Source organism: Lepidochelys kempii, chromosome 9, assembly GCF_965140265.1.
Source record: "Lepidochelys kempii isolate rLepKem1 chromosome 9, rLepKem1.hap2, whole genome shotgun sequence".
Taxonomy (NCBI): domain Eukaryota; kingdom Metazoa; phylum Chordata; order Testudines; family Cheloniidae; genus Lepidochelys; species Lepidochelys kempii.
Genome location: NC_133264.1, coordinates 94,361,342 through 94,433,430, shown reverse-complemented (window position 1 = coordinate 94,433,430; position 72,089 = coordinate 94,361,342). Strand labels below are relative to the sequence as shown.

The following is a 72,089-nucleotide window of genomic DNA, read 5'->3' as shown; positions in this document are numbered from 1 at the left end:
TGAGAAGCGGCGGGGGGGGGGGTGGATAGTAGGCAGGGGCTGGGCCACGCCTGGCTGTTTGGGGAGAGACAGACTCCCCTAACCAGCCCTCCTTATAATTTTGGAAACCCGATGTGGCCCTCAGGCCAAACAGTTTGCCCCGCCCCGGACTAGATGATCACAATGGTCCCTTCTGGCCTTGGAATCTGTGAATCTTTTCTAAGTGTCTGACCTGAGCAGATAACCTCATAATAACCAAGATTTCAGTCTTTTTTTATAAAATACATTTGGATAAGCATCCACACTTTGAATGTTCATCCAACTTTTAGATGCTCACCTGAACCAGCTATGGATTGCTGACTATCTGAGATATGCCCTAGTCAGCTGACCTCAAAGAGGTTTTAAACACTCCATAACTGGAGCCAAGCAAGGAATGGCTCAACCAGGGTTAATAGTGAGTATGAAGTTACACTCCAGGAAGCTATTCTAAAAATGGCCCATTTGAACTCAGCAGTTTTGCTCTGGATGTGTTTCATCTACTGTCTGTGGTGTCAAAATTAAATGTTTACTTCATTTTACTCCTATTAGTCCAGTAGAGACAATGCAGCTAAGTTATGATTAAATGAAATCTGTAAATCATCCTCAAGAAAACCCCTACTAAGTTCAAATCAATTAGTCCTGTGCAGACCTCACTACAACAAATGTCGTTTGCACAGAATAGCAAGGAGAGCCTACTTAAAGTCAATAGAGAAAGAGATGGAACTATAGGCCTTCCTCCTTTCACTCAGTGGACAAGAGCTTTCCTCTATGGACTGCTAAGCAGGCCACAAGAGGCCCTGCACACAGGCCCTCCCTAGGGGAATATCTGTACAGCCTCCAAAGCTCTTTATTCAAAGTGACTTAGCCAAAAGGACTATCACGCCTATTCACTATCACCAATGGAGCAACTCATTGCTGCCAGATGCTTAAGCTTTGCCTGACCATCCCACCTGTATTTCACCTCCTGATCCCCAGCCGTTCTCCTAAACAAACCCTGCCACTCCTCACCATCTCACCTGCTTTCTGCAGGCTTGCATACCCTCCCTCTCCCCACCCCTAAGATTACAACAGTCAAAAACAACAACTTTTAACTTATCAGCGGGACTGTAGCTGATCAAGCCACATACTTTGAGAAGAAAAAAAAAGTAACTTCATGCTCACAGCTGTTCTGCTTATTATCCCAGATCCCCTGTCATTATCCTGATAGGAGGTCAACGTGTAGATCATGAGTTTTATGGCTGCCATCTTGATCAAAAGTAGGGACTGAACCAGGGACCTCTACCAGCTTGAGATAAATGTTTGAGCTCTGTAACTAGAGGCTGTAGCAGACTGTCATCTTTTATGAAGCTAGCAGAACAGAGGGACACAATATATACTGAATAGTCGGTTACATAAGTTCTGCAAGGGAGGGTCAGCATCTTCCCTTTATTTTTAAAGGGCCATACAAATTTATGGCATTGAATGAGCTGTAGCAAAGTGAAGCCTCACCGGTGCTGCGCCTCCTGCTGGTCGTCTTAGGAATTAGCTCTTTCCAGCCTTTGGAGTGCCCTCTGCAGGCTGGTGTCTCTCCTGCCACTGGCCCTGTGTGCCTCCCAGACCCCAGTGCCCTTTTCCCTGGGGTTCTGCCCCAGCAGTACCCCCACACTCTGGGTCTCCCCTCCCAGGGGAACCCCCAACCCTCTAACACCACCTTGCCTCAGCGGCTAGACCAGTCATCATCTAGCCCCCTGTCACTGGGGCAAACTGCAGTCCATAATAGCCACTCATCATTGGCAAGGGGTTAGATCCTGCTGCCTTTACCTATCCTTGGGCTGCCCCTTTGCAGCCCCAGTAGCTTTCTGAGCCTTTCTCAAGGCCTGCAGCCTGGGAGTTTACCAGACTGGAGCTCCCTTACCCTATTCCACAGCACAGCGTACCTTGCTCCCAGGCAGCCAGGCCCTTCCCACTCTAGGGCTAGAATGAGACTCCTCCAGCTCCTGGTCCCCAGCCCGCTTATCAGGGCCAGCTGGGCCCTAACTGAGCTGGTCACACCTGTGGCTGCTTCCCCAATCAGCCTAGCTTGGCTGCTTTTAACCCCTGTTCTCCAGGAGTGAGGCAGCTGCCCCACTATAGTAGCAATATAATATATTACAGTAACAAGTAATGACACCTCTTATTGCAATCCAAGGAAGAGATTTACAATCAACATTCAATGTCAATGAGACAGGGAGAGCTAGGGTATCGTGAGAGTAAAGGGAGAACCTAAAGGAACAGGTGGGAGAGGAGACGAGATCAGCTATGTTGGCTTAATTCTAATATTGGTGAAAGAAATTTTAGCTACTCTCTTCTTGATAAATGTATGTCCCATCTCTATTATTGCTTATATATTTTATCTTTTTCTCAAGCCGTCCCTTATTTATTTTCTCTCATTTGCCTGAATTATATTGCTATTAACAGCCATAAATCATTTTATTGTAGAGGGTTTTTTTTTAATAACTGTAAAGTGACTTAGCCAAAAGCATTTTGTTAAATGAAGTATTGTGCAGCAGGAGTGAAGCATACACACAGCAGGCCCAATACTGCTCCCATCTGAGTCAGTGTACAAACCCCATTGACTTCAGTGAGAGCAGCATTGAACCCAAAGGCTTTTTCCTCAATCCAGGGTGAAAGGTTAAGTCTACTAATTGCAGAAGAAAGGCCTCATGATGGAAAACATCAGAGAGCACCATAATATTTACTAATTCAGGGTCAATAGACTGCTCGTATGCAAGAACCTAGCAGAGTTGGTTCTGAGGAAACAGAGAGAGACACAGAGTGCACAATAGGAGCTGCAGGAGAATCATGCAAAGCAAGGTACTATATTTCACATGCACAAGGAAGGATTCTGTGGTCAGAATATTTGAGGAGAGAGAGGCAATTCTCTCAGATCTCAACACAGATTTAGAAAAGAAGAAGAAGCAGACCGAGATGAAACAGAACGGATAACAGCAATCTCCTGGCAACCAGCCAAACCTCAGACACTACACAGAGAAGAAAATAGGCCCACTGAGAAAGCCCTGGCGGCTGGGATGGAGAAGGAGGTTCTGAAGTTGGCAAAGATGTCTGATTATAATAGAAAAACAGTTAAGGCACTTGGCATTACCAGGCACTGTAGTACCTGAGGGACTTAACACTGATTCGTATCTGCAAAAAGTGAAATCACTCCAGCCAGGGATGCCAGTCACTGTAAAGAGCTAAGTAACATCTTCCCTTAACCATGATTTCTACTTTTCTTTTTGTAAAAGGAATTTCATCTGGTCTCTCAGTGAAAGACCACTGACCAGGACAGCAGCAGGAAGAAACATACTGTAGATTTTATTGCCTGTCTACTTTCAGTTGCGGGATAAATTTACCAAACTGAATGTAATGAATATACCATTTAGTGCCCCAGAAAAAGAATATACAACTTTGGGTTACAAAGGGGCTGATTTTTAGAGCTGCTGAGAACTTGCACTTCCCATTGGAGTCCACATGTTACTGTGATCAAAGGTGATTGCAAAGAATTGGGACAGCTGCAACGATGCTGACCCTGGACTGAGGGTGATCATGAGCGGCATTGCACCAGCTGATTATAATAAAATCCTGCTCCTAGCAAGATTTAGTTGTGATTAGCTGATGTGATGATGCTGAGTGTGATCTGTATGGTCCATGCTGATGATGGGTCAAGCATCAAGTCAACTCTCTGGACTCTTCACAATCCTATTTGAACACAACATTTTTTTGGCAAACAGAGAAGCCCATTGAGCTGTTTGCAAAGTGTGGGTGGTCAACAGCTCTGAAAACCAGGCTCATCATGTACACATTATTTGCATTTCAAAAGATTTTTCCATAGCTCTAGCCACTGTGAAAAGTTCACAACCGGAGAACCAAAACAACACCAGAACTACTGGCTTGGTAACACACGTGGACATCAAACCAAGGTGTTTCTAATGTACCTATCACTGAAGCATCTGGATACTATCATAATGACATAGCAGAGACAGCTCCTAAGCAGCTTCTTATATGCAAACTATATGGAGATGGATCACAATTTAATGTCTGTATTAAACATAGCATATTGATTTTTTTGTATTCAATAGAGAATATGGGAGAAAAGGTACAGCTGAAGTAGAGGTTCTTCAGGTTCTTGTTTGTTTCCTTAATTTATCACCCTGTATTTTATTTCTTCCTTTATAGCTTATGTAGTTGTTTTTGTCTTGATGCTTGTTTTGCAGGTTGCAATCTATGGAACTAACCAAATTATTGTTAATTCTCAGTATACAAGGTCATTAACACAAATGAGCTAAAACGGATGCAAAAATGTAATGGTCTTGTTTAGCTATGGTAAGTTTTTGGCCAATGGTTAATGTGAGGATTTCTCCACTCATTTGTATTTGCATTGGATATGTTGCATTTTTCTAAGTGTTTTATTGTGTTCATTTTATATTTTTTCTGATTAGAAATAGCATATAATTTTCAATTAAAAGGACTGCTAAAACATTGGAGAAGGCGGTGAGGAGAATATATATATATATTTAAAATTTATTAAACTATTTGTATTCTCATAGAACATTTACCTTCCTATAAGAGACAGTGTTTCCGTCCCTGGGGCAAGTTAAGTTTTAGTGTCAATTGGATGTATATCAAGACCAGGGGTTCTCACAAGTTCATAGTGTGGTGTGACATTTTGAAGATCACCCATATCTGTAAGGGGTTCATAGAATCATAGAATATCAGGGTTGGAAGGGACCCCAGAAGGTCATCTAGTCCAACCCCCTGCTCAAAGCAGGACCAATTCCCAGTTAAATCATCCCAGCCAGGGCTTTGTCAAGCCTGACCTTAAAAACCTCTAAGGAAGGAGATTCTACCACCTCCCTAGGTAACGCATTCCAGTGTTTCACCACCCTCTTAGTGAAAAAGTTTTTCCTAATATCCAATCTAAACCTCCCCCACTGCAACTTGAGACCATTACTCCTCGTTCTGTCATCTGCTACCATTGAGAACAGTCTAGAGCCATCCTCTTTGGAACCCCCTTTCAGGTAGTTGAAAGCAGCTATCAAATCCCCCCTCATTCTTCTCTTCTGCAGGCTAAACAATCCCAGCTCCCTCAGCCTCTCCTCATAAGTCATGTGTTCCAGTCCCCTAATCATTTTTGTTGCCCTTCGCTGGACTCTCTCCAATTTATCCACATCCTTCTTGAAGTGTGGGGCCCAAAACTGGACACAGTACTCCAGATGAGGCCTCACCAATGTCGAATAGAGGGGAACGATCACGTCCCTTGATCTGCTCACTATGCCCCTACTTATACATCCCAAAATGCCATTGGCCTTCTTGGCAACAAGGGCACACTGCTGACTCATATCCAGCTTCTCGTCCACTGTCACCCCTAGGTCCTTTTCCGCAGAACTGCTGCCTAGCCATTTGGTCCCTAGTCTGTAGCTGTGCATTGGGTTCTTCCATCCTAAGTGCAGGACCCTGCACTTATCCTTATTGAACCTCATCAGATTCCTTTTGGCCCAATCTTCCAATTGGTCTAGGTCCTTCTGTATCCTATCCCTCCCCTCCAGCGTATCTACCACTCCTCCCAGTTTAGTATCATCCGCAAATTTGCTGAGAGTGCAATCCACACCATCCTCCAGATCATTTATGAAGATATTGAATAAAACCGGCCCCAGGACCGACCCTTGGGGCACTCCACTTGATACCGGCTGCCAACTAGACATGGAGCCATTGATCACTACCCGTTGAGCCCGACAATTTAGCCAGCTTTCTACCCACCTTATAGTGCATTCATTCAGCCCATACTTCCTTAACTTGCTGACAAGAATACTATGGGAGACCGTGTCAAAAGCTTTGCTAAAGTCAAGAAACAATACATCCACTGCTTTCCCTTCATCCACAGAACCAGTAATCTCATCATAAAAGGTGATTAGATTAGTCAGGCATGACCTTCCCTTGGTGAATCCATGCTGGCTGTTCCTGATCACTTTCCTCTCATGTTCTGTCACTGCCTTAATGCTATGCAGGTATAGCTCAGAGCCATAGCAGCAGTAGCCAGCCCACAAGCATTACAATCTCACCCTGGCTTCCACCAGTCAAGTAACTTCTTGCAGGGTGACCCCAAAACAGCCCTTCCAGTCCCAAGTCTCTCCAAATCTGTCTACCCCAAGTTCTTACCTACCAAACACTCAGACTTTTCCCGTCATTCATCATCCCCACAGGAATGAAACCTGCCTCCAGCTATCAGTTCACTTTGGCACACACAGTTTGCGCACCAGAGACCTGCTTGGGGTAAAAACAAACAAAAAAAGTTTATTTAATAGAAAAAATCACAGGTTCAAAGATGAAATAGTAAAGAAAAGCAAACATAAGTTAGACAGAAACTAAACTTTACACTTCTACAGTAAATAAATTCCCTTTTCTAATATGTTACTTATGTCCTCTGAACAGTTTTCTTGTGTACCCCCTATATAGAGGGGATCTAAGGTTTCACAGACAGCTTCCCGCTTAGATGCTGCCCTTCAGTTTCTAGATAAAACCTTTTTTTTTCAAGCCTCGTTTTAAGAGGTTTTTTCCCCCTACTCTCCTGGCATGGTGACTCATAGTTATTTAGGGTGGGGGGATTCTAATCGGGATGTCTCAGTGTTTTCCCACTAACCATAATGGCCATCATTGGTCTTTTCCTGAGCTGTACAATGCTAGGTCCATGGAGTTAGTCTCGTCTGGTAGGGGTGGCAGCCTCTCCCTGCCTGGCTGACCACTGCCCTGGTGTATCACAAATCATGAGCACAGCTCTACAAATACATAACCTCATAACCACCATTTGTATAAATATCTCATAATGACCATCAAATTCAGAATATTATAACCATTCATAAAAGACCTTACTTGGCATATTTTTATTCACAATACCATTATATACAACCAGTTGATTCAATTGCTTATTCTTTGCAGTTCAGACACCCCTGTTTCCCCCTTGGGGTGTCTGTATCCTGATAGTTTCTCTATTAAATTGTTGTCCACATATGACAATCTTGCCCTTTCTGTTCACATCCACATGGACCGTATCCTTTCCAATTGGTTTCCATTCCAATGGAAACTGGAGCAATTTTCTTACATAGAAAAATGATTTAAGGGAGATATTTATATGTTTTCAACAATCTTTAATGCAATAAGAGTTTGTTCATTCCACCATCAATTAATCACGTTGTCTACTTTGGCTCTTCCTTTCACCTTACTCTCCAGTCTATTCTGTTCCTCCCTGTTCTGCCTGCATGTCAATAGGTTTGCACAAGGGTAACTATGGATATGCTGTTATTTAGTCTGCCAATTTTTCTAATTACTAATGATGATGAAGGAGATTAACAAAAATATTTTACTCGTAAAAGGAGGAGATTTACTATTGGATCATTGAGACAGATCATGGAATTTCATGCTACCATTTTGGCCAAGTAATTTTTCAAAGCAGAGTTGCATTCAACATTTGCTCACACAAGGTACTCACTGAATAGTTACAAATAATCAACAAATACATACTTAAAGACCATAATGAGCCTTGACATAAAAGGTCTAAATTTGGCCAATGAATTATGCATAATGAATAAATCAACCAGTTCCATTCGTATGCACAGTGCTGTATGAAATTTAATTATAAGAATTTAAGTATTTGCTTCTCCTCTATGATTTTTATTCCGCTAATTTAATGCAATTTCCCCTCTTCAGATAAATGATTACAGCTCATTTTGACATCTGTTTTTCAAAGAAATACAGAGAAGGTTCTCAAAATATACTTTACAGTGTTTTATATAAACCTACCCACTTCTATCAGGCTCTATAATAATTATTTAAAGTTATGAGCGATTGCTTTTCATTTCATTCATATTCATTAGACATTGGCGCATATAAGGAGTATGAGAGTGAGTGAAGGTTTCTTAGAAAGTGTGGATTCATGTCTACAAAAAAGTACTACAGGGAGCAGAAATGAAAGAAGCAAGAGCACACACTTTAGCCAATAAGGTTTGGGAAGGATAGCATTAGCTCTCAGCTTCAGACTGCCTGTCCACTCTAGAAGACATCCTAATGCAGCCTCATAATACTAAACACAGAAGTTAGTGCCCTACCATTAATGGAGGAGATATTGTCAGAGGAGGCTGAAGATGAATTAGAGCAGCCCATTGCCCACAGGAACAAAATATGCAATGTTCCCACCACTGCTAGCTTTCTGAAAGTTTTGAAACCAAAGCCAAAGCTCTAAAAATATAAATTGTGGAATATTCTACAAACAAGTAAATTAACTTACATTACTTGCTGTGTATTTTCCCGACTACATTGCCATATAACTGAAGATTTTGACAGAACCTCCTCCTCTCTCGATTTTCAGCCTGTTTAAATGGAGTCTTTTTTCTCATTCATGTATCCCCATTGTCCCGACCCCAAACACTGTAGCACTCTCCCCTCTGCATTATCAATAGCAGTGGTGGGCAGCCAATGCAAAATATTTGTTCACAGATTTGAGAGAATTAGCTTTGTCCATCTTTGCTCTCTGTTTTCTGTTACTTTCTATGACTAGCCATGGGGCTGATGTTCCCTCTCACTGATGCTTGTGTAAAATGAGTTTTCAACATAAATGTTTGAATACTGAGAGAGAATGAATTTGCTTTCAATAAGCGCTTGCACCAGAAACCAGATTATGGCCCAGATTCAAGAAGGTACTTAAATACTTGCCTAACCATAGACACGTTAAGTAGCTCCACTGCCAAGGAAGGAGTACTGCAGAAAGTGATGCGGGGATTATATTGGTGAAATGAGTCAACAGTGTAACACTGTTGCAAAAAAAAAAAAAAAAGTGAGCAGCATTGTGGGATGTATTAGCAGGAGTGTTGTGAGCAAAACATGTGAAGTAATTCTTCCCCTCTATTCCATGCTCATAAGGCCACTGCTTGAGTATTGTGTCCAGTTTTGGGTGCTGCATTTCAGGAAAGATGTGGACAAACTGGAGAACATCCAGAGAAGAGCAACAAAAAAATATTAAAGGTCTAGAAAACTTGACCTATGTGTAAATACTGGAAAAATTCTTTAGTCTGGAGAAGAGAAGACTGAGGAGGGATAACAGTTTTCAAGTACATAAAGGGTTGTTACAAGGAGGATGTAGAAAAATCATTATTAACATCTGAGAATAGGACAAGAAGCAATGGGCTTAGATTTCAGCAAGGCAGATTTAATTTGGACATTAGGAAAAACTTCCTAACTGTCATGGTAGTTAAACACTGAAATAAATTGCCTAGAGAAGTTATGGAATCTCTGGGTTTGGAGTTTTTTAAAAGCAGGTTAGATAAATCACCTGTCAGGGATGGTCTAGATAATACTTAGTCCTGCCTTCAGTTCAGGGGACTGAACTAGAAGACCTCTTAATGTCCCTTCCAGTCCTACACTTCTATGTTTTTTATGAAATTGAGCTGTTCAACTATAAGGGGGAAAATCCCCCCAAATACTACTATTTTTTTAAAAAAAATCAAGATTTTAAACCAGTTAGGAATTATCAGCTCAAATCAATACATTTTGAGTAGAATTTGTTCTGCAAAAAATAGGTGTGCAAATATAAGCCTTAACTCTAACTATTGGATATTTATGTGGTCATAGAATACTCTCTGGAACTACTCAGCATGTATACACTGTACTTATGAAATATAGTAATCACAATTTGTATTTACATGAATAATAGCTTTGTCAATTACTTTGATAATGAGCTCTGAGAAGAACATCACCTGAAGTTGAAACATCAGTAGGTTTATTAGCTATCCCTCTCTGTGTGTCTGTTTCATATCACAATAGGTGTAATTAATTATTTATTAATTATTATTCTTAATCATGTCTATGACGGTAGTGCCTAAGCTCCAACCAAAAATGAGTCTGCATTGTGTGAGGCACAGTGCAAAGGTTTCATGTGTGGAAGGAAAAAAATATACTCCTGTTTTTTCTAAATATTAATTGAAATACAGAAAGTATTTTAGAAATAATTTCAACCTGCAACATCTGGAGAAAACAAATATCCTTTTTCAAGATTACAAAATTTCTTCAACATGTTGTTAAAGTTCATGTGCAAAAAAGAACATATCCCAGGTCCCTATGAGAATACTTGCTGTAGTAAATACTAAACTTAGTGTTTGCAGAAATTGGTGCTATACCACAGAACAGATGTTCTCAACCTGTGGTCATAGAATCATAGAATATCAGGGTTGGAAGGGACCTCAGGAGGTCATCTAGTCCAACCCCCTGCTCAAAAGCAGGACCAATCCCCAAATAAATCATCCCAGCCAGGGCTTTGTCAAGCCTGACCTTAAAAACTTCTAAGGAAGGAGATTCCACCACCTCCTTAGGCAACGCATTCCAGTGTTTCACCACCCTCCTAGTGAAAAAGTTTTTCCTAATATCCAACCTAAACCTGGTCATGATCCGACAAGTGTCGGGGGATCACAAAACTAGTGTATTTTATGTTGGTTTTTATGCAACGCTCATCACCCGTGTATCTCAGTGTCTTGCTCTTCCCAAATTGTTAAATGGGGTGGAGGTGAGAGGAAGAGATTGCTGCTTCCCCTGCTCTTGGTTTGGAGAAGGGTGAAAACGACTACTATAGAGTAAATCACATTGTGCTTTTCGAACAATTCATCCTGTTTACAAACAAAATAAGAGTACCTACAGAAGAACATAAAACGGACTGTTTAAAGCATAGAAATAATAATTAATGGTACTGTAACATTTGTTTACTCTGAATCTCATGAAAGCATTACAAATTTAAAGTAACTGGATTACATATTAAACTTTCTATGAACAAGGATATTTTTTGCTGAAGGAAAAATGGGTAATGATCCAAAAACTACATAGGTTGAAATAATTGACTTTTTAACATTCAGGACACCATTGGGGCACAATGATCTTCTCTTCTACAAACCCAGATGCCTCTATTGTTTTACAGTGATTCTATTTATACATGACATTTTTGGAGGAAGTACTCAGGATAAGCATCAGCAGACATATAGACAGTGCATGTGCCCAGTAGTAAGCCAGTACAGTATATGATGACAATATTGCAGAAAGAATAGCAAATATGGCAAGCGACCAGCTTGGTTTAACAGAGAAATCTTTGGTGAGCTTAAACACAAAAAGGAAGCTTACAAGAAGTGGAAACTTGGACAGATGACTAGGGAGGAGTATACAAATATTGCTTGAGCATGCAGGGGTGTAATCAGGAAGGCCAAGGCACAACTGGAGTTGCAGCTAGCAAGGGACATGAAGGGTAACAAGAAGGGTTTCTACAGGTATGTTGGCAACAAGAAGAAGGTCAGTGAAAATGTGGGACCCTTATTGAATGCGGGAGGCAACCTAGTGATAGATGATGTGGAAAAAGCTGAAGTACTCAATGCTTTTTTTGCCTCAGTCTTCACAGACAAGGTCAGATCCCAGATTGCTGCACTGGGCAACACAGTATGGGGAGGAGGTGAGCAGCCCTCAGTGGTGAAAGAACAGGTTAAGGACTATTTAGAAAAGCTGGACATGAACAAGTCCATAGGGCCAGATCAAATGCATCTGAGGGAGTTGGCTGATGTGATTGCAGACCCATTGGCCATTATATTTAAAAACTCATGGAATTTGGGGAGGTCTCAGATGATTGGAAAAAGGCAAATATAGTGCCCATCTTTAAAAAAGGGAAGAAGGAGAATCCAGGAACTAGGCAGTTCTCTATAATGTCAGATGACTGAACAGGAGCAATGGTCTGAAGTTGTAGTGGGGGAGGTCTATGTTGGATATTAGGAAAAACTATTTCAATAGGAAGCTGATGAAGTACTGGAATGGGTTACCTAGGGAAGTAGTGGAATCTCCATCCTTAGAGGTTTTTAAGGCCCTGCTTGGCAAAGCCCTGGCTGGGATGATTTAGTTGGAGTTGGTCCTGCTTTGAGCAGGGGGTTGGACTAGATGACCTCCTGAGGTCTCTTCCGACCCTGATCTTCTATGATTCTATGATTGTAATTCTGAAGCTCTATCGTGTAGTGGGATAAGATGTAAGCAAACAGGCTTACAGGGACAAATTCTACCCTCAAGGCCTGATTCTGTGAGATGCTGGGAACCTCAAGAGGTTCTCTCCCAAGACCACCTCACAGGGAACTCATGTGAAAGAAAATACCGATTGTGTCTATGCTATCTTCTTTGTGTACATCCTCTATACTATGCAATGCCCTGTCGTGTTCTAGTAGAAGGTACTGGTCAGAGAGCACTGGAAGCATATCTCCACCACAGGAGTAGTGTTATAGGGTTGAGTCAGGGATTGCCTGCCTCTGTGGCCATGCTGTGGTACAGGGCCTTTTGCATGAACAACCCTGGCTTCCAGCAGGTCTTGGTATGTCCTTGGGGTTTGGGGATCAATTCCATGGGGAGGGGAAGAGAGTGCAGACCTTAATATCTTCTCTTTGCCTCCTTCCCCCGGATTAAAGTAGGAAACACTCTGCAGACGGAACCTCAGAGTTTCACTTCCCTAGGTGGATTCTTCCCCCACACTAGGGATGACCAGGTCATGGTTGCTTCATCTACCAATGCCTTTAGAAGATCTTGGTTATCTATTGCTATAAGAACATCCTGTAGCCTGAAGCAATTTAAAACTAACCTTTTCTGTACTACACTCATAAGTTAATATTTTGTAGAACAGATTTTGCCGAGACAAAGGAAAAAAGATCAGTATATCTTGCTGTAACATACAGAGGTACCATTTTCAGTAGACAAGCATTAGATTTATGGAGCCAAATTTTCAAAAGGGTATGGGTGCACTTTCAGTTACACACTGCTTAGACACAGGAAGCCCCAATATGCCAATGCATAGCTGTATACCTACCTATATATACAGACCCGACTCTGACTTTTTCATGCCCCAGGGTTGGATTCATGCATTCAATAGGCAGAAATGAGTGTACCCCTTTCAGTCATGCATGTTGCACTCAGTTGAGGATGTATGTGGAAAAGGAGATTCAGGGCTCCTGTTTAGCATTTAAATGCTACTGTCCTTTCGGAAGGAAAAAAATGAAATAGTTTAATTTTTGGGATTTGTAAAGTACAGTAAATTCCATCCAATACTTTTTGTGGTTAGGAAAAGAATTGTAAAGAGCATGGGAGATGTATTTTTAAAATGGATGAATGTGTTTTCCTGTATTGCAAATAGTCTTCAAATAAAAAAGGAGGCTCCCTGTCTCTGTCTCTTTCAGCTCAATTAAATATTGATAAGATGTCATATCTAATATTTTTCCTACCCTTCATAGAAGCCCCTACCCAGGAAGCAAGGAAAAGTGTTTTTCAATAATTGGTTTGTTGAGAGTGATTTTCCCTTTGTTATTTTCTGCTTTATTTACTTTCTTTACGTGCATTTTTAAGTCATTTCCCTCCCTCTGATCTGTTCCTTTCTGTGTTGCAGTTTTCCTTGTGAGTGTATATCTTCATGCTGCACAGGATTGCTCTGGAGATGTGGCATCAAGGAACTGACTGACACAGAAGATTAATGTAGAAGACTGTTTGAACAGTTATTGAATGTCAAACAGCATTCTTTGTCTTCCTTTAGGAACTAATTCCAAGGCACAAAACTTTTATTCATGGGCAATTGTAATCTTAATTGTCATATAAATGTTGCCTTTTGCTTTCCTTCTAGAAAACTGCCTCAGTAGGTTTTACTGGGGTTCTTGTGGCAGCTTTGTGCGTTTTTTATCTTTCCATCACTCACTCTACAATTTTCTCCAGCCACTTGTTTTAATTTCATGACCTCATTTACATATGACAAAGGGTTTCCAGTTAGACAAAGAAGCAAATAAAAATAAATAAATACATAAATAATGGATTGGAAAGTGTTTTGTTTTAGAACATTGCCTATTTTGCCATGACGTGTATTTCAGAAGGGTGATCCTAAAGATGTTGGTCTTCATCATTAATTAATTATTTTCATGTCAGTCCCACAAGAACAATCTAGTGAACGGAACACTTACATTATTGGTAGCTGAAGGAGCCCTCTCACTTTTAAGCACTTGGTCAGAAAACTCCCCTTTCAATTATGATTTCCACTCTTAGCTTTTTTGAGTCAATCATCAATTCATGTCTCATTGTAATATATTCTTTCAATTCCCAAACCGCTTACTCCAGTTTAGACATCTCTTCTTCTCATGGTTTCACTGACCTTGATTCGTACCTGCCTTCAGAGATCTCAAGACCAAACTAAAATATTTTTAGAGCATTTAGAGGAATGGCAAACGTTTCAATTCCCAAACAGTTTTCTCAAGTTTAGACACATCTTCTATCCCCAAAGAGTAGTTTTGTTCACCTTGGTTTCCTGATATTGTCAGAGAACTTCAGATCAAATTAAAATAACTTTAATGCACTAAAAAGCATAGGAAACCAGTGATTTAAAAGAATTATATTAAAAAGTCTTACATTGAAACAAAGTTTCCAACTGATTTTGAGAAGGCCTTATTCTAAAGATTCTGCAACAATTAGTTTGAAATGAATAAAGATATTATTCTTGGTCCACATCAAGTAGAGCTTCTGTAGTGCTCTAAAGGTCCCTGGATAATCTTTTATTATTCTTAACTAGTAAAACCAAACTAGTTTGGAAACTTAAATGTCCCATGTGAAAGATTAGCCCCTATTCTATTAGAATACCTATTCTCTCTTTGCAGCAGCTCTGAACTCCAAAACTGGCCCATAGTTTAAATGCTCCCATGTGCATAATTGGCCTGGTTCCAAACTTTACACTTCATTAGTCTGTTCGTATGATCACCCCTTCATCTCTTATCTAATTAATTTATTTTTGTACTGAGCTCTCTAGTCTCTAATCTTTTTCAAAACTCATTTCAAATTGACCAGAATGCAAACATTGGGCATTCAAAGAGAAGTATTGTAAAGGAATAATTTGTATGATTTTACCCATTTTTACAATCACTTTCTATTTTGCAATATATCTCCCAGGTTCTTGCATGCTAATGCACTTTTTGCCAGGACCGTGGTGACTAACATACAGTGAGATACTGGCTGTTGTCATATGTCTTCCTTTAAATTAACCACAACATCATTGTCTCTGTGATTGTCCTTATCCCTGATGTTTTTTCCAACGTTTGGTCCTCCTCCCCTGTTCGAGCTGAAGGAAAATCTCTATTAAATCTCAGCTATGGGAAGACACTTTCAGCCAACCGAGGGTAATATGCTCACAAATATAAGTAGTGCCCAAACCTGTTCCCATTGATATCAGCGGAGAAAGGACTCCTTACTACGCACTGAAATCAATGGAAGGCAGCTGGTGCACAAAACTACACGCACCATCTAGATTCTTCAAAGGTACTCAGTGCATGAGTTTTGAAGGAAGTTTACTGACATGGAAAATCTGAAGAGGTAGTCAAAAATTGTTTTTTAATCGAAAGGGAAACAAGTCAACATTAGAGAAAAGTGAGGATTTTAAATCAGGGGAGATTTAAAAATGATCCGCCTCTCAAAACCTGATGCTTTCTCTTTATACTCTGCAGAAGAATACTATCTTTTCTTTTACACTACATGTGACAAATTTCAGGCCAATCAGAATTCCCAAACTAAAGTTATAAAAGTTGAAAACTTAATGAAGAGGTCACTCTCTACTACAGAACACAACGGGGGATGGGGGGGGAGGGGAGTTAACCACATTTTTTCTAACTTGAATGAGGATTCAGTTACAGTTCTGAATTAAGGTTTAGGTTGGGTTATATTTTTATCTGAAACATTCTGCCCGTAATCTAGTCTTTTCAGGAAGGAATATTTATCTTTGTCAGTTAAAGGAGCTGAAGATGTGCTGAGCATCTTGGGCATTTTGTGCTGATTACTGGCTTGCATAATGCAAATATTCTCCCAAGTCACCTTCTTTCATCTCACCTGAGAAATCTGAGCAAGACAGCAGGGAGCTAGAGTTGTAGAACTCCACATAAACCAAGCTAATATTTGGAATTCAGTGTGTGATTCCTGGGGATGGGACGGGACTTGCATATAAAAAAACCCAAGATGTGAAACAAGAATTTTTTTCCGCATGACTATACAAATATATGGCCTGCATGGAGCCAATACTTAAATGTGAAAAAAACAGCATAGGCATGTTTGAAAACGGAGTCCCGGATACACACATAAAAAGTGGATTTTGTCCTTCATTTTAATTTGTTTGCTCATAACAAAGACATTCACCAACAGCATCCCCTGGCGGCTATTCAGTGTACAAGACAAAATCACATACTATGAGAAATGTGCATTGAGTGACACACTGAATCCCTACTGGGTCCCTGAGCAAGATCAAAACATTTCTGTCTAAATGCTGCAGCCATGTTTAGATACCAGTGTTGGGAAAGTGTTTTGTTAAAATTATTGTGGCTTTGAAAGGTATGAAAGTAAGGTGAGTGAACCATGTTTATGCAATGACCCATATTTATCTTATTTTTTAGATGTTCTTTCCTCAACCTCCCAGAGAACCCTATGGATCAATCCCATAATTTGAGAACCACTAAAAATAGTAACAGGGGATTTAAACTGCATTACCCAGAAGACTCACATCTTGACAGTTATCATTAACTAGTACCATCGACTTTACGGTGCTGGATACCTGGAAACCACACTAATAATGCAACATTTATTAGCTGTTACAGCACTCCCATCTATCTTCGAGAAACCACTGACTTCCTAAGGAAACTACAATCCATTGGTGATCTTCCAAAAAACACCATCCTAGCCACTATGGATGTAGATGCCCTCTACACCAACATTCCACACAAAGATGGACTACAGGCCGTCAGGAACAGCATCCCTGATAATGTCATGGCAAACCTGGTGGCTGAAATTTGTGACTTTGTCCTCACCCATAACTATTTCACATTCGGGGATAATTTATACCTTCAAATCAGCGGCACTGCTATGGGTATCCGCTTGGCCCCACAGTATGCCAACATTTTTTATGGCTGACTTAGAACGCTGCTTCCTCAGCTCTCATCCCCTAGTGTCCCTACTCTACTTGCACTACATTGATGACATCTTCATTATCTAGACCCATGGGAAGGAAGCCCTTGAGGAATTCCACCAGGATTGCTACAAATGCCATCCCACCATCAACCTCAGCCTGGACCAGTCCACACAAGAGATCCACTTCCTGTTGTCATCATGAATAGGTCGGAATATGAACAAGAGGCTGCTCGGCAGCTCTCCAACACGAGTTTCTACAAGCCATTACCCTATGATCCCACTGAGAGTTACCAAAAGCAACTACAGCATTTGCTCAAGAAACTTCCTGAAAAAGCACAAGATCAAATCCGCACAGACACACCCCTGGAACCCCGACCTGGGATATTCTATCTACTACCCAAGATCCATAAACCTGGAAATCCTGGGCGCCCCATCATCTCAGGCATTGGCACCCTGACAGCAGGATTGTCTGGCTAGGTAGACTCCCTCCTCAGGCCCTACGCTACCAGCACTCCCAGCTACCTTCGAGACACCACTGACTTCCTGAGGAAACTTCAATCCATCGGTGATCTTCCTGATAACACCATCCTGGCTACTATGGATGTAGAAGCCCTCTACACCAACATTCCACACAAAGATGGACTACAAGCCGTCAAGAACACTATCCCCGATAATGTCACGGCTAACCTGGTGGCTGAACTTTGTGACTTTGTCCTTACCCATAACTATTTCACATTTGGGGACAATGTATACCTTCAGATCAGCGGCACTGCTATGGGTACCCGCATGGCCCCACAGTATGCCAACATTTTTATGGCTGATTTAGAACAACGCTTCCTCAGCTCTCGTCCCCTAAAGCCCCTACTCTACTTGCGCTATATTGATGACATCTTCATCATCTGGACCCATGGAAAAGAAGCCCTTGAGGAATTCCACCATGATTTCAACAATTTCCATCCCACCACCAACCTCAGCCTGGTCCAGTCCACACAAGAGATCCACTTCCTGGACACTACAGTGCTAATAAACAATGGCCACATAAACACCACCCTATACCGTAAACCTACTGACCGCTATTCCTACCTGCATGCCTCCAGCTTTCACCCTGACCACACCACACGATCCATCGTCTACAGCCAAGCTCTGCGATACAACCGCATTTGCTCCAACCCCTCAGACAGAGACAAACACCTACAAGATCTCTGTCAAGCTTTCTTACAACTACAATACCCACCTGCAGAAGTAAAGAAACAGATTGATAGAGCCAGAAGAGTTCCCAGAAGTTACCTACTACAGGACAGGCCTAACAAAGAAAATAACAGAACGCCACTAGCCGTCACCTTCAGCCCCCAACTAAAACCCCTCCAACGCATTATTAAGGATCTACAACCTATCCTAAAGGATGACCCAACACTCTCACAAGTCTTGGGAGACAGGCCAGTCCTTGCCTACAGACAGCCCCGCAACCTGAAGCAAATACTCACCAACAACCACATACCACACAACAGAACCACTAACCCAGGAACTTATCCTTGCAACAAAGCCCGTTGCCAATTGTGCCCACATATCTATTCAGGGGACACCATCACAGGGCCTAATAACATCAGCCACACTATCAGAGGCTCGTTCACCTGCACATCCACCAATGTGATCTATGCCATCATGTGCCAGCAATGCCCCTCTGCCATGTACATTGGTCAAACTGGACAGTCTCTACGTAAAAGAATAAATGGACACAAATCAGATGTCAAGAATTATAACATTCATAAACCAGTCGGAGAACACTTCAATCTCTCTGGTCACGCGATCACAGACATGAAGGTCGCTATCTTAAAACAAAAAAACTTCAAATCCAGACTCCAGCGAGAAACTGCTGAATTGGAATTCATTTGCAAATTGGATACTATTAATTTAGGCTTAAATAGAGACTGGGAGTGGCTAAGTCATTATGCAAGGTAGCCTGTTTCCTCTTGTTTTTTCCTACCCCCCCCCCCCAGATGTTCTGGTTTAACTTGGATTTAAACCTGGAGAATGGTCAGTTTAGATGAGCTATTACCAGCAGGAGAGTGAGTTTGTGTGTGTATGGGGGTGGGGGGGATGTGAGAAAACCTTGATCTATGCAGGAAATAGCCCGACTTGATTATGTAAAGAGTTGTCACTTTGGATGGGCTAGCACCAGCAGGAGAGTGAATTTGTGTGGGGGGGTGGAGGGTGAGAAAACCTGGATTTGTGCTGGAAATGGCCCACCTGTTGATCACTTTAGATAAGCTATTACCAGCAGGACAGTGGGGTGGGAGGAGGTATTGTTTCATGATTTCTGTGTGTATATAAAGTCTGCTGCAGTTTCCACGGTAAACATCTGATGAAGTGAGCTGTAGCTCACGAAAGCTCATGCTCAAATAAATTGGTTAGTCTCTAAGGTGCCACAAGTACTCCTTTTCTTTTTACTTCCTGGACACTACAGTTCAAATAAGTGATGGGCACATAAACACCACCCTATACCAGAAACCTACTGACTGCTATACTTACCTGCTTGCCCCCAGCTTTCACCCAGATTACATCACACAATCCATTGTCTACAGCCTAGCTGTAAGATACAACCACATTTGCTCCAACCCCTCAGACAGAGACAAACTCCTACAGGATCTCTATCAAGCATCCTTAAAACTACAGTACCCACCTGGTGAAGTGAAGAAACAGACTGACAAAGCCAGAAGGGTACCCAGAAGTCACCTACAACAGGACAGGCCCAACAAAGAAAGTACAACAGGGCAGGCCCAACAAAGAACACCACTAGCTGTCACCTACAGCCCCCAACTAAAACCTCTCCAGTGCATCATCAAGCATCTACAACCTATGCTGAAGGATGATCCCTCACTCTCACAAAGCTTGAGAGACAGGCCAGTCCTCACTTACAGACAGTCCCCCAACCTGAATTAAATACTTACCAGCAACTACACACCACACAACAAAAACACTAACCCAGGAACCTATCCTTGCAACATACCCTGTTGCCAACTCTGTCCGCATATCTATTCAAGGAACACCATCATAACCACATCAGCCACACCATCAGGGGCTCATTCACCAATGTGATATATGCCATCATGTGCCAGCCATGCCCCTCCGCCATGTACATTGGCCAAACCGGACAGCCTCTATGCAAAAGAATAAATGGACACAAATCAGACATCAAGAATTGTAACATTCAAAAACCAGTAGGAGAGCACTTCAATTTCTCTGGACTCAATAGCAGACTTAAAAGTGGCCATTCTTCAACCAAAAAACTTCAAAAACAGACTTCATCTGAAGAAACTGCAGAACTGGAATTAATTTGCAAACTTGACACCATCAAATTAGGTCTGAATAAACACTGGGAGTGGCTGGGTCACTATAAAAATTATTTTTCTCTCTGTTGATATTCACCCCTTCTTGTCAACTGTTGGGAATCGGCTACATCCACCCTGTTGGAATTGGCCTCATTAGCCTCAATTGGCCCCACTTGGTAAGGTAACTCCCATCTTTTCATGTGCTGTAATATATATACCTTCCTACTGTATTTTTCACTCCGTGCATCTGATGAAGTGGGTTTTAGCCCATGAAAGATTATGCCCAAATAAATGTGTTAGTCTCTAAGGTGCCACAAGTACTCCTTGTTCTTTTTGCTGATATGGACTAACATGGCTACCACTCTGAAACCTACACTTAGTAGAGAATTTACAAGCTAGTTTGCACAAACACTTGTGCAGGTGACTTTGAAATTAACTTATATGAATGTTTGTGGCCATAAAACTCTACTGCACAGAAAGTGAACATTAAGGAACACAAGCATGGTCAAAGCAAAGTCATTTAAAAATTCAAGTGAATATTCATAAAGACTCTTTTGCAAAAATGTTGTTTCCAGCTCTAGCATTTACACATAATGATAGCTATTGCATTTTCTGTGCTTCATTCTTGAAAAACTTCCTGTATAACACTGGCCATAGGACGTTCCTGAATTAATTCCTATTTGAACTAGAGTGTATCTTTTAGACAAAAAAATCCAGTCTTCATTTAAAAATTGCTAGTGATGGAGAATCCACCACAACTCTTGGTAAATTGTTCCAGTGGTTAACTATCTTCACTGTTGAAAACTCATGCTTTATTTCAAGTCTGAATTTCTCTAGTTTCAATTTCCAGCCACTGGATCTTGCTATTAGCTATGGACTAACTCACAACAAAGTTATTGCAACAGAAAACACATGGCAATGCTAATACAGCATCATAAGAATGTAGCCTGGCAAATGTCTACTTGCCCACTACCCTGAAGAGAGTAAATTTTTTTGGTGGATAATAAAATATCATACAATTTTCCGTCAGTCATCATGGCAAAAGTGGCTGGGCATATTTTGTTCTTTGTCTGGTAAAATTTTCATGACAGTTTTGTAAGCTCTTATAATGTAGGAAATAACTCAAGTGCAATAGGTAAAGCATCATTTTCAGAATACCACCCACTTCTCAGTAAAGTGGCTCAAGTGAATAATCTCTTTCTGCAGCACTTCAATCTATTCACCATCAATATATCTCCTGTATGCCCCCTAAATCCTTCTTTACTTAAACACCCCCGTCTGACCATTGGCTCTTTTTGCATTTTGAAAAATGTGGCATGCACGTCTTTTGACAGTTTCTGCTCCTTTACCCACTGCATGGGGCCAATGCATTAGAATATCTCATTCTGTTTGCTCCAAACACATCTTCCAGGTCTCCTTTGTGATGGTTTCACTTTTCACTTTCTCTTGATCTTCATAAATTGCCAAGATTTGTTTTCAAACTTATCACATAACATTTTTCTCTTTCTTTTGTGTACACCCAAAATCAAGTTTGATGCATGTACACATATGATGTTTGCATGACACCTGTTTGATTTTGATTTGGGCTCTTTAAACTATAAATTAACTTAAATTTTGAACCCAAAAATAGTTCCAAAACAAAAAATGGAATTTTTTGTTTTAACGATTTAAAAAAGACATATATTTTCATTTTTTTTAAAATGGGAAATTTATCGAAATCGACACTTTCCTGCGGACAGTTTTAGTTTCAACAAATCAAATCATCCTTTGATCTACAGACAAATAAAGTAGTCCCACTAGCCTTTACTAACAAGCCTCCAATATACTATACAGACACTGAACCCACTGCAGCTCCTAGGCGGTTATGTATCTTAGCTTCCTTGCCTGAGCAGTTGCAACATAATTTGTTGTAGTTTGTTCCAGAATGCAATATTGTTTTGCTTATACTGAAACTTCCAGCAACAAAAAATCAGTTTCTGCAGCAACCCCATATTAAAAAGGTTTTTGCCCATGTTTTATTACTTGTGCATTAAACCTCTGTGTTTATTTAATTTTCCCAAAAATGGGTGTGGGGTTTTTGTCACCCTTATATGTGCCTTCCTTAGAAATGTGAATTTTTGAAAAAGAACAACATTCAATCTATTTTATATATTCTCTTGAAGAATAGTAAGTTCACTGAAAGGCACACATTCCCATTCCTTCACCGGAAACATTTTCCAAGATGGAATAAAATCTTTTGCTATATAATATAACCAAAACAATACTCCACTTTTGAAATAATAAAATAATGCTGTAAGCTTGAACTAGATTCAAAGCAAAAGTAAACCTTACTTTTAACTAGGCTGGAATATATGTCTTCCATTTCCCTCTTTTATATATTAGCAGGTAGTTACCTCCTGTTTTATGCAAGGCACATCTATTTCAATAGTGGAGATAAAGATTATTCCAGTAGACATTCAAATACACTTGAGGACTCAGTTCTCAAGACCTTTCGGTTAGTAAATCTATAAAGAGTGCCCTGATGTCATATACTGTTAGTATAAGCCACCATAGATGTCATTTTCCCGTTAAAATAAATACTTTTGTGCTCTCTTTAAAAGTTTGAATGATATTGGTGTGCTTATCAGATTTAAATTCATAGTCTTCAGGAGAACTTGACAGGCTGGGAAATCCTAAGATCCACAGAAGTAGCATACATAATGTCTTGGGGGACAGAATTCATCTTAATAAAATAATCCTCCTTGCAGGTGTCGTGCCAGATCAGACAAATAAAACTGGATAGAGAATAATGCAGACTTGCTAAGTGTCTAACCCGCAGAGCACACGCACACCCAGAAATAACCCAAATCAAGGCAAAGACAAAGAAACAGAATGAGAGTCACTGTTTTAGGAAGACTGTTGTGATCATGGCTGTGTGCTGTTTGTGCTGGGTTACTTACCATGAAGAACATTTTACACATGCTCCACGTATACTGCACATGGTTGTTTAACCATGTATAAAAACTGATTAAAAAGTTAATTTCTCAAAAATATGTAAGTAAATGTGTGTTCTAGAGAAAACCCTGGATTGACAGTCCTAGGGAATTAATTTAGCCAGTGAATTTAATCGTCTTTAACACTGTAGCCCAATCAGTGTTTCATATCGCCTCCGTTCATTATGGATGAAAAAGTAACTCAGTTTCCATAACCCATTCCCTTCTTAGCCTCAGTGTTGACTCTGCTAGCAAGAATACCAGCTAGTGCACATTGTATAAGGTCTGTGGACTGTAGGTGGTCTGTGGATATGCCTGTTCACTAAGAACTAGACTGGGACCACTTTTCACACAGAACTCCGAGCAGACTAACATGGTCAGTGTTCTAGTCTGGATTCATATTTATAATCTAAGAGTTGAAAAATCTCCACTGACCTTTACAAATTCACCCTGAGTGATCCAACATCTCATTTAATGAACGGTTTTAATAGAAAATGCAGGTGTACATTTTAGAGTGATTCATAATCAGGTGTGTGAGTCACACATAGAACTTCATCAACATTTAGTCACTCAGCTTTGCTTTATCACTCATTAGCCTTTGACTGTACCAAGTTGGATTAATCACTTTTTTTTCTCTGACATCACTGTCCAGCCATCACCATAGTCAGAAACTCAGAAACAATAAGTGACTCTTAAAAGCCAAATGGCCAGCTCAGTCATACCTCTGTCCATCCACAGTAACCCCAGATAGAAAGCTGGCTCCACTTCTTTCACCAGGCTACCACATTGTGCCCCCTCTTTTTGCCAATCTCTTTCCTAGCCCAACCTGTGGACCCCTCAAAACTCCCACCATCAGCATCATGAGATTTAAATAATAAAAGGAGTGGGGGGGAACGTCAAAGTCTCAGTATGAAAGGGAAAGGGCTGCTTGAGGTTCCTTTGTTCTAGTCACTCAGGACCATTGAGTTCAAGCCACCAACATCCAATACCAAGCTGCAGCTTGAATTTCAGAAATCCATTAAGTGAGTTTGTATGGCCTCAGTCATGATGTTGCCTGATACCCCTCTGGAACACAGCACCAAGATCCATGCCTTCATGCCGTCACCTTCAGTTTGTCTCTATTATATAGTTCTTACCACTACTAAAGATACAAGGTTCTGTTCTGAAATATAGGATGGTGTTAAATTACTTATCGTTAACTGGCTTATTTTCCTATCATACCTCTATATCCAGCTCGCTCAGCACATAAAGTGCTGGCACCAAGATAGCCAGGAAAGGCACTGACTCAGCACATCGCTCCGCCAACTTCCACAAGCGCTGCCTTATTGAACCTTGGCTGGAACTCAAAAGCTGATCTTCCCAGGCATAGTCCCTGTATTACTCTCTGTCCTCTTCTGGGGCACTTGCCACCATGTGTGCAAAGGCGGAGATCAGCGCTGGTTCAAAAAATTTCAAATGTTTTGTCAAAATTTAAATGTTTTTCCTGAGACAGTTGGATTTTGACCAAGTTCCAATGGAAGTTTAGTCAGAAACCTGACTAGTTTCCTGTTGGGCTGATGGGGAACTGAAAAGACCTGAGAGTCTTGTCTCCCAGGTTTGCAGCTGTTTCACAGCCTGGGTTTCCAGGGCTTTCAGAGCCTGCAACTCTAGGGCAGCCCACCAGCTAGACAGCCTCGCAGTCAGGGACCCAGTGCTTCCAAAGTCTGCATCACTAAGGCAGCCAACCATGTAGACTGCTTCAGAGTTGGGGACCAGGTGGACTGCCCAAGAACCAAAGCTCTGTTGCCCTTTATGGAGAATTTCAAAGTTTTTGCTTTTCACTCCAAATTTGAATACAACCAAATTTTGAACCACCAAAATCTTCTGTGAACAAGAGTTTCCTTTCTCTTCTCAGCTCTACATAAGATCATAGAATCATAGACGTTTAGGGTTGGAAGAGACCTCAGCAGGCCATCTAGTCCAACCCCCTGCTCAAAGCAGGACCAATCCCCAATTAAATCATCCCAGCCAGGGCTTTGTCAAGCTGGGCCTTAAAAACCCCTAAGGATGGATATTCGACCACCTCCCTATGTAACCCATTCCAGGGCTTCACTACCCTCCTTGTGAAAGAGCTTTTCCTAATATCGAACCTAGACCTCCCCCACTGCAACTTGAGACCATTGCTTTTTGTTCTGTCATCTGCCATTGCTGAGAACAGCCGAGCTCCATTCTCTTTGGAACCCCCCTTTGGGTAGTTGAAGGCTATCATATCCCCCCCCCCCCCGCCTCACTCTTCTCTTCTGCAGACTAAACAAGCCCAGTCCCCTCAGCCTCTCCTCATAAGTCATGTGCCACAGCCCCCTGATCATTTTTGTTGCCCTCTGCTGGATTCTCTCCAATTTGTCCACAACCTTTCTGTAGTGGGGGGCCCAAAACTGGACACAATACTCCAGATGTGGCCTCACCAGTGCCAGACAGAGGGGAATAATCATTTTCCTCGATCTTCTGGCAATGCTTCTATTAATGCAGCCCAATATGCCGTTAGCCCTCTTGGAAACAAGAGCACATTATTGACACATATCCAGCTTCTTGTCCACTATAATCCCCAGGTCCTTTTCTGAAGAACTGTCGCTTAGCCAGTCGGTCCCCAACCTGTAGTAGTGTATGGGATTCTTTTGTCCTAAGTGCAGGACTCTGTCCTTGTTGAATCGCATCAGATTTATTACAGCCCAATCCTCCAATTTGTCTAGGTCACTCTGGACCCTATCCCTATCCTCCAGAGTATCTAATTTTCCCCCCAACTTAATGTCATCTGTGAACTTGCTGAGGGTGAAACAACACCTGCCCTGGGACAGACCACTGGAGCACGCCGCTTGATACCAGCTGCCATCTAGACATTGAGCTGTTGATCACTATCTGTGGAGCCAGACAATCTAGCCAGCTTCTTATCCACCTTATAGTCCATTCGTCCAAACCATACTTTTTTAACTTGCTCGCAAGAATACAGTGAGAGACCATATCAAAATCTTTGCTAAAGTCAAGACAGATCATGTCCACCTCTTTCCCCATATCCACAGAACCAGTTATTTCATCATAGAAGGCAATCAGGTTGGTCAGGCATCACTTGCCCTTGGTGAATCCATGTTGTCTGTTCCTGATAACTTTCCTCTCCTCCAAGTGCTTTGAAATGGATTCCTTGAGGACCTGCTCCATGATTTTTCCAGGACTGAGGTAAGGCTGACAGGTCTGTAGTTTCCCAGATTCTCCTTCTTTCCTTTTTTTAAAGATGGGCAGTATATTTGCCTTTCCCCAATTGTCTGGGACCTCCCCCGATCACCATGAATTTTCAAAAATAATGGCCAGTGGCTCTGCAATCACATCAGCCAACTCCCTCAGCACCCTCGTATGCATTAGATCCGGCCGTATGGACTTGTGCATATCCAGCTTTTCTAAATAGTCCTTAACCTGTTCTTTCATCACTGAGGGCTGCTCACCTCCTCTCCATACTGTGCTGCCCAGTGCAGCAGTCTGGGAGCTGACCTTGTTTGTGAAGACCGAGGCAAAAAAAGCATTGAGTACTTCAGCCTTTTCCACATCATCTGTCACTTGGTTGCTTTCCACATTGAGTAAGGGTCCCACACTTTCCTTGACCTTCTTCTTGTTGCTAACATACTTGTAGAAACCCTTCTTGTTACCCTTCACATTGCTTGCTAGCTGCAACTCCAATTGTGCTTTGACCTTCCTGATTACACCCCTGCATGCTCAAGCAATATTTGTATACTCCTCCCTAGTCATCTGTCCATGTTTCCACTTCTTGTAAGCTTCTTTTTTTGTGTTTAAGCTAACCAAATATTTGTCTGTTTAAACCAAGCTGGTCCCCTGCCATATTTGCTATTCTTTCTGCACATCAGGATGGTTTGTTCCTGTGCCCTCAATAAGGTTTCTTTAAAATACAGCCAGCTCTCCGGGACTCCTTTTCCCCCCATATTAGCCTCCCAGGGGATCTTGCCCATTAGTTCCCTGAGGGAGTCCAAGTCTGCTTTTCTGAAGTCCAGGGTCTGTATTCTGCTGCTCTCCTTTCTTCCTTTTGTGAGGATCCTGAACTTGACCATTTCATGGTCACTGCTGCCCAGGTTGCCACCCACTTCTACTTCCCTTACCAATTCTTCCCTGTTTGTGAGCAGCAAGTCAAGAGGAGCATGGCCCCTACTTGGTTCCTCCGGCACTTGTACCAGGAATTTGTCCCCAACAGTTTCCAAAACCTTCCTGAATTATCTGTGTACTGCAGTATTGCTCTCCCAGCAGATGCCAGGGTGATTGAAGTCCCCAATGAGAAACAGGGCCTGTGATCTGGAAACTTCTGTTACGGTCCGAAGAAAGCCTCGTCTACCTCATCCTCCTGGTCTGGTGGTCTATAGCAAATGCCCACCACGACATCACCCTGGTTGCTCTCGCCTCTAAACTTAACCCAACGACTCTCAAAAGGCTTTTCTCCAGTTTCATACTGGAGCTCTGAGCAGTCATACTGCTCCCTTACATACACTGCAACTCCTCCACCTTTTCTCCCTCGCCTGTCCTTCCTGAACAGTTTATACCCATCCTTGACAGTGCTCCAGTCATGTGAGTTATCCCATTAAGTCTCTATTATTCCAATCACATCATAGTTCCTTGACTGTGCCAGGACTTCCAGTTCTTCCTGCTTGTTGCCCAGGCTTCTTGCATTCATGTGCAGGCACCTAAGATAAGTATCTGATTGCCCTACTTTCTCAGTATGAATCAGGAGGCCTCCCCTGTTGCACCCTCCTCCTTGTGTTTCCTCCTGGTGTCCCACTTCCCCACTTACCTCCGCGCTTAGGTCACCATCCCCTAGTGAACCTACTTTAAAGCCCTCCTCACTAGTTAGCAAGCCTGCCTGCGAAGATGCTCTTCCCTCTCTTTGTTAGCTGGATTCCATCTCTTCCTAGAAATTCTTCTTGCTGGAACAACATCCCATGGTTGAACAATCCAAAGCCCTCTCTCTGACACCACCTGCATAATCACGCATTTACCTCCACAATTTGATGGATCAAACTTACCCTCTTTGGCACAAGCAGGTTGTAGCTTTCACAGTCTTCATTCTTCCCCCCCCCCACCACCACCATCCCAGGGCTCTCTGTGTTCATGGAAACCTTGTGACAATTACACAGCATACAATTGCCTGACAGGATTACATTTTCAAAGGATGATGATTTACTTTGAATTATCCACCACACCATTTTGTTCGGTTTACTCTCTACAGCATGCCCAGGGCAACAGACAGTAAAATAAACGGTTGATATACATGCAGCTTTCTGTACATTCATTGTTAGACATTCCAAATATATCCTAATGTTGGAGGCAGAGTGTCACCACTTTTGCACGTGTAGCTGGGATTGCTATGAGAATTCGTGGGTTTGATTCTCCTGTGAGTTAGACCAGCTTAAATTACACTGAAGTCAAATGAGTTAGACATGGAAAACCTAAGTTAGTGAAGAGAGATCAATCAGATATCTAGCAGTTAAAGGCTCTGATGACTTCTGACTTAAAATAGGTGTCAGTAACAAATTCTATATAATTCCTTTTCATACTTTGTCATATTAAGTCATTTCATAATTATCATAAGAGATATGTAGGTATGGCCAACAAGACACTTCAGCAGCATTAACAGTCTGAACAACTTTATTGAAGCACAACGACAGATAATACAAATGTTCTTCAGTACTAGATGTTCTGCCAAAAAATGTGCACAAATATAACCAATTCCTTCAGCAGATGACTGAGTGCACAAAAGAAGAGCACAGAAAATATTAAAAATAACGAGTGAAATTTGTCCCAAGCGGAAGTTCTGACCAATAGAAACTGCATATAGCATTTAGTGACAGCTGACGACGTGGCAGGGTTGACTTGTTTTTAATAAGCAGCAGGAAAATACAAACCATGTGACAAGAGCAGCTTCCAGCTTTACTACTCGATTGTTTGCTAAAACTTTTGGCTTTGGATAGTAAAATTACTAATGTTAGATTTTCTGTGGGGTGGAAAGCGGAAAGACAGGACAGTACAACTGAAAATGACAAGATATAGATTTGGGTAAACTTTCACTTTCATTTACTGTGTCCATATGTTGCACACCAATTCATTGTGTAAAAACTGCCTCCTCGGTTCTTCTGTCACTATTTTTTTGTTTCACATTTATGCATGATATCGTCACTTGTCCAGAATTCATAAACAGGGCATTTCTTTGTCCCTGTTTAAATACATCAGGGATGTAGTAGGGGACTTTTTTTCAGGTCATGATACCAGTCACTGATTTTTGGTAAGTGAGATCCTCCACAAAGCTTTCTGGGTAAACTGTTCCTGATCAGTGCTTTCCACAAGATATTTTCACAAGAGAACGATAACAGCTTTCTTTAAAGGGCCTTTTTTTCAAATTGTACAGTGCTTTCCTAAAAATAAAACATTCAGCTAATATATTACTGCCATTTCTCTGGAGTAATTATAAAGATGGGACTGCTTGATTATAGTTTAGCCAAATTTTATTTCACTGACTAAGTTTGGGATCTCAGGGGTTATTGGCCTTTGATAGTTCTTCAGACAACCCCTTATCTTTCCATCGCTTTATCTCTCAATCAAGCCATACATGCAGATATACTCATATATATATATTTTAGTTGAAGACACTTGTAATTATGTAATAGTATATTGTGTAACTCATACTAACCAGTGCACTCATACTGGACTTGCACATCAAAGCCTGTCCTACTTTGTTAGTACCTTTCTGCATTTCCAGCTCTAGGTACTTTTAGAATTTATCCTCTGTAGTGCTCAGATGTAGTCCACTGATAATATATTGGCCTACATTCCTTTGAAATCCATATAGCCAATTTGCTGCTGTGTCTCATTTCTTGGCTGCCTTTCTCCATAACATTTAATAATGAGCCTTAATTAGAGCGTTCAAAAGGGGTGATGAAATGGGTTTGCTACGATTTTTTTTTTTAAAATAGAAACAGACCATCTTCATTTGATGTTTATTCTGAGTATATATGAACTCACATTTGATCTGGAAATCAGATTAGAAGTATTACCAGAAAAAAAGTTCTCTGGTACTTTCAGGTTTTGGTGGCATTAGAAATTGTTATAAGAGTAACTTTTCTGATGGACAGTCTAAAGTACAATAAGCTACACAACCAAATCCTTTAGTGTTCTAACAACAACAAAGCCCATATCCACGTGGCTACATGTTGACTAGGCCATAGCTGCGGGAGCCTCTAGGTTGCCGGAGTCTACATTCTTCTTTGCAATGTCAGCAGCAGTGTGCACCTACCTGAGATGGGTATTTTAGATAATGTTTGGAGTTTAGTGCATTTGGCTCTAAACACAGCCTCAAACACACTGAATTCTCATTAGATCCACTAGCACAAAATGAGTTGCCATACTGAAAGTGGATAGATACACAACACATGCAAAAAAAATATAATGTCCGAGATCTCCAAATGTGACTCATGATGTTGGGTGCCTCCATTTTGAGGCATCCAAGCTGACACATGTTCAAGGGGCTTGATTTTCAGGAGGAAAGGGAACAGTATTGGCTGAAGAATCAGATCCCCTTTCAAGCATGACAAGTTTGGCATCTGCAAATGGCGACATCCAAAATCAATTGTAACTTTTGAAAATCTTGGCCTTTAGCCTCATGCACTGTTGATGATTCAGCCCCACAATCACCTGAAATCATACACTTTCCCAAGCACAGCTCTCAAGGTAGAATTTAGCCCTATTACAGGACATTTAACCTAATTTGGAAGGTTTTTATCCCCTAGTTATCTTTCATATACTTTTTTCAACGACATTGAGCAAGGGGGATTTTCAGATAATGTCCTCTAAAAAAAACATACCTTAAAGGAACTGAACCTCTAAACAATCAGAAAATTGGTACCGTAGCCCATAAAGAATTTCAGCTATCAGCTGTATGCAGTTAGTGAAACAGGATTCCCTAAAACACTACCCAAGTGTATTAAAAATGAAAGAAAATATCAGACATGAGAAACTGCTATAAATAAAATTGGAACACCCCTCCCGCCCCTCAAAAAATGCTCTACTAAATGGGACTTAAAACAACAGTATTCAGTGTTTGGGAACTTCACTTAATAAGCCCCCCATGTTAGATACATGCTTTGCATGCTATCATGTATTCAAGATATGAAAGAGTTAATTATCTTACAATGTTTGCAATATATTCTGGCCTGCTGTGGCACCTTCTAGTGGTTGGCACCAACACCTACACAACCTACTCCTAGCTTACAGCTAAAAGAGTCCTGCTTTCAGTTCACGTGGTAGAGGGCTCGTGCTTATGGGGTGCCGGAGGTTCCTGTTCGGTTCCCTCTGATGAACCTGGTGTCTGTATCTATATACAGCCATGGCTTGTTCCATATGCATGCAAGTTAACTTGGAATCCCGGGGTCTGTTCCTGTCAAGTGCTGAGTGCCCGCAGCTCCCAATGAAAAGTTCCAGTTGTGCAGCATGTACACGATCAAGACATGTGAGTTGCTGTGTTCTTATTTATTTGCTTACATTATGGTCCCATAGCTCTTGGACCCACTGATGTACATTTAAAAGCACAATGATGTTGGAGTTGTATGGTGGCTAGAAGTGCCGAGGAGCAGCTAAATGTGATGCTTTGTGCTTAAATAATTACTCTGGAAAGAGACGTGTGGATGATTTCTCCATCTCAGCCAGGAAGGTTAGTGCAATTCATCACTAGGAATGTAGCTAAAAGCAGAGAACATGCTACACAGAGATAGTTGGTATAGAATTTACTTAGATCCTTCCATAGCCTCCATGTTTCATTGTCCAGATCCTGCTAGCCCTTTCTCCTTTCCCCATTCCCGGTGGTGCATCTGTCCTCATGTGATTTACCAGACCTTTCATCCTTCTTGGTAGCATTCCCTACCTTTAATACACCTTATTAAAGAAGCCCTTATGGTCTCTTCTTCACAGCAAGGCTAGGAAGGTTGATCCATACAAATTTCACATTCTTCCAGGGGCTCCCCTCCTCAGATTCACTGCAAAGAGTAGCCAGCCAAAACTACTAATGTTGCACAGCTCTACTCAGATATTTTTTACCAAGTGAAATGAGTAAATAACTTTAATTTCCCGTTCTGTTTCCATAACATCAGAATATTCTTTGGAAGAGTATATTCCATCTGTTATGAATGGTAATGTAGGTGATACATTCATTTTTACTTCCTACAAAATGTATTTGATTTTTAAAATATCCTCTGTTCTTTTTTTTTTTTTTTGACAATATTGACTATAACAGGCTAGTTGGTTTCCAGAGGCTTTTTCCTGACAGATTGCAACATACCTACTCCTCTGCACTATACAAAAAGAAAAAGAAATCCTTTTAAATTGCTGGCATCCAATCACTTTGAGAAGAGAATGAGTACTTTTAGCTGCAGTTGATATTCCTGACTGGACCTCATTAATCCACAGAAATTTAGTTCTTTTCATACCTTCTGGTAAGATACAGAAAGTAAACTTCCTATTACCTTCCAAAAAATAAAAATAAAAAATGGAAGCATCACATTATTAGCATCAGGCAGTAGCACTCAAAGTAAATTGTGTACCAATAATTACTTTGTTAAATTGGTTCTAGTAGGCTAGGAAGTAACAACTATTGTAAATTCTAATATACTTCATACTTGATTAAAAGAGGGAAAAATCTAAGTGTTTTTGACAAGACACCAGATTTACTGTACAACCCCATTCTGCATTTCTTTGCCTCTAAATCACAAAAAATCTAGATATCAGATGACAAACTAACAAAAGCCCAATGGTTCCATAAAATTGCACAACTGATATTCTCCCTTTTGAGAACAACAAAGGGGGGTGAAAAGTAAGTTCAATTTTGCTCTGAATTTCTATTAACAGCACAGGAATTCACTGGTAGAAGAGCATTGTCATCAGATATTCAGCTATGTATGTATGTTCTCCCTATGTGCTGTCCCAGCTCTGTGCAGACAGCTGGCACAGCAGACCTCGAGCAAACTGCCCAATGACCACAAGATCTGTTAAGGTGCGAAGGAGCCCAGCCAGGTTTACGAAGCACACTAATAGCACCTGGCAGACTCTACAAGGCTACTAAGACATGTATGCCCATGAAAATGGACTCAGCACAGTGAACGGTGGGACTTTCCAAGGCTGATGTTACAGCATCAACCAGGCAGACTTAGCTGATTCTGTATATCACTATCAGAAGTGCTGCTTTTTAGCAAGGGACAAACCCTAATGTTTAAGTGCTGTTAAGGATTTTAGGGTTGTCCCCCAGTTTAATGTGTTTCAGTAGTAGGTCAAGGGCATATTTTCTTTCATGTCATATGTCCATTTAACCTTAGACCTCCCCTTTGAACTGCAGAAATCTATCTTCTAGACATACCCCATCTAGGATTAAGAAACTGTGTATTGTACCACCCTAATCTTGCCTTTCACTGACTTATTCATACCAGTGTCATTCTCATAAGTAAATTTCACTGCATGTTCCTTTCTTTTTCTCCTTTTCAAGAAAAGGGGTCTCACATACAGCAGCAGGTCAGGTTTGGAAGTGCTGAAGAAGGCCAGGAATTTAAATGGCTAATTGGAAAGGTTGTGGAGCACAGGAAATAGCCATCTGAGCCTCCAGAGAAGCCACAAATACAGCCAAAAAGGGCGCGGTGTCAACTCACAAGCAAAGAAGCATGAAAGAAAGTTCTCAGTTCAGAACAGAAGCTCAATCCAACATTTTCTAATATGAAACCAAACCCGAAAGTACCAAACAATGCTACTTAGAGCTCTGCCAACCACCAAAATACCTGGGTAATACAGGGCTAGATTAAGTACTGTTATATGAACACAACTGCAATAATGTTATTTCCTTCCCGACTTCCAAGAAAGCTAAGAACAAAAGCTGAAGAAAGAAGTGAGACTATTTAAAATATTCTTGAATGATGAAGTGTTACTTCAAAAATAGGTCCCCTCCGAATCAACCCCAAATTAAACATCTAACATGGAACTAATGCTGTATACATTACTCTGCATGACAGTCAGATAATTTTGTATTTTCTAAAGTTGGTAGTGGATGTCTTCCTTTTAGAGGTGGGGGATGCAGGCCTTGTTCTAGACAGAAAGAATGGGATGGCCCGTAGCACTAAAGTAGGCTCAGCATCTGAAATTGAATGAACTAACACTCTGATGTCAAACTCAGAATCCAGTCATCCTTTCTGCAGCTGTATTGGAAACTATATTGGTTCAAATTAAATGGGCACAAGTAATATAATATTCATTGTCTCTCTACACAAAACAGCTGCTCCGAGTCCTTTCGTTCTTGGTATTTGTAGAACAGCAAAATGTAATATTCATTTTCTCAACATATAACATCTGCTACAAGTTCATTCGTTCACACAAGAATGCAAGATTTTTTAAGAATTCATTCAAAGGGACGGTTCAATGGGCAGTGGGAATAGGCTATTCTTAGGTGAGCATTCCCTAATGAGAATAGGTACAGCAACAGCAATGTCATGTCCCGTACTAAATTGTGGTTGATATTATATAATCTGCAGTGCCTGTACCATACCATAGTCTCCAGCCAAGATTCCCCACACTTTTAGGATGCACGTGCATGAGATTTGGAATCCACTAAAGTAGCCTGTAACAGTTGACTGGTGCAAGGGCATTTAGATGTAGAACTAACACACATGCACAGTGGCAGTTAGTTAGTTCTACAGTTAGTTCAGTTTAACAGAGAAAGATCAACATGATCTAACGGTGGTAAGTCAAAGCTAGACACATTCAGATTGTAAATAAAGCATACTTTTTTAACGGTGACAACAATTAACCATCAAACAACTTACCAAGTGTCATCGTTGATTCTCCATCACTGACCATTTTTAAATCAAGATTGGATTTTTTTTTCTAAAAGATATGCTGTAGGAATTATTTTGAGGAGGTTCTATGGCCTGTGTTACACAGGAGGTCAGACTAGATGATCATAATGATCCCTTCTGGCCTTTAGAATCTATGAAAGAAACCAAGATGAGACAATGGAGTTTTTTGGCAGAGATGAATCTCTGCATCCAAATTCCCTAACAACCATTCAAAAAGTAAAATAAATGCTATTAAGGGGGAATATGGTTTAATAGAAGATTGATTATGAGACTTGAATCACAGCAAATTACCAGTAGCTATGTTCATCCTGGTGCTCTGTCTTTCTCTCCAACCTTTCTCACTCTCAAGGGGAGGAACATTAAGTACTTGTGCCATAAAATCTTGCAGTCCTGGGCTGAAGTTTGAGGACTTCGGTACAAATCACATGCACTTCAATTTCAGTTTACATTCAGGTTTCTACCCGTCCTGCTTTCACAACCCTATTTTTAACTCATATAATTTGATATTTCCTTCCTTTCTCTAATTTGATTTGTATCTAGTTAACGTTGTGCAAATATAGCTGACTGTATTAGCCTTTCTGGAATATCTGAGCAGGGCCCAAACATCTCCATAGCAACTTGATATTGCTACACCTCCTTGGTAACCAATTTAACATAATTATTTATGATATTCACCTGTATTATGGCTCCAGGGCTGAATATTTTAAAAGTGTATCACTCTGAATTGCATTTACTTGTTTTACAAGCAAATGATCCTATGAAATATGCACATTTTCTATTGTTCAATATAATATCAAATAAGCTCCCTTTTCATGTACACTATTAAGCAACATTGTCAATTATTACATCCTAATACGTATGTGTGCTTTGCCCAAAGATAATGCAAAGTAAGGATGAAAAAGATTTGTGGGAAAAGTCTGCAGCTTTATTACAGGCAAGATTAAAAATACAGAATCAGACATAACAGCTACATTTACACAAAATATTAAACTTGTCATGCTATTTACATGTCCCCAGTTTGAGATCATCACCTTCCTGCCCCCAAAAAAGCCACACACTAGTCTGCAGCAGCCCCCTATGCTAGGGTTAAAAGTCGACCTCTGCCATGCATTAAATTTCCCTATTTGTGACTAGCTCAGATCATGTCAACAAGTAAAGAATGGCCTGACTCTGGAGCCAAACGCACTGAACTTTGGGGAAATTCAGATCTGGATCTCTAGTAGCAGGGCAATATCCCAGATATATTCACTTGCAGCGCCCAACTACCATTTCGGTAATGACATCTCTTTAGCCATGATTTACAGGACTGAGGCTTGTGCATGAAAAAAACTGCTCGAAGCAAAGATTGTAGGATCTTCCTCTTTGGTTTGCTAAATATAATCCTGATATTTTTATAGGTAAAAGATATTTTGGTATATTACATTTGCCCAGAAAGTGATTATACCCCATATCTTACGTTTGACCTTTTCTGCTCCTTTAGGTTCCAGGTATAAATATGGTGTGAAAGCTGCACCAGCAGAAAAACAACAGCTAAATATATAACAGATGCAAAAGTGCATCAGTTTTAATAAATTATGTGACTGGGAGAGTGAATAAATGTGCTGACAGACCACATTGGGGGGACAGGTGGGAAGAGCTTATGAAAAACTCTAACTCTTTGGATAATTAAAAGAATGTCTAAAAAAATGCTAAGGAATTCTGGGGTCAGAGTGAATTAGTAGGGAATGGACTTGTACAAAGCTCCATTAGTTGCATCTTAAAACCATTCTTATTAAATAAAACGTGTCTTTTTCTGCATGCCTCCAAAACTTTTATTAAAAGTTCCAACATGAAGACTTATTTGTTTCTCAGGAACATTTAGTCATGCATTTTCGACATCTCCAAGAGCAATGCTTCTTGTGAAACAGTCAGTACATGCATACCCATCTCATCCACATATATAGGTAGTGTTTTGCAAGCATCATTTCTATTTGAGAGGCTGACAACATCTTACAGAGTATACCACTTTTCTGTGAAGCGGACACAATCCACTCCACTGGAAGAGTTATGTATATATACTATCTATAGGGTGCCATGAGCATATATATGGCTTTACAAAATATTTGGAAGGCAATATCCATCACCCAGAGGAGATTGCAGCTAACACCCTGATCCTGCAAGGACACCACGCATGATCCCTGCATTCATGTGGTTCTCACTGCTTCTGAGCAATATGCCTATGTCTAGTAGTCAGCACATTACCCTGTCGTGTGCATCTGCAAATGCATAGGCCAACACATCATGTTGCTTGGTATGTGAACAGGGGAAGCCCCTTCCAAGAGAAAGGGGTTGTGCCATGGAAAACACAAAGCCTTGAAGGGAAGAAGGAGACCAAGGGAAAATTAGGATAGAGGATGAAGAGGCTGTAGGAAGAAATGAAGTCATAGATGAAAACGGGGGCTTTGCCGTGCAAAGCCTGGAAGGCAAAAAACCAAGAACTGTAACCTGATGAGGAAGAAGAGAAGATGCTAGTTACAGAGGCCTCATCCAAAGCTCATGGAAGTCATCAGAGAGACGCCCACTGGACCTAGCTATGGCCCATAATCACAAACTGCACGCACCATAGGATCATTGCTTCACCAAAACAGTCAAATAAATCTGTGCGCTGTTAAAAGGTGGGCTCTTCAACCCCCCTCATTTCCACAATGCTCTTCCTTTAAAGGGCAAAGCCAGTGTACAGCATACAGTACAGTAAGTTCAGCTCCTGCGAGGTTTAAATATAATCTTCTTATTGCACCCGATTCAGTTTCTGAAATCTTCTCCAGGGGAAATATATAACACGCGCTTCATGTGTGGGTTCAATTCCTTTCTTTTGTGTGTTCATGTGTATGGTTCTAATAATGTCTAAGCTTTTTACTGAAGCATTTATCTAAGTGAACACTAAACCCTGCACAATTTCCTCCCTCTCATTAGTTCTTTGTTACAGCTAGCGTCTTCTTGCCGCCCACTGATATGCATTTAATTCTGAAATTTGATTGTTCAGTTAAGGACAGTTTAGGGGATGGTAGCCAACCTTTTAGAGCTCACACCAGAAAGGAGTTTTCTGGAGCAAATTTTTTTTCAGTAGTAATTGTTATCTGTGCAAACAGATGTTTGGTGCTTCAGCAAAATGTAACATGTTCACTCAGACTGAATTCTCAAGCAAACACATAAATCTATTTGATTTGTTTGATGATGTGTGTTAGGAAGTGAATGAGACAATCATGCCAATGCAAGAGATTCACCCATATTTGTACTGGGAAGAGCTGAAGAATGGAGATGCATTTGTATTCTCAACAACTAAGGGTCAATGGCAAAGATTTCTCATCAGCTTCTTTATGAACAGGGCTGCATTTTTGGAGAGGGCAGTTTTTGCCTGAATCATAAAATATTTTTGAATTTAACATTCAATTATTTTTCAAATAGCAACAGACAGTGTTAGACAAGTTACAGCTATATAGGATTGGGGCTTAACATGTCATACTACCTTTGCATTCCAGTATCTTGCATTAAAGACAACTGACCATGATGACAGAATGGCACATAAAGTGTAGCAGTACCCTGTATGACTTTGAATATGAAGAACTGTGATCTAGTCAAAAAATAATATTAAGTAGGGAGACATGTTCAAACAATTATATAAATATTTTATCAGCCCATCAGGCCACAAGTGAAGGCAAAATGGTCATTGCTTATTTTAAGTGGTTAGTACACCTTGGACTGTAGTGGGTCTGTCAAGGTTCCTTCCCCACTCTGAACTCTAGGGTATAGATGTGGGGACCTCCATGAAAGACCCCCTAAGCTTATTCTTACCAGCTTAGGTTAAAAACTTCCTCAAGATACAAACTTTGCCTTGTTCTTAAACCCTATGCTGCCACCACCAAGCGTGTTAAACCAAGAACTGGGAAAGAGCCCACTTGGAGACGTCTTCACCCAAAATATCCCCCCAAGCCCTACACCCCCTTTCCTTGGGAAGGCTTGATAAAAATCCTCATCAACTTGAACAGGTGAACACAGACCCAAACCCTTGGATCTTAAGAACGATGAAAAAAACAATCAGGTTCTTAAAAGAAGAATTTTAATTAAAGAAAAGGTAAAAGAATCAGCTCTGTAAAATCAGGATGGTAAAAACCTTAAAGGGTAATCACATTCAAAACAGAGAATCCCTCTAGGCAAAACCTTAAGTTACAAAAAGACACAAAAACAGGAATATACATTCCATTCAGCACAGCTATTTTACCAGCCATTTAAACAAAAGGAAATCTAACGCATATCTAGCTAGATTACTTCCTAACTTTTTACAGGAGTTCTGAGCTGCATTCCTGATCTGTTCCCGGCAAGAGCATCACACAGACAGACAGACCCTTTGTTCCCCCACACTCCCCACTCCAGCTTTGAAAGTATCTTGTCTCCTCATTGATCATTTTGGTCAAGTGCCAGCGAGGTTATCTTAGCTGCTTAACCCTTTACAGGTGAAAGGGTTTTGCTTCTGGCCAGGAGGGATTTTATAGCACTGTGGACAGAAAGATGGTTACCCTTCCCTTTATATTTATGACAGGGTCCAATCATGAAGTACTTACTTAGGCAAAATTACAATGACACTTATTTCTAAGGAGTCCGTAATTCACAACACTGAGCCCTATATTTAAATTCGGTGTCTTCCATTATAGTTGAAGATATAGCCAAAATGTGTGGACTGTGGCCCCTTGGTTGGTACATGAATAACAGTGTCTAACATCTAATTAATGGCCATTTCAAAGCCCTTTGAAATTAGTGGAAAGACTCCCATTGATTTCAGTGGGCATTGGACCAAGTCCTTTGTTTCTAAATACACACACGTAAGGTACTGATATTTTGTTTTTTCTAAAATAACATTTGTTGTGTGGTTGTTTTAAAAAACAAAGTGTTTTAAGGTTTCCCAGCAATCTTCTTGTGCAATTTTACTTTCACTTTCAGTTTGTCTGCACTTTTCTATTATATCTTTTCTCTTTTATATTTGCTGGCACTAGTGCTTTCTGAAAGCATTAAACAACCTGGTATGGATATGCTGTGGTTGTTTATGACAATGACATTTATAGGGATTGGACTGTTGAAGCAGTGAAGCTAATATTATGAGAGCAATATGCAAAACAAGGTGGACATATTTTTTTCTGTAAAAGTTTTTTTGGGGAGAAAATTGAACATTTTCTTGAAACTCATGTAGTTTCATGGAAAAAAAAAAGAACAGTCTGCTTTACATGTGGGGAATAATAAACAATGGTGTCAAGGGCACGATACAAGGGAAAATTAAAGAAGCAGAGGACAAAGAAACAAAAAAAGTATTTAGCCTTCTGCTCAATTCTTGCAACTAGAAGGTACAAGAGTCTATATTATCAACATATTCAGCCAGCATATGTTGAGATCAGTCCATTTATAATTTTCCTTTTGGAATATTAAGTCTCTGACGTCCTCAGGGGAAATTAGCATTTCTCTGTATTCTTGTATTTAAAAATGGCATGAAGGGTGGTGACCTGCACAGAGATAAAATGAACCCCAGTGAAAGTACTTACATTTTCAAATCTGGCTGACTTTGGAGGTAATTTTAGCATTTTCAAAAGTTTTAGCCCAAGCCTTTAGGTAAATTTATTATCCTGGTGCTTGGAATCTTCATACTGCTCAGAGCATAAAAAAATACAGATACACTTGTACTGTTAGAAAGCTGTCATTCTGGTTCAAAAGTGTATTTTTGCTCTCAGATCATCTATGAGACAATTATGCATTTACCTAGATCCCTAGGTAAATGAGTTATGACCTTTCACCCTATGTACCTGTCCAATGGCTACAGTGGACCAGCTTCTTGTTCCCTAGGGTCAGTCTGTACTAGGATGGGGGGAAAAAGTTCTCCACTTGAAGATCTTCACTTGTGGGATGAACTGTCACAAAGGTCTGCCAGCATCCCTCAATGGCTACCTATGGGACACACAGCACTCTATTTATCTATGTACTTGCATGGCCCTCCTCAATGTATAGTCTCTGTTTCTACACAATCATTACTGGATTTTAGCATCAACAACACTGTGAAGTAGGGAAGAACCCCCTTCATTGGAAACTGGGGTAAATGGTAGATATAATGAATTGCCCATGGTCACACAGGGTAGCAGAGATGGGAAAAGAACACATGTATCCTGGTCTTGTACTCTATCCAACTGGCCACCTTTCCTCCCCAAATTAGCAATGGCCTGATCCTACATATTGCAGAGCATCCTCAGTTCCTGTTGATGTGAATGGAAGTTGAGGTGGTTCACCACCTTACTGGAGGCTCAGCACTTTGTAGAATGAAGGCTCAAATAGAATTCATTTCACTTTGCCTATTTTACACCATTTTGGGGAGCCCATTCTCTCGGTTCCGCTACTTATTAGAAATTGAGTCCTTTTTTGGTGGGCTGGCTTATCTGGTGGTGGCTATTAGCTATTATGAGCTCCAGTTTCATTTATATTTTATGGCTATGCATTGTGTTTAGTTGGTTAATTCTCTGAAGGTTTTTCTTAATCTTTTCTCTCTGCTTTTTATTTGCAATGTGTAAGTGGCCTCATAACAAGACTCTTCCTATAAACAGAGCCAATACATAACCCATAAAAGAAGCGCTCTGGATAGCAGTTACAGATCTATTTGCAGCAAACGCCTTTCCAGCAGGCAGGTATAGTTGTAAATGACGTGTGTGAGCTAAACTGAGCAGAGGCAGAACAATTTCCAGGACTTATGATTTATAATAAAACAGTGATCACTTGAAAAACCTCCCGTGCGTGAAAAAGTGGCATATATTTTACATACAAATAAAAATGAATCAGTAAAGTCTATCCAGCCACAGGTTGAAGGGAACTAAACAGCATTCGAAAAAATATCATACCATTAATATAAATAAGATGAAATGGAAAGATCTTACATTTATAACATATAGTCCTCCTTTATATTCTGAAATGCCCAGTTGCAAACCCCTTCATCTCATTGATAAGCAACTATTCGTGTGACCATTTCATTCAGTGGGGCTAACTGTACTGAAAGGTGCTTACTAGTGAGTGTGTGGATTCACAATCTGGCCCCCAGTGTTTCACAAAGTAATTAAGAACATGACCTTATAAATGTAAAACAGTCTGGAGTTCTCTTGTACCTTATGTGAACCAACAACCCCTTGAGTTTCTTGCTGTCTCACACAAACTACAATAAGCCCAGAACATCCATAGCCTGTGGAAATTTATGGTAGGTACAGTGGTCACCATAAAAAAATTAGCATCTGCCAACAGACACCTCATATTTATCAATTATTCCCTATACTAACTATAAAGAAAAACAATCTGAGATGCCGGTGGGTGTCAAATACTATCTTTTTAATGGTAACCCGCATCTTCTATATTGGTGAGCAAAAATATATTATTTTGATATAACAGTCAAGCAACTAATTCTGCTGGTGAACATAAATATTTGAAATTGTTTCTGCAGTTGCAGCACTCCCCAGGGTTGCTTAATTTGTCTGGCAATATGCTCCAAATCAATAACAAAGACAATTAATTGCAAGGAAAAATATTTTGTTTTAAGTTATCTCCTTACCCTCTCCCTCCCTCCTCCTGTACAAACACATTGCCCTCAGACCTGTATTTCAATTAACATATGCTAGATTAAGTGTTTCAAAAGCTTTTAATAAAAAGCAAGAAACCATGAGGGTTTTTTTTATGTTGCAAGTATATATCTATACTCTTTATGTTGCAATATTTTATATTTTTTTAGGTTGCAAGTATATATATATATATATATATATATACACACACACACACACACACACATACATACATTAAAAAAATCTGCATACATACATGCATGCACACACAACATAAAAAAAAAATCTCCTGATAGTGCCATCTACTGGTAAATTCTTGAAATATAGATTATTCTAATTTATGTGTGCTCAGATATATTTTAGTTCACAAAACCTCAGAAAAATAATTAAAAAGTGAAAAAAAGCGATGGTATGCCATGGTTAATTATGTGATGCGACACAAGTTATTGCCAAATCAATAGCTACATGGATTAGACAAAACTAATCCAAAAAGGTAATCATCAGCCTCGTATAAAGCAAGAATAGGTTTATTTTCTCATATTCTTTTTTTGTCTCCTTCCCATTCTTATTTTGTCATTCTCAGATTTGATGCTGCAAAACTAAGCACTTATCTTATTCAACATATATAAACCTATCAGACTGTAATGTTGAAAGACTGGCATCTCTGCAATAAAAGTACTTGATGAAAACATAATATATTTGACTGCCTCCTCCCTGCTCCTCTCCCCACCTCAAAGTAAATAAAATAAAACTAAATTATGCCCTAGGAGAGGGTTTTTTTTTTTTTATCCTGTTCATTAGAATAGACCTTGCACATGCAGTTGATAGGGAAAAAAACCCAGAAAACCCAGGATCGATAGATGGGTGCACTGCAGCCACTGTAAAAAGGTTCCTGCTCCAACATCCCCAACGACTCCCATCACGACCGCCGCTTCTACATGAACTGGGTACCGGTCAATCAGCGGAATCAGAAGCAGTTACAGAACTCTGGAGTATTAGTATTCTGTTACAAATATTGTATTAATATTATTTTTTTTTTTAGAGTTGTTAGTAGCTGGTAGTGTTTATAATGTATGTATGGCTATGGGCGTTAACCTGGACCTCTGCCCTGGGGGGTTGGGATAAAAATACGTTTCTACAATTAGCCCAAAATTTAACCAACACATGGAATGTTAGTGACTGTTGGGTGTGTTCCCACTTCTCTTCCCATTCACTGTAAGGGTTCCCCATTTTGCCGGTTCCAGCGCTCCTCAATTCTTGGCAAAATGGTTTGGCGTGGTACGGCCAAAAGGGAAAAAGGGGAAGGGGACCCATAGATTTTAGGACCTGGATCCCGAACCATCGCCCAGACTTGCTCGTTAAGGCCCCCTTGTGCGTAGAAAAAAGGTCGCTACGCACCCGAGGCAAAACTACTCTGGGAAAATACCCGAAAACCCACTGTGAGAAAATTCTAATTTTGGGAAACAATGCAAGTACTACTCTTTTGCTGTATCCCAATGGTACTGAGGTAGCCAACTATGCCCGTGCTGGAGGCTATGTGGGGTACATTCTCAGAGAAAATGCGACTCAATTTGCCGGCCTTACATTATGGAAATGGGGGGGAATAGGACCCAATCCTGATGATGCTGCATCCCTGGTGGGACGATTGCAGGAAGTATCTCAGAACTCAGGGGGCAATAAAGGCAACTATAGCATAGTATTAGGAGATCATCACTTATGGTGGGTATGTGGCACTTGGGCAGGAAAGACCTTGCCCCCAAAGTGGTTGGGAAGATGCACGGTGGCCTTTGCCTGGCCAGGAGGGATGCATCGTAGAGACTTAATAGAAATCAGAGACACAACCCGACGAACCCGTCGAGATACCAGTTATAATCCTATTGTCGAGGAAGGCAGTACAGGTATGCGCGCCTTCCGTATTCTTTTTCCGTGGGTGGGGGTGGGCCAACTTGAATACGCGCTAAAAAATATGTCAGCCGAAATGGAAATATTTACTAACGCCACTCGAGATGCAATCCAAGCTTTGCAAGAAGAAATAAGCTCACTAGCTCGCTACAGTATGCAAAACAGGTTGGCCCTGGATCAGCTTTTAAGTGCACAGGGAGGGGTGTGCACATTTCTCAATGCCACATGCTGCCTTTATGTAAATCAAAGCGGACGCATAGTCACAGATACTAACATAATTGCAAACGTGTCAGCCTTCTTTCATAAGCAGGCCTCTATTTCTCCCAGTGTGGGCTTTGACTTGTGGGGCTGGCTCACCAGCTGGTTGCCTAACTTTGGATGGCTAAAAACCTTGTTTGTGTATGGAGTGGGATTCCTTATGATTGTGGGTCTGCTGTTCTGCTGTGCGTCCAGTTGTTGTGCCCTCTTCCACCGGGTATGTACCAAAACCATGAGCCCAGCAAAGATACTATATGTAAAAAAGGGTGGTGTTAACCAAGATGAGAAACATATGAACATGTTAAACAATGAATAATGAGCCATGTAAGATAATTATCTTCAGGCTCAAAGGGGGGAACTGATAGGGAAAAAAACCCAGAAAACGACCCTATAATCATGTAAAGCTACGCTGCTGTCTTTTTTCTATGCTTATCTGTCCTTTCTACTTTTTTTATGGATAGAAAGAATGTGAACTGTGTGTAACCTGCACTCCCTGCTTTTGGGGAGAGAATTCCTTATACAGATAAGCCTCCATGCTCGTACCTACCCCAGAACTTCAAACAGACTGGGTTAACCGGTTCGAACTGGAAGAGATATCACAATGTATGTTGAACCAAGCTATAAAAGCTCATCCCTGTTCTTTGTTCGGGGCTTCACCATTTTCCTCTGAAAAGGAATTGGTGAGCCCTTCAGCTGTCGTATTTGCTAGCAATAAAGTGCCTCACTTTATCAAAGAGCCAAGACTCTGTGTTTTGTTTGGCTAATACAGAAGTCCAGGGAAGGCTACCCTCCTAACCCTAGACGGGAGGGGAACCCTTTTTCCCTAACACAGTGTCCCTCCCTGCAGATAAAGGTCTCTGTTTTAGCACATTTGTTTGTAGGACCAAGAGCAAGAACATTTGGGAAGTAGTAAGTTTAAGTTAGATAATACTCATTTCAGCCATATGACCACCTGTCTAATCTCACAAACTAAGCCAGGACAACACTGTGAGCAGAAACCTCTAAGGAAAACCCATATGCTGTAGGTAGTGTTGGACCTTCAGAAGGTGGTAGTCTTCCATCTAAATCAACACTGAACTAAAGCCTGAGAATGATGGTAGGGTACACTGGGCTAGTAGAAGTACTATTTCTCAGAAGTGATGTAAAATCAAAGTCCAGATCACTTGTGGCACTTTTAGTAAGAGTACAGGGTGTTAATGTGAATGTCCTGGCTGAATTGTAATTTAGGTTTCACTAAACCTATGGACATTTCTCCTTCATATTCCATTGGATATGACATTCTTCCCTTCCTGCCTGCATCAGTTATTAATAGAAGGAGTGTCAATGCATAAAGTTCACAACCACATCAAGATCACAATTTTCCTAAAAAATGTTATGGGTGTTCAGCTTTTGTTTGGGCCCATTATAGAGATAGCTGCAAAGTGTGAATCTAGATAGGAACTTTCCCAAATTTTGGCAGTGTTCCGTGTAATCTCTTGCAAATATGACCAACCATATTCCTGTCCAGGACTTTGGCACAGCCAACAAACTGTTTGCTTCAGATAATCAGATAGAAGTTTAACAGTGTGCCCAGTGCTCTGGGAGTTTAAGCAGTGTCGGGGATGCCCATACAGTGCAGACACATCCAAAAATGCTCATACTTAAGACAAGACGCATTGGCTTTAAAGGCCAGAAGGGACCATCATGATCATCTAGCCTGACCTCCTGCACATCGCAGGCCAAAGAGCCTCACCCACTTACTCGTGTAATAGGCCCTTCACCTCTGGTTGAGTTACCGAAGTCCTTAAATATTGATTTAAATACTTCAAGTAACAGAGAACCCCCCCATTTACTCTACTTCAAACAACCAAATGGCCCATGACCAACCCTTCAGAGGAAGGTGAAAAATCCCCAGGGTCTCTACCAATCTGACTTGGGGGAAAATTCCACAGACTTAAGGGCAGTACTGTGAGGGCCTCTAGCATCCAGTTAATGCTACACATACCATTGGAAATGGAAGGACCTCAGGTAAAATATACCCTGCCTTTCTTATTTATCTAATTGCAGTGGAAGTCTGGTCAGTGGCTGGAAAATGAGAAACAAGTGTATATGTCTGTATTTAAAGTAAACTCAATTGGGTCCAACTGCAGGATTGTTTGATTGGAGAGATATAACATTATAAGTATATGTTATGTAATTATATTATTATTTAATGTAAAAGTTAAGAAGATTAATTTCCCAAATATATTGATTTGACATTCCCATTGTCTTATTTCTAAGCTCCAGGAACTATTTCCCCCCTGGAACTGACAATCAGAGCTTTTAAACACCTGATGACTTCAGCATCTTTTTCCCGCCTCTGACATGTCTTAGCACTGCTATTCCTGACTATTATGAATTTCATTACTGCCAAAGTATAAATTATTAAATGAATGATTATCATGTCAGATTATAACTCTTGTCATATTTATATATTTAATTTACAAGTTTCTTTTTATACTTTATGATTTTATTCATGAATACCTCCAACATTATGGCAGAAAATATACAACAAATGAGCAGAAAGTGAGACTATGATTGCTATTTCAATAGATAGGAAGATAATTTGGCAGCTTTATTATGGCTGCAGAATGACAATTAATCCATCACTGGCTAATCTGGTAGTTGTTTTTTTGTTTTTTTTTATGGGGTTTCATATGTATTTATTGCTTTGATGATTCATGAAGTGCATTGACTGTATTGTCAGAATTAATGATTGTTTAGGGAACTAGAATAACTTATGCTAAATGTAATCTTCCCTCTCATCTGAAGGAAATGTTCCTACTACTCAACATCAGAAAATGGGCCTTTACCAACCTAGCAGTTTCATGGCTCAGCCCCTAGCATTGCATAGCATTTAGGTTCACATTTTGTGGCACAGTTCCCAAGTTTCTGAGCCTTAACAGGACAATATCTGCTGCATATGCTGTTTGTGTCTCCCTTAATGGTCCCAATAAGGATGTCCATTCTGTATGCGGTCTCTTATTCAGATATACGTCGCACACAGAGCTCAATATCTCTGTGCAATAAACCTCAAAACATCAGCACTGCCTAAGATCCTCATTACAACAGTGAACAAACAGGGGATCATATATTGCCCTCCAGAGAGGAAACAAGGGGAGCAGATACTGCAGTACTAATTGCTATATTCAAAGGGATACCACGTGCTCTTCCCAACTCTGAGGCTCTCATGACTCTTTTGCACAGCTGAGGTTTTATCAGTTTGGGTGGCAGAGGAAGATCAGACACAGAAGGAGATGGGGACTGAGTGTTGTCCTTTGTACCTACCTTTCTTCCTTCAGTCCCCTGTGTATTTTAATGTGCAAACCCAAACAGATCCTACTTTTAGTAGCAATCATTTCCCATGGCAGGGTAGCCAATGTCTTCTGACTGGAAGGGAAGGGGTTGCTGGTATAGGGTGGCATGGTATAGGTCCACTGCGTAGATACACTGGGATCTACAAAATTGGACCCTGATGTCCCAGGCATCATCATGCTCTGTGCGCTTTTGCAAGGTCCTCCACCATTTGACCACAAAACCAGTTCTTGCCATGGCCTGAATGCAGCAGGGATCAGCAGGTCCTTGGTGTATGGATTTCAGTGTGGTCACGTGCTCCAGCTATAGGCCAGCGATAAACAATATCCCTCCTTGAGCATGGAGTGATTTGCTGTTCTTTATAAGGTAGGGAAAGCTTGTATGTCACTCATAAATTAATGTTTGCAGTGTTGTTGTAGCCGTATTGGTACCAGGATATAAGAGAGGCAAGGTGGGTGAGGTAATCTCTCACTAGACCCTCTTCTGTTGGTGAGAGAGACGAGCTTTTGAGCTCCACAGAGCTCTTCATGCTGCGTTCGAAAGCTTGCTTTTTTCATCCTCAGCAGTTTATCCAATAAAAAGATAGTACCTCACCCACCTTGTCTGCTACGTAAATTAAAGTTATTTAAACATTAAATAACTAATAGCCACCAGAAGCTGGTATTGACTTCAGCCAGCAGTTCCCTGCATTCTGGAGGCCCGCTTTCCAAAAGAGAGTGTACATTTTGGCCCACACCTTTCCCTAGCAAGGAAGAAGCAGGGAGGGAAAGGAAACTTCTGAGATGAGGCAACATATGCAGCATTCCTTCCTCAGGGTTGTGGCTAACATAGGAATCTCATGCTAACTAATCTAATGGAAACAACTCCTTTCGCATAAAGTGTTCAATAGAGTCCAGGGATTAGATTGTGATCGGGTGTAAGAGGGCACACAAATCACAGAAACGTCCACAAATATGGGAGCTGCACCCATCAAACCCAGGACTGAACATTCCTACCCTAAAAGACCATTCCTACCCTGCAATTCAATCAGCCTCTCTGCTGTTCTAATTTATATGGGATGAATTTAATACGTGTGATTGGAAATCAGCTTTCAAGAACACTTTTTTTTCTTCCCAGCACAGCTATATTATCCATACAATCAGATAAATTTTTTCATGATCAAAAATAATAGTAGAACAAAGGACTAAGCCTTAAACTCAACATTCAGGTAGCACTAGGATACAAAGCAATGTCTGCAGAGTGGCATGACCACTTTATCCTGTCTTTCATATGGTAGAGGATTCTTCATTTGAGTACACTGCACAAGATAGATCTTGTGCTATGGTTACATTAAAAGGTTACTGATGCATGCATTTTTCTGAACATCTATTTTTGAAAGACATCTATTGCAGCAAATCACTCTTTTCTTTTCATTATGCTTTGCATAACTAAAAATTGACAGTGGTCTGGGCATTTTAGATAAATATTTTTAGCTCCAGCTAAAATGCACAGGATGAAATCACCATACCATTAAAACAATTCATTAACCTACTATAATTGATTTAGTTCTTAACAATGCAGTAGACTTCATCCATTGCCCTAATCTCAAGTACATGACTTTTATATACCAAAACTGTTTTCTTTCTCTTCTGTATCGGGGGTAGCCATGTTAGTCTGTATCCACAAAAACAACAAGGAGTCTGGTGGCACTAACAGATTTATTTGGGCATAAGCTTCCATGGGTAAAAAACCACTTCTTCAGAAGCATGGAGTGAAAATTACAGATGCAGGCATTATATACTGACACACAAAGAGAAGGGAGTTACCTCACAAGTTGAGAACCAGTGTTGACAGGGCCAATTCGATCAGGGTGGATGTAGTCCACTCCCAATAATAGATGAGGAGGTGTCAATTCCAGGAGAGGCAAAGCTGCTTTTGTAATGAGCCATCCACTCCCAGATCATTTGCAAATTTAACACCATTAATGTGGGCTAGAATAGGGACTGGGAGTGGCTGGCTCATTACAAATTTTTATTTTACTGTTTTTTTTTTAAACTATAGTAAAAAATGAAAAATCTTGGCAAAAATATTTCTCATGAAAACCCATTTTTGGATGAAAAAAACCCACCCAAAATATTTTTTGCCTGTCTCCCTGCTGACATATAGGCAGGAACAATTTAAGGGGAATGATCAAAGGCACTAGGTAGTTCATTCTACACGTACCACTTCCTCAGTCTCAGCTTTTGAGCCCTGAGTTGGACTGGACTTCATTCTACTTTTTGTGTAAGTGCTGGAGAGGCTGCTCTGACCAAGCTGCCACCTAGTTGCACATCATATCCTGGATGTATTTTTAAGATTTCAGTGGCAATTCTGTGTCTGACTCTTACATTTCAATGGAATTTTTTTTATCCGAGGCTCTTTCCACTATTGGTTGATGCAGGTGAGCCGTTACATACCTGGATTGGTATGTGGAAGAGGGGTTTGAGCAGCACGACAAGTGGAGCCAGGTGTAGCCATCATGAGTAAAAGGAGGTTGAGTTGGGGTTCTTATTCCATTACAAGGCATCCTGGAAAACCTTGTTGGGGAACTGACTGCAAGGTAAACTTACCTGCAGTGCAATGTTTCGTTCTCTGCATGAAGCATTTGGTCATTCTGTATTTTATTGATTAGATGAATAACTCTCTGCAGTCATCTGTTATTCTTGTCTTTGAGCTGCAGACACCAGTTTGCACTGTGAACATATTTATTGGAAAAGTCTAGAAAAATATTGTAACAGAGAAAAGGTATTGAGCTTTTTAAAGAGATAGTCTCACTTCATTATGCACCATATGAGGCCCTTGATTAACATGAACTCAGATCTCAGCCTCTTTCTTCCATCTATCTGCGTTATGTAGTTTTATACACAGCCACAAATGCCAAAGAAACTGAGATCCCCATCAGTTATTTTTTTTTAATCAAAACAAAAATCCCTCTGTTCCTTTCCTAGAGGAGTAAATGGCTTGTTTTAATTGTGGTGTGTGGGAGCAGGAGGTTGTTTGTGATCACTGCTTGGTTATTTGTAGTTTTAAAATTGTGAACCAATTACTGTGAGAGACATACGTTGAAGAAATGAGCTTAACATTTGTTTTGGATATTAGTGAGGTCTGTGGCTATTTCTTGGTCCAACTCCTGAGACAGTTCTGTCTCCTACATTCAAGAGTTTTGTTCGTCCAGTGGAATGCAGCTATTTAGATGGCTCATAGAAAGAGTGAGTATCATGCATCTAGTGAGGGTCAGTTTTACAGTAAAACTGAGAGATGGGAGGATGAACCCAAATGAACTGAAACAGTTTAAAAAAGAGAATCAAATTTTATGATCCAAGACACTACTCAGGCATCCAATTTCCTTCCCAAACACTGCAGGAGGCTGCCATCTATTTACACTAGCCTTTGAAAAATTAAACTATATTTTTAAATAACCAGTATACCCTTCCTGCAAGTTCCAATTTAGGAGAGGATGGTTAGTATCCCCTGGAATGCAATCTGCTAGCTTTCATTTACCCTAAGTAAAGTAACCAAAAGAGTAAAACAAACAAATAATTTCTAAACCCGTTCATTTGATTTCTAGTTTGAAGCACAGGGGAAACTGATACTGGAAGAGTTAATTGAAGCAGTTGTCATCATCTGGGAAGAGACATGAGTCAGTTTTGGCACAGTTATTATACAAATATTGTTTGCTTGAAACATGCTACACACTAACTTTCCAAACCTCTTGGCTATCATTCATTAAAAGGAAAATTGGTCTGGAGATGTCAAACTGAATTTCAGTGCATGGTGTAGTAAACATTCAGATTGAATCCTAAGCAGAATGAATGTCTTTAGACTCATCAGTATGAAAGCTCTGTAATCTTTTTCTTAAATGTCAGAAATCACAGGAAGCATTTCACCATTCAGTCTAAAAACATAAGTAATTTCAGATAGGCTGATATTATTCTGAAAACTTCATGTTTTGGACAAAATGAGAAAGTAATTGAGCTCTGACTCTCAGGCAAAGATATAGCACAACTGCATGGCTAATTGGATATTTAAATCAAGCTGTTAAACAAGCCCCTCCACCTTCAAACTCTCCCCCACAAAGCATTTATGCTACAATAATGCAAAGTAAAAAGGATATCTGAAATGATCAGCTATGTTTCTGTTGATAACGGTGTAACTACATTGACATAAATAAATCAAACTGTTTTTAATGAATATTGGAAACTTTCCTTCCATCAGACTCTTTCAAACTGCAAAACTACAAACTAAGAACTCAGTTCGGCCCTTATATCTCATTAAAACTCAATGGAACTGTCTGGGGTTTGGTCAGAACAGAATTTAGTTCTCTCTCTCATGACATGAGCATAATTTATGTCCCTCAGCAAAAGGCCATTATTACAAATAAATGTATTCCCAGCTATTAATAACTACCCAACTATACCATCACATCTGTTACCATGATCAAAAATGTTTTCACTGATCATACAGGGCCCTATATATCACAAATAGAGCCAAAAACCTGAGAAAAGTGTTTGGGATGTTGTGCAGTCAGTGATTATCCAGAATAATTACATACAAGGAGTTTAGTGGCCACAATCCATGTAACACATGCCCACATCACAAAATCTCAAAGGCCCGAATCCAGCAAAGCACTTAAAAACGTATTTAACTTTAAGCATGTGAGAAATGTCAATGAAGTCAATAGGCTACTCACATGCTAAAAGTCCAGAATGTGCTTAAGTGCTTGCTGGTCAGGACCTAATTTGCAACCAACTTTGCAACTCTATCAGAGGCGCCAATAACAAAGGTTGTGTCTCCTGTTCTGAACTAACACACATTGGAAGGGGAAGTTTGCATGATTGCGGCTCATGTTGAATTTTCTCTGGGGATAAGAAAAAGCCTGCAAAGATGCCAATCCAGCACCTTACACAAACTCTGAATTCTCAGAGGAAAGAAAAGAAAAAAACAGAATAAACTAATAATTTCTTACAAATCTTGTGAACCAATTAACAGGGACCATAGCAATTATCTGCCAATAGCGTAAAATAAAAATACAATTAATTTTCCACCAGCAATAACTTAGAAAGGTCCTAATGCTCAGAAGGAACTGAATTCTAAATTATGCACATCTCAGTAAAGTTTGCAGATGGAGAGAGAGAAAAATATTGCAGGGTAGAAAACAAAGGAGGAGAAAATTATATACACGAATCTGAGTTTGTGAGAGGGACATAATAGAAACGAGGATCTGAAGCCTGGGCGGCTGCTGTTGTACCAAACAAAAAAATATCAACAACCCAACTGTGCAAGTGCCGGGATTCTCCTCCCCAGGGTGCAGATAGACAGCTCTAAACCATATCTGCACCGAGCATGGAAGAGGCACATATTACTCCATAGCTGGAAAGCGAAGGAATCGCCGAATTGTGACTGTGGTGTGGTACAAACTGTTGGACGCATCATGGACAATTGCCCAATTTATGCTCATCTTGGAGGTGTCACAGCCATTCACATGACTACCTCCTCTTCTCCGGACTGGATGAGAGACTTGAAGATCCAACTGTAGTCACACCGTTGCTTTCACTGTTCCACTATCGCCATACAAAAGAAGACGAATAGAAACAAGAAAAAGGATGTCATTTAACAAATATTTTAAATGGACATGGTCTAAAGTATTATTTTAAAGGTATTAATTTAGAAAAAAAGTTTGGCTTGTTCCCCAAAGATTAGGTTAGTTCTCATGCTGTCACTTAGACCGCATAGAGGCCAACATGTGCATGCATAATGTTCTGTCCTGTGCCAAATCTGGCACATTACAGGGTCAGGTGCTTGTGTGGGACAGGTGTCTGATGCCATCCAGCCATTGTGTTTTAGGTCTTCTGCGGTTGAAAGGGTCTTTTCTTTTCTGCTTTCATTGAGTCAAAATTGAAGATCATTCTCACAGGGATGTTGGTAAGCATTCAGAGCAGCTGAACATACCATCTGAGAGAGCAGGACCTGTTCAGTTAGGAAGTGGAACTCTTCATCCCACTCGAATTCTAATATTTTTGATTAGGCATGTTTCATCTGAATGGTGTCCGACCTGTTCCCCAGGCCAAGAAAAGTACAAAGGAATCCTCCTGTGTGGTGGTGAGTTGCCAAGCTAGCCAGGAAGTAGAAAGCAAACCCTTCAGGCAAGGAGATTAATTGCTTTCCTCTTGGATGTTGGTCACAATCCAGTCACTGTGTCTGATCCAACATCCATTTAAATCAATGGCATTTGTTTATATTGAATTTAGTGCACAATGGAGCAGGTCTCTACTCATATTCTCTGGCTGCAACCCTGCCCAGGGGATAGGAGGAGCTAGTGTAAAGACTGGGATCATCAGTAGGCAAAGGCACATTTTGTTTCAGACTTTTTGAGGAAACCTGCAGATTCAGATTCAACAAATTGTTTGGTGAGCAAAAACAAACATTTAAGAAAATGGAATTACGTTTCAACATTTTCGGATCAAAACATTCTGATTTTTCAAATCAAACAACTTGGTTTTGAATTTTCCTTCAAATTTATTTAAAAAAAAAGTTTAAAAAAAACCCAAAATGAAACAAAGTTTTATTCAACCTGAAACAATTTTTTTCTGCAATTTTTTTTGGTTTGGCGACCAAAACAAAAAACAATCGGTTATTTGCACAGCTCTAGACATCAGTGAGCTATGAACCCAGACTTTCTAACGCACAGACCTTTCCTAACCGAGCTAAGAGAGGAACTCCATGAGCTAACAGCAGCAGTACACTGTTAGCCTCTAGGGAGCCAGGTATTAGAGAGGGATACTTCCGATGAAGTGAGCTGTAGCTCACGAAAGCTTATGCTCAAATAAATGTGTTAGTCTCTAAGGTACCACAAGTCCTCCTTTTCTTTTAGCACACACTTTGTGAGTTACACAGTCACAGTTAATGAACACATGCCATGTAACATAGCTTTACACAGCTAATGCCAAGGGGGAAATATCTCTACGGCTGGCTGCTGTGGCAGGACTATAGAGCTTCCGTTAGTCAGAATCCATGGTAAATATGGCTCCTAGTTTGTATAAATAATATGCTACTTAGATAATATTTATCTCCTATTAGTATGGTAGAAATATATAAACATTTGTAGTAATAATCAACACAGGAACGGTGAATTCAGCCAGTTGGAAAAGACTGTTATTAAATTGTCATTTAAAACTAAACAATTTACTACATTCTACTGAACACACTTGAGTAGAAAACGTTCATAACTTTAATGAATCACATAATTAAACTCATAGTGCTGTTTAGGAATAAAATTACTGGTACAGGTACATTAGAATGAAAACTAAAATAAAGTTGTCAAACTTGCACTGAAACATCTCTAGGTTTTCATTTGTAAAATCTTCTCCCTTTATTCCCCCCCCTTTGTTGTCCTCAAATGTAAGTTACTAAAAATAAAGAAAAGGAGTACTTGTGGCACCTTAGAGACTAACCAATTTATTTGAGCATAAGCTTTCGTGAGCTACAGCTCACTTCATCGGATGCATACTGTGGAAACTGCAGCAGACTTTATATATACACAGAGAATATGAAACAATACCTCCTCCCACCCCACTGTCCTGCTGGTAATAGCTTATCTAAAGTGATCATCAGGTTGGGCCATTTCCAGCACAAATCCAGGTGCCACAAGTACTCCTTTTCTTTTTGCGAATACAGACTAACACGGCTGTTACTCTGAAACCTAAAAATAAAGAAACCAGACTGAAGAGTGTTTCACTGCCCTGCTGTCATTTGTTGAGTGACTATATATATATATATATATATATATATACACACACACACACACCTAAAAGCCCAGACAATCCCCTGAAGAAGCTGAGGTGAAATAACCAATGAAAATAGGGACTGTGGAGAACTGGGAAATATTTGTACTATTTTTTATGACGATCATATATGCCCCGCAGTGGACTACTACCCTGCCTGGATGCACAGAGTTAGATCAAAGGTGGTGTTGAAGAAATCAGGTAGGAAAAGTAAATCAAGGGCCTAGATAAGGGAGGAGACAGGTTTATAGCCACAAAGAGGTGACAGGGCTGTTTGCCAAGGCTGAGATTCTGGAGATCAAAAGACACTGATGTGTTAAAAGCTCTGCCCTACAGGGAAGAAGAGGGGAAGTTATCAGAGACTGATATCAGATAACTTATCAGATAACGTTATCAGATGCCAGAGGGTATTTTGCAAGCTGGCTGACATTGACCGAAAGTTGAAAGTCGGGGTGTGCAGCACAGAAGCTTTAACTTGGTGCTGAGGGAGAATGGAGGGGCACCATAGTTAAATCAGGCCTACCCCTGAGGGGATTGAGGGGACTGTTAAGAATAAGTAAGGCAATATGCATGCAGGTCTCTGTTATTTTTAATCAATTTCTATAAGCACTGTGTACATTTAGGCAAAATACATCAGACTTTGTTGTGAAGACGCTGCTTCTGTGTCATTGCATGTTACTAACCACAAACTCCAAAAAAGTGAAACTCTGGCACATACCAAGCTCACTGGGACAATAAGGTATCCCAGCTGGCTACCAAGGGGGAGACCCAATCAAGGAGAGGTTGGGATGTGGGCCCCCACCCCAAAGACAAGTGTCATTTGAAAGGGGTGCACCCAGCGGATAGGAATAGGGCCCCTTAAATGGCAGCCTACCCCAGGATCCTAACAGGTGCATCACATAAAATAGCCACTTAGTCATTTCTCAGAAAATGCAGTTATTACAATTCAATTTTTTCAAGATTGTTTTTCAGAAATTTTGGGTGGAAAATTGACAATAAATTGGTGGGACTTTCTCAAAATGAAAATTTTCGTTTTAAAACACTTCCAATGTTGAAACTGAAATTATTGGTAATTTCTGATTTTGCAAACAATTGTTTCAATAATCCATGAAGATTCAGAAAATGAAACAGACCATTGAGAAACAATGAGGTGAAAAATACTTTCAAATTTTCCCCAAATCCAACTTTTTTCCCTGTATTTTTCTATAAACAATGTAATTAAAATAAAGCACACACAGTATACACCTAAACAGAATAGATACAAACCCCTGAGTATAATAGGTGCAAGAGAAAACCAACAAAAAATCCAATCAAATATCTTCAAGTCAAATGTCATCAAGCAAAGGGTCTGCTTGCTATTATTACATACCAGAAGTCTGCCTACAGCAGTTTTCCCTACTTTCTATTCTGTCTTTGGTCCCCCAGAGCTCTATATTTAAAAGCTGTTACGGCTCAGGATCACACAAAATCAAGTAGCCAATATAACATTCAAGGAGTTAATCAACAGAGTAGCCTCATTTCCTACCTATCCTTAGCTGAGAAGGGGTTACCTCAGGTCAATTAGGGACACCTCAGTCCTATTAAGGGACTCCTTAGTTGTCAGGTGTCCGGTTTTCGACCAGAACACCTGGTCGAAAAGGGACCCTGGCAGCTCTGGTCAGCACTGCTGACTGGGCCGTTAAAAGTCCGGTCGGTGGGGCAAAGGCAGGTTCCTGCCCTGACTCTGTGTGGCTCCTGGAAGCGGCTGGCATGTCCCTGTGGCCCCTAGGCCCAGGGAGGTTCCATGCACTGCCCCCACCCCAAGCACTGGCTCCACAGCTCCCATTGGGCAGGAACCAGGGCCAATGGAAGCTGCGGGGGGGTGGTGCCTGCAGGTGAGGGCTGCGTGCAGAGCCTCCTGGCCGCCTCTGCGCCTAGGGGCTGCAGGGACATACCAGCCAATTCTGGGATCCACGTGAGGTAAGCGCCACCCGGAGCCCACACCCCGAAATTCCTTCTGCCCCCCAAACCCTCTGCCCCAGCCCTGCCACTCCGGCACCCAAACTTCCTCCCAGAGCCCACACTTCCTCCCGCACTCTGAACCACACAGACCCAGCCCCACCCTGGAGCCCCCTCCTGCAACCCAAACCCCTCAGTTCTGGCCCCACCCCAGAGCCAGCACCCCCAGCTGGAACCCTTACCCCCTCCCACACCCCAGCGCCCTGCCCCAGCCTGGTGAAAATGAGCGAGCAAGCGATGGTGGGGTAGAGTGAGGGATGGAGGGAGGGGGATGGAGTCAGTGGAGGATGGGGCCTCGGAGAAGGGTGGGGAAGGGGGCGGGGGTGCTTGGTTTTCTGCACTCAAAGTTGGCAACCCTAGAAACAATCAAAGTTGAAGTGCCTGTTTAGGGGATGGACTGAAACTCCAGGGCCAACAACAAGACAACATCACCTTAGTGAAGAGACGGGGAAATGTATCCCCCTTTGTTTTAAGAAAAGGAGGACTTGTGGCATCTTAGAGACTAACAAATTTATTTGAGCATAAGCTTTCGTGAGCTACAGCTCACTTCATCGGAAAATACAGTGGGGAGATTTATATACACAGAGAACATGAAACAATGGGTGTTACCATACACACGGTAAGGAGAGCGACCACTTAAGGTGGGAGGAGGTATTGTTTCATGGTCTCTGTGTATATAATGTCTTCTGCAGTTTCCACAGTATGCATCCGATGAAGTGAGCTGTAGCTCACAAAAGCTTATGCTCAAATAAATTGGTTAGTCTCTAAGGTGCCACAAGTCCTCCTTTTCTTTTCATTTAAGGTGAGCTATTACCAGCAGGAGAGTGGGAGGGAGGGGGACCTTTTGTAGTGATAGTCAAGGTGGGCCATTTCCAGCAGTTGACAAGGAGGATGTTCTTGTCAACTGCTGGAAATGGCCCACCTTGATTATCACTACAAAAGGTTTTCTCCACCCCCCCACCCCCGCAAAATCTTTAGTTTTTACATTGTGAAAAAATAAAAAAAAATATTAACTAAATCTTAATAAAATAAAATATATTTTATTTTATTATAATGATGGCACTGGTAGGCTTCAAGCATGCTTAAAATTGTAAGTATATCAATTAAAACACTGTGTTCAACTGATACGTATATATATATATGTTGTGGCTAGGGCAACTAAAGTTCAGCATAGTAGCATGAATAATTTTAAGGAATGTGAAGGTTATTTTGAAAGTGTGTGTACACACTGGTGAGAAGACTAGGATGTGTTGCAGCAGGGACCTTAAAAAAATGGAGGAACTTCTTGGTCAGGAAGTTCTCCAGTTGCTGCTTAAAACATTGCTTTTTGTGTATGTCCTCCCATTACAGGCTCTATTCAAAGGTTCAGGGCTATCACAAAGATCTTGCAAGGTCACACAGAAAGCCTGGGGCAAAGCAGGGGATTGAAACAAGGTCTCCCAAGTTCTAGGCTAGTACTCTAACAACTGGATCATCCTTCCTTTCTTAGGAAGGTATTGGCTGTGAAGAACTTACTCACGGGAATAGGTGTTTGCTGACTGCATGCCCAGTCCTGCAAACAATGCAGAGGAAAAAGTGAAGCTCTAATTACAACTGTAGGTTGAGGATGACTAATACAAGGTGACACTTCTCTGGAATGATGGAGACGCTTGCATATCCAAAGTGTACTATTTTTAAAAACAGGTTTCAGAGTAACAGCCGTGTTAGTCTGTATTCGCAAAAAGAAAAGGAGGACTTGTGGCACCTTAGAGACTAACCAATTTATTTGAGCATACGCTTTCGAAATTTATTTAGCTCACGAAAGCTTATGCTCAAATAAATTGGTTAGTCTCTAAGGTGCCACAAATACTCCTTTTATTTTTAAAAAGTCATCATGTGGTAAATCTTTGACTATGTCCCCTAGAAGGAAACTCTCACTCCATAAAATACTTAGGAACAGACAGAGATTTATCTTAACATTCAATATTAAATAGAAAAAAAATCTAAAGCAAAATTTATATCTGCTACTCTTTTATCACTTGCTATAATGACTTGTCCAAACATAGCATTATGAAAAAAACCTGTCAGGTTTATATCTATTGCCGATGCCAATATTTTAGGTATTTTGCCAAGAAATTTAATTTTATCATTCTGTGCTGAAGGGAAAATCTGCATTTCTTAATCAATGCACAACACCTGGGCTCATTCATAATTAACCCCAAATAAATATTTATTTCATTTGCCTGGGACTGCATTTCATTTTTACTACGATATCTCCCTCCCCTCTCTCCCTCCCTCTGTCCCCCCCTCTCTCCCTCTCTCCCCTCTACCTCCCCCTCTCCCCCTCTCCTTCCTCCCCTCTCTCTTCCCCTTCCCCCATCTCCCTCTCCTCCCTCCCCCTCTCAGAAGGTTCAGGAGCTCCTACAGCACAATCAGTGATCATTCCCGTAAATGGTTTGTTTTTAAATCTTTCATTCCACTAATTGTAGTGAAACAGAAAGTTTGAATTAAAATCTGACAGGTAAGCTGTGATACAGTTGCTCACACCCAAAGTCCGAACATTGACAGCCATTCTGGTCTGTGTCTGAAGCACAATTTAAAATGCCTTAGCGTCATTAACTTCTTTTCCCTTTGCTTTTGGTGTAACATGGGGCTTGCTGCTGTTTCTAGGAAGATGGTAATTAGACTGAGAGTTAAAGGCAAAACAGACTTCTCTGCTGATGTGCTTAGCAGCTATTTTTTTTAAAGGCATCACAACTGACAAAAAGCATTTTCACAAAATGTAACTGTTATCCTAAAGGCAAACAGGACTAGCAAAAGCATCTACAATAGTGCTATTCAGTGACTCGAAGTACAATAATGCCTACTGTAATACACCCTACTTCTGTCTATGTTCCTTCATGTTAACATTTAATCAGAAATGAACACTAAAATGATGGATAAGTCAACACAAATTCCTAGGGAACCTGATTCCATGGAATTCAGAAGTAAAATTTCTATTAGCTTCAAAGGGAGCAAGATTGGTCCCATAGTTTATACCTATGTATTATGAGCCAATTTTCCTAGGAGGTCTAGGTTTTGAATGCAGGCCCTGGAATTCCTTTGGCCCTCTGTTGCTTATGCCTGTGCACTGTAGGAAGAGTGTATTGCTATCCTGAAGTCTGTTCAATAAGCTTCTGCTTATAGAAGGAGGCACAGAAGAGCTCTGTTGAACAGAGCTCCAAAAATTAGCAATTGCACCTCTGTCAAAACAAATACACACTACATAAGCAAGATGCTGGAAAGAGATTTGTTAATGTGCACCTAAAGTCTTCATAATAAAAAAGCTTATGAATTCACATGAATAAAATATCAAGGCTGTATAATGAAGCATCCACTTCAAAAATAGTGGAGTCTTTAACAATTCTGGCAATAATATTTACAAAAGACAAATTACTGCAACTCATCAAAGGCTTTGTGCTGAATATTCTGCTCAGCTCGGATATATAACGGGGAAACAGGCAAAAGCAGCTCTGAGTCACCTTCCTGCTTAACTCCCGGGGGCTGAACTGGCCTCTGGCAAAAATTAGAGCAACCACAGATCAGAGAGTTAACAGTGCTAAAGTTAATAGGCTCAATCCTGCTCCCACTGGAGTCAAGTGAGAGTTTGCCATTAACATTTCAAAGTAAGCAGGATCGAGCCCACCAGTTAAAAATATATGTATTATGTTAAGAATATGATACTTGCAAGGTTTTTTGTCTTGCATTGATTCAGTAAGCAGGACAGATTCCATATCAACAATACATAATACCATGGATGCATGGTGCTATTGTACTTAATTTGTATATGAATTTGCTATTTTTAATAAATTTTTAAAATGCTATATACATTTCCCAACTCAAAGTTAATTTAAATGCCATGGGAATTACTGAAATGCTTCAAGGAGATAAGGTCATTACAAGTGAGTATTTCAAGAGATGAAGGTAAGTGGCAGAAATAGGGAAGGGGAGGAGCTTTATTCAGTGACATTTAATTTGAAATAATAGTGGGCCAAATTCTGGGTACTGTCATCTGTTTTCTGGTCTTCTTGGCTGCATTGAGGTCACATTTTCAAACTTTTCTCTGCAACCAGGAAGGCTAGACACTTCCTCCCCCACCCCCACCTTTAATGAAAATGGAGATTCCCACATGATAACTTCTCTCCAAAGCTGGGACATTACCTAACAAAAACAAATATGGGGAGAGTTGCCAACCCTGAATATTTATTATGGAAATCTGGGCCTTGAGTCCTCTCTTCTGTCCCACTGTGCTAAAGTGCAGAAGATTTCCAAAGGTTTAGTTCTGCCTTCTGATCAATGTGGGAGAATGATGCTTAGAGATTCTTCATGTGCACAAAAAGTTCTCAGACTTTACTTGGATTTGGTTTTTGACAAAACTTGAGAACACTTACTTCCCTCTGCAACATGCAATGAGCAGTAGCATATTGCCTAATGTAATTAGGGCCAAGGTCTTTGCATAACATACATAACATCCAGTAAGGCCCGTGGCAGGTTAGTGTAGGTATCAGTAGAACATTTGGGCCAAAATACTGGTTCATACTTGCGCAGGGCTAATGTTCTCTTCTGGAATGGCATTCCCATCCTCCAACAGGAAGAAAGTCTTGTGACAGATATGACAATATCTTAGTTAAACCTTCAGTAAGGTTAAACTTTATTCATTATGGTTTAAATATTTTAGGAATTTATTGCATTAAAGATTCAAATATTTAAATGTTATTGTATGGAGTTATTTTAAGGAGAAGGCCTGTCTAATGTAAACCCTGCGATGTGCTATGCCCTTCAAATAACTCTTTGAAATGATGTGCTAGACAAACAGGAGAGGAATGCAAATGACCCACCCCCAGATCCATCCTTTTAAAGCTGCAGCTTGAGTAGATACCCATTGTCTGGCTGATTACCTATTCACAGTTGCTTCAAAGATCCAAACAGTATAAAAGTGTGTATGGGGGGGGGGAGGTCTCAGATTCATGAGCAAGCTGGTTCTGAGCTCAAACTGTGATGAACTTGTGACCATAGATAAAGTCACTGTTTGTGGTTTGAAGAACTAATCATCAACCAGAGCCCTTGTTGGAGAGAGGGGGTGACCTATAGGAAGCTTATTAGCGTGTGTATAGGATTTTTGTTGTTGTTTTAAACACAATGCTTTCATGTTAAGAATAAATGTGCTCTGTGGTAACAACTGTGGTAATTACAGTGTGTGCTGTCTCAGAGAGAGGCAGTTAAGAACAGGACATAGTCTGGCCTAGTGGGCCAGAGCAGGTGTCCAGGTAAAGGAACGGAAGCAGCGGTCAGAGCTGTAGTCAGGGGGTAAAGAAAGAGTCAAGAATTGAAGCTGAGGATTGGAGTTGGGGTCAGACTTGCACCCTCGGATCCTAACAGCAATGAAATAGGTGAACTTAGGCAGTCTGTCTTTTGCTAGGGAGGTTACAGTATAGCCAGGGAACTGTTCAGCCTGGAAATACTCCCATCAGAAGGGAGAGAGAGACGCAGGTCTCTAGGCAAGAGGGGCAATAGCTGGGGAGCCGGAAGCCTAAAGTGGATGCCCTTGCTCAGCCATGGATGGGGAATACAGGTTTAGCTGCCCAGAACTGTGATGAGGCTGTCAAGCAAAAATTCAGAAGTGGGCTCTCCTGCAAGCTCTCAACCCAATCAGGGCTCCGGCTGGAAATTTTCTAGTGAAAAATTGGGAAAATTTTTCGAAGATTTTTATATTCCACCCCCCACCCCCACCTCAGTCTTTTGACCAGCTCTAGCTCTGGAAGTGGCAGATGCATGTGTGGAAAGGTCACAGTCAAAAAAGGCAGAGACTAAGGCAAGTTATAAGTGAACCTCAGTAGTTTCAGCAGTTATATTTATTATGGACCTTCCCTAAAATATGCAAACATTGGTGTAAAACATGTCACCAGAGGTTGTTCTGAAATCTCCATCCCATCCGACCTTAGGCTGGGAACAGCCCCTCACACTGCAGTATTTCAGCACTATCCTTCCTCTTGAAGCCTCACCCAGAATGAGTAAGAAGAGAGATGCATTTAGCACAAGAAAGATGGGGAATGTTCACCAAACTTTTCATACTAACAGAGGCTTGGTCCACGTTCTCATGAGGTTCAACTTGGGTTTTTCCCCCAACAATATAACAATTGCAATTAGCAGTGACTATCAGACTTATCCTAAGCCCTGTGAAATCAGTGGATCTCTTTCCATTGACTTCCATGCCTTCTGGACAGGCTGTAAGTTAACATTGTAGGTGGGGCACCGTAACGCACATTCATTGTCGGCATCTTTTAAATGTCACTCAAGGTTCTGTTGTGCCTGTGAGCTGGTTCAGTGAAGTGCTGTCACGGCTGTTTTGGTGTCCCTGCACAAGCATTACAAAGTAGGAGGCACTGGAATAGCAGCTCTGGCATGAATCGTTCCACTTGAAAAGCTCTTTTGATAAGTTAACCCCAGGGGTGGAACAGGGATCTGTCCTGAAGGGATATTTATTATGCTCTGGTTTGATTTTCTAATTCTTCTGATCCAGGGCAGAGGTCCAGGTGCCTCAAAGACCCACTACTTGTTTCAGGAATGATTTCTGGCTATGTTCTAAAGAAGGCAACGGGCACATGTACAAAGAAGGGAAATGGAGGATGAAAAGAATTCAGGGTCAAGGATGACAATGATTTCTATTCTTGAAAGCCGTGTAAAGGTCTGAATTAAAGAGAAGTGGAGTCACAAACATGGGCCACAATCAGTTTTCTGCTCAGAAGAACTTCAATATCTAAAATATTCAGTAGTAGGAAGTTAGTGTTGCTAGAAGCAGAGAAGTACTTGTGTTAGTCTCTAAGGTGCCATAAGTACTCCTCGTTCTTAGAAGCAGAGAGTCAAGAGAGGCAGATAGAATGAGAGATAGATGTGTCAGAGAGCCAGCCAAGGAAGCTGCAGAGAGATGTTCCCTGGGTCTGAAAAGCTGAAACTAATCATTGGAGACTTCCCACGGAAAAGTTGTTAAGACTTGGGAGATTCAATATCAGAGCAAAAAAAAAGAGACAATGTAAAGATGCCATTCATAATGAAAACAGACAATGAGAAAGGTAAGATTTAAACCAGGAACAGAAAGTGCAAGAAATACCTGCTTCTTACTTAAGGTACTTAAATAACACCGAGTAATCAATAGAGACAACATTAGTGAGATGGAGTAGCAGGAAGAGAGTGTGGAATCCAGGTTTAGCTTCCTAACAGATCAAAACCACTAAAGAAAAAAAAACAAAAATGATTACATAATTTCTATGCATAAGGTCAAAACCGCCAACGCGAGCACAACAAATATATGGTCCAATGGAGTGCAGGAGTGTAGCAATAATTTAGTGTAGTACAGATTCTTTCCAGGGCTTTTGTTTAAAAAGAAAAAAAGAGACACCATTTATATATTATAATGCTTTAAGAACAACTTCTGTAGCATCCCCAGGGCACTACTAGTTGTATAGTGCTTTTCATTCAGAAGGATACTTCTGTGGTGGTTGAAGCTACCAGTTATTTTGAACCCATTGCCCCACTACTTTTAATGATGCTGATAAGGTCTTTCAAAGGTGCCCCTTAACATGCAGCTAAACACAATCAAAATAGTTCTCATGGTTAGTCATTTTCAAATATACAGATATTTGTACATTAGAGCAGTGGTTCTCAAACTAATGGGTCACCAAGGGTGGCTTAGACTTGCTGGGGCTCGGGGCTGAAGCTTGAACCCCACTGGGACCCTTGGCTGAGGCTAACACCCTTAGCCTTCGGCTTTGACCCCTTCTCCGCCTGGAGCAGAGAAGCTCAGGCTTTGGACCCCACCTGGGGCATTGGGACTCTGGCAGATTCAGGTTTCAGTCCCCCCTTCTGGGGTTGTGTAGTCATTTTTGTTGTCAGAAGGAGGTCACAGTGCAAAGAAGTTTGAGAACCCCTGCATTAGAGTACTTAGGCCCTAATTCAGCAAGGTACTTCAGCATGCGCCTATCTTTAAGCACGTGAGCAGTTCCATTGAAGTCAGTGAGACTTTCTGCATGCTTTAAGGTAGGGTTCCCAAACTTGTTCCGCCACTTGGGCAGGGAAAGCCCCTGGCGGGCCGGGCTGGTTTGTTTACCTGCTGCGTCCGCAGGTTTGGCCAATCACGGCTCCCAGTGGCCGCGGTTCGCTGCTCCAGGCCAATGGGGGCTGCTGGAAGTGGCAACCAGTACGTCCCTTGGCCCTCGCTGCTTCCAGCAGCTCCCATTGGCCTGGAGCAGCGAACTGCGGCCAGTGGGAGCCGCGATCGGCCGAACCTGCAGACGCGGCAGGTAAACCGGCCCGGCCCGCCAGGGGCTTTCCCTGCACAAGTGGTGGAACAAGTTTGGGAACCGCGGCTCTAAGGTAAGCAGGTGCACTGGTGCCTTCTTGGGCCCTAGGCTGTAAGCTCTTTGGAGCAGGGACTGCCTTTATATTACATATGCACAGTGCTTAGTGCAATGGGTCCTAGTCTCTGACCACTACTATACAAATACAATACAACAAACATAATAAGGATGAGCTCTCATTCAGCGAGCAGGTAACCATATTTCAGCCCAAGGAATATTCAATCTCTTTAAATTAATCATAAAGAAAGCATATCATACAATATTGTGTAATTTATTACACAATATTCATCATTACTACAGCTTTCACAAGACAGTTATTCATGGTGGGCATACTGATAAATGTCACACTGGCAAATCCAGCTCACAAGAATCAATTATTATGATAGCACAAATCTAATAAGTTTGCAGAATTCCCACTTAACACTTCTTTTGACAGAGGTGGACACACAGTGGAACAGTCAAAAAAATTATGATTATGACATTAGAAGTTTAATTAAACACTAAAGGTAACTTCAGTTTAAAAATAGCAATGACTTTTTTTTACTATTGTGTATATAGGAAAGGATATATCCTAAGGAACATACATTTTCTGTGTTCATATTACTCAAAGATAATTTTTATGTTGGCAAGGTTTCTACTGGTTGAGGAAGGGCACTGGAAGTTTCCTGGGATCTATTCCCAACTCAACCACTGACCCTCTACATGACTTGAGGAAAGTCATTTAAGAGTCAGTTCAGAACCCACTGAAGTCAATCAGAAGACTCCCAGTTGGTTTAGGATCAGACACTTAATATCTCAGTGTCTCAATTAACCATTCTGTAAAATGTGTACAATCATCTTACAAGTCAGTTATCTTACAATGCTGTTCCATAACCTAATTAGTGCTCTTAACACGCTTTGAGATTTTTTTCATTACTATTAATATGTAATTGTCAAATAGGATTATTATTATAGCGGATCCAGAGAATCTCCACTGTTGGTAAAGTTACTGTATTATAAACATTAACTTCTATCGGTGATCCGAATCCTGTACAGACTTATAAATGTGCTTCACTTTAAATGTGAGTGGTTCCCATTGAGTTCACTGGGATTACTCACATGCTTAATTTTAAGCATATGTGCAAGTCTTTGCAAGATTACGACCAATATATGTAATTCTGCAAATAGAAAAAGGTATGTATATGTGACAGGACACACTCACCTCTTGTGAGCACCTCCTGTCACCCAGGTGCAAGCCTGCTCTCTTTCCTTTTCCTGCCACCCCCTGTTAGCTGTTGCCCTCATCACGTGGGTTTTTAGTGGCTCAGCCCTCTGGCTAAGTCACACAGTTAATATGCATGAACAAACTTCTGCCAGGGTAACAGAGTCCAACAAATGGTCTGCCCTCTATGTGGTCATCAGCCCCATCTCTGGGCCTATTTAAATTTCAGCCCCTCTCTTAAGTTTTTTTTGTGCTGAGTCTTATCTCCTTCTTGGGGCTTAGGCCATTTCGCCAGTGGCTGGTGGGGAGACCCAGGCCTTCCCACTACTCTGGGTCCCAACCCAGGACACGACAAAGAGCAGCCACATGCTGCATTCTTTAATAGTTGTTGCTGCTGCAGTCCCTGGACCACTTCTCACATAGCCTCTTCCTCTTCACCCTTAGTCAGGGTTCTCTGTCTGTTTCATGCTTGAGCAGGGTCTCTCTCAGTCCGCCGCTCCTGGAGAGTTTCACAGCCTTCCAATCTTCCTCACCCTTCTGGTGCCAGCCAGCAACTGACCTCCCTGAGTCCTGCAGCTACTTTTAACTGAGCCGGCTATGCTCTGATTCGCCGCTTCCCTGCAGCCTTTCTAGGCAGGCCTGGAGGACCCACCTTCACTGCTCCTTTTCCTTGGGTGGGATGTGGCAGGACCACCAGGCCTCCGGCAGGGGCACTCAAAGGGCCTGGTACACCCTGTCACAACGTACAACTGATCGGCAGGCAATAATCCCACTAGAAATCAATGGAACTTCTGCCTGTACAAGGATTTTAGAACAAAGTCCACTATTATTATCTATATTACCACAGTGCCTAGGAACCCTAATCATGGTCAACCTTGTGTGGTGCTGTACAAAACACAGAACCAAAAGACTGTCCCTGCTTCAAAGGCCCTACAGTCTAAGTACCAGACAAGATACAACTGATGGATATAGACAAATGGGAAGCACAGTGCTTAGTGAAGACTGAGTGGCTCTTTTGGTTAGTGGGAGAGTTGAACTAGGGCTGCAGGTCAAATAAAGAGGCAAGAAAACATGCACCTAAAGAGTGAGCTAGGCAATCTTCATGGACATTGAAGTCACCAGAGATGAGTACGGAAGAATATGAGAAGAGGAAAGGAAAGACCCAGGAGTTGAGATTAGAGAGGAAGTCTGACAGGGAAGAGTTGGGCGGATGGTAGAAGACAGCAACATGGAGTGTGAGGAGAAGACTCTGATGTAGTGTTGCTTAAAGGAAGAGAAACAGTAGGAAGGAGTGGTGGGGTTTGAAGTGGCAGGAATGGGAGAAGAGATGCCCTGCACCTCAACTGCAGTCTGATCCTGGGCAGGAGGTGAGAGAAGGAGAGGCCTGTGTAAGAGAAGGCAGTTGCAGAGGCAGTGTCAGGTGAAGGAGTCCTGGTTTCTTTGAGAGTCAGTAGCGAGATATGAAGAGGTTGTAGATGGCTGTAATTTTTATTAGAGGTGGAGTCAGCATTCCAGAGACAGCAAGAGAGGGTGAGGGGGAAAGAAGGGAGATGGGCATGAAGTTAGCAATGATGTAATGAGAAGGGCAGAGGTGATGACGGGGTTGAGCTTGGGAGATGGAAAGGGTGAGGATGGTGGGAGGGCCAGGGTTGGGGCAAACATCACCAGAGGTGAGAGGGAGGATGCAGGGGCAGGTGTGTATGTGGGGTCTGGATTTGTGATGGTGGGTGGAGTGAGGAGATCAGGAAGGAGAGGGAAAGAGGAATGTGTGGAGCTAATGGGAACGGTAGAGGGGTGCCAGTAAAAAGGGAGGGGAAATGGAGCCGGTGGGGAGGAAGGATGTTCCGCTACAGAAGTGTGTCGTGAGAGCCATGGGGAAGTGGCAGATGGACAAGGTTACAGAAAAGAGCAGCTTGTGAAAAATGCTGTGAAGGGAACTTTTCAGCAGAACCTCTACCAGGCAGTAGAGTGCTCTGCCCTTCAGAGGGAGAAGAATGTGGCTGGGCTCCACCACTAGGAGGATATGGGTGAGGAGCAGCTCCCAGTACTTGTAGCAGGACCCCTGCTAGGCAGCTACATTTATTGACAGCTTTTATTTTTTCCCATTTCACAATTTTTGAGTCGTTCTCTGAAACTCATTTCCCCCATTGCATCAAATACTATTATACTACAGAAAGCTCACTGAGCAATCAATTGTCCAAGATGAATACAGCATAAGTCCTCTAATATAATAAATATGACACAAAGCAACCTCATCTTCTGCTTACACAGGGGGAAAAGTAATTTTCTGCTGACAAGAAAATAGTTTACTAAACTATAGTCAGGAGACAATAGCCCTTCAGGTAGAATGTGGAAAAAAGAGTTTAGCAATCAGCAGCTTATGTCCCTGATGCATGCCACATATGGTAAGCCCTGATGATGATTTATAGTCAAGAGGCACAGAGAGAAAGAAGACTCAAAATGACAGTGAAGACAGGCAGTGCTACTGGACAATGTCATCATGACAAAATGGTTTTTGATTTCAACTAAGTGATAGAGGTTGAAATGCAGAAAGCACTTGCTTCCTTGTCATATTGTTCAGGCTGACCAAGCTTTCTCAAAAGAATGGGGACAATGCAGATCAAATCAGCTCTGTTAAAAAAACAAACAAAAATACCCACTATTTGTTTGTGTGACCTTTCCGGAACAGAGACCTGGATTCGTTCATTTTATTGCAGTAATGTTAGTGAAAGGCTGACGGGGGAGTACCTGGCTTTCTATTCCAAAGCACCATTGCCTTTGTGGCTGCATAAACAGGGATGAGTCATCAAAATAGAACAAGTAGGCCTGTTAAATATTAATAGAGAAAAGAGGGCCAGAATAAGGGCTTGTCCTCAGCTGTGCTTTGGATGGAGAAGAGAGCAAGAAAGCCTAAGGAATCTCTGCCTTGCATTACGGAGCAAGCAGCCCAATTCTTAGTGCATCAGGAAGGAGAACTACCTATCTGTGGTACTTATATAGTTCCCACCAACAACATAGTATCTGAGCACCTCACAATCTTTAATGTGTGTATTCTTACAACACCCCGGTCAGGTAGCACAGTGCCATTATCCCCATTTTACAGTTGGGGAACTGAGGAACTGTGAGAAATGCATTGACTTGCCCAAGGTCACAAAGGATACTTGTGGTGGGCTCGGTACTTGAGCTAATGTTGTGCCAATATTTAAAAAGGGGGAAAATGGGATGATCCAGGCAATTATAGGTGTGTAAATCAGACATCAATCCCAGAGAAAATAATGGAGTGGCTGATACAGCATTCAATTAATAAAGAATTAAAGGAGGGTAATATACTTAACAAGAGTCATGATTAGCGCTGGCAATTTTTAAAGCAAATTTCTAATGTTTTTCTAAAAGTTCTGCTCTAAGATCTTTTTTCGGGGACGTTCTCTGTTCTGTATTTTACAGGATGTCAGAGTAGATTATCTTAGTGGTCCCTTCTGGCCTTGGAATCTATGAATCTATTAACTTAGCACCCTGAGCAATGGAACACCCTTCCTTTCCTGGCTTTTGACTGGGTTTGGTCTTTTGTGCTAACATATGTACTATATCCTGAGGCATGGGGAGTACCATGCACATGAGATGTCACACACCCTTTCCACTACTTTTGACTTTCTCTTCCCCTCCCAATTCTACTCATATTTACTCCTGCTAGCACCTTACAATGGAGAGGAGCAGAGGACCCATAAATCTCTCCTCACCTGTGGTGCTAAATTTCAGAGTACAAGCAGTTTGATTTTTACATCTCAGCTCCTTTTCCTGGGGACACCTTCCATTTGGCTATTTGCGAGGGGCTGCTGGGGCGATAACTTAAATATTGCTATTCAGAAATGAATACATCATCACACACTAAGCAGATACAGAATAGTGAAACATACAGCATGATCTACATAGAGATATGATCTACATATGCTATATGTTGCAAAAAATCATTTGTCATGTAACTCATAGCAAAACATCCACAGAAGGACTTTTCTGCACATTCAGGGCCAGATTCTTAAGTACTACAGTAAGTATAGTATATTAATATGCCAGTGATTCCATCGAACCATTGGGATGAAACTCCTTGGTCAGCAAAGCACCTAAGCATGAGCTTAACTTTAAGCACTCTCATAATTCTGACTGTATTGTATATTACTTTGCAACTGAGCTCCGATTCAGTGAAGCCCCGAAGCACGCACTTAAGCACACATTTTGCTGAATTTTGAACTAAGAGTGTGATCTAAACGTTTTCCATGGACTTCAGTGGATTTTAGATCAGGACCTAGTGGCAGAGAAGTGTTCAGACAGAATAAAGGCATCAGAATTAGGCTCTTGTTTTTTGATCATTTAGGTCAAAGGCAGTCGTTCCCTTGAGTTGAAATTT

The 72,089-nt window shown here is 41.1% G+C and overlaps 1 protein-coding gene across 1 annotated transcript; it reads left to right on the top strand.

Moving 5' to 3' along the window:
• The first annotated feature begins 17,486 nt into the window (after positions 1 to 17,486).
• Positions 17,487 to 69,399, top strand: LOC140916728 (uncharacterized). The gene is made up of 2 exons (XM_073358403.1): positions 17,487 to 19,323; positions 69,382 to 69,399. Exon 1 carries the CDS (start codon positions 17,602 to 17,604, stop codon positions 18,961 to 18,963), a length of 1,362 nt encoding a protein of 453 aa, XP_073214504.1. The 5' UTR covers positions 17,487 to 17,601; the 3' UTR covers positions 18,964 to 19,323; positions 69,382 to 69,399.
• Positions 69,400 to 72,089: the final 2,690 nt, after the last annotated feature.

Coding starts and splice junctions, on each gene's coding strand:
- LOC140916728 (XM_073358403.1), top strand. CDS start 17,602: ATGGATGTAGAAGCCCTCTACACCAACATTCCACACAAAGATGGACTA.